Source organism: Miscanthus floridulus, chromosome 15, assembly GCF_019320115.1.
Source record: "Miscanthus floridulus cultivar M001 chromosome 15, ASM1932011v1, whole genome shotgun sequence".
Classification (NCBI taxonomy): domain Eukaryota; kingdom Viridiplantae; phylum Streptophyta; class Magnoliopsida; order Poales; family Poaceae; genus Miscanthus; species Miscanthus floridulus.
In genome coordinates this window covers 29,343,589-29,414,722 of record NC_089594.1, presented here as the reverse complement: position 1 = coordinate 29,414,722, position 71,134 = coordinate 29,343,589, and the positions used below count along the sequence as shown (strand labels likewise).

Below are 71,134 nucleotides of genomic sequence, written 5' to 3'. Positions count from 1 at the left end.
GTGGTTGGACCCTTATGCGTCATGCCTCCTGGTCTGCTTCAGCTTCGATTTGCCAGCGATTAAACCGGTCAATATTGCGTGCTTCGCGTGTAGTCTTTTCTTGTTCTGTTTCACCAACTGCCGACGGCTCATCATTGCTGACAACATGGATCAAATCCCCTCGTCTTGGCGGGAAAGATGGAAATTGGGGGAAACCCGAGGCGTGGTCTGGTAGATCCAGATCGTATTTGACGCCTTCCTCTTCGTGACGCTGAAGCTCGGTGTGGACAGATGCATTGGATGCGATGCCGGATGAGGAGCTGGAGTCGCCCTCTCAGACCGTGTGGACGGATCCTTCTTGATAATCTTCAATCCGGACCATGTTGATGATGTTACATGGTTTCGGCTGGGATCGGTGTATAGGACATAGATCCGAGCGGCGTCGTAGATTGTACGCATAGCTGGAGGCAGCGTTTTGCAGGCCGTAGGGCTGGACCTGGTGGTTCTCCGTTGGGACTTCGTACTCAGAGAGTCGGAGACTCGTCGTGAAGGCTGGCTGGCGACAAGTGAAGTGCCCCTCAGGAGTAGATACGACCACGAGATCTGTTCCAAGTCACGCAGGACGACTGGTTTGAGCTGGTCGGGTAGATCCGTTGTGGGGAGCTGTTGCTTGCTCATTAGGTTGGCTTTGAATCGTACTTACCAGAGCTAGGGTTTCAGCGAGTTTGATGCCGACCCGATCGACGGAGTCGAGCAGGTCGGTGTTGTCGATCTGCCTTCCTCTGTAGTGGGGAAGCGGATGATGGGTTGTCGGCATGGCTGTAGGCATGGTCGGAGCCAGATGTACCATGGTCGGAGCCAGATCCATCGTGGTCAGAGCCGCATTCTTCGTGGTCGGAGACGTGTTCACCGTGGTCGGAGACGTGTTCACCGTGGTCGGGGCTGTGTTCACCGTGGTCGGAGCCGTGTTCACCGTGGTTGGAGCCGTAGCCGATGCAGGTGAAGTAGTCGTCGGCGCAGGTTGAATCCACACCTCCTCCGTGGTCATGGCGATGGAGTCGTCGGAGCCGGTGGTCCAGGTGATCTGGCCAACGGTGAACGTGAGGTCGTTGGGCGTAGCCATGGAGCTGGAGATGATGACCATCTTGTTTGCTTAGAGAGCAGTACGCACACCCCCTACCTGGCGCGCCATTGTCGATGAAATATGGTCGGCAGTCTACCTAGGGGTATGCCCAAGGTAGTAGATTATCGGTAGACAGATGCGCAAGCCCCAAACAAGACAGTGACGCAAGACAGACACAAGGTTTTATCCAGGTTCGGCCGCCGAGAAGGCGTAATACCTACGTCCTGCGTCTGATTTTGTATTGCTATATGTCAATGAGAGATGTTTTTTAGAGGGGTCCCCTACCCACCTTATATAGTCCAGGGAGCAGGGTTACAGATCTGGATACTAATCCTAGTCAGTTACAATTGCCATATGTGGCCGGATAAGGATTCCTATTCTAACCGACCAGGATCCTGCTTGGTCACCAAATCCGTCTTGATTCCTTGTGCGGGACTCTGATCAGGTTAACTGGGCCGCACGTCGCCTTTCGGGTGGACCAAACTCATCGATCCGGGCCAGCCCAAGCTTAGCCGTAAGGGTATAGGGGTTAATACCCCCACACTTTGGATTGATTTTTTTTCTACATAATGTTAGGATGCCAAGGCGTGGTAAAGCTGGTATTCCAAGGTAATCCCAATGTTTATTCATTATCTGTGCAACAAATAGAAAACCCTAGGTTTAGGTTTGGTTCTTCGTTAATATGACTAAATTCTTTCAATTGTAGCTATGGTCGCCAGAGGGCAAATCCCTACGACCTAAAGCCTCTCCCTGAAGGTGTTCCTCGACCAATGTGCTTTTGTGGTGATCCTTGCAAGGTAGACATCTCTGAAGATGAGGAAACATATAGACAGAGGTACTGGATGTGTCCCAATTATGCATGGGAACCTACAAAGCAACAGTGCCGTGCATCATTTGTGAGGAATTTTTATTGTGTTAATTAATTTTCTTGTGATATTAAGTATTGCTTATTTATTTGTTTTGTAACAATTTGTTTTTCTTACAGACCGTTCCACCACTGTGTGACTTTGAGCAGTGGATTGACACTGAGATCAAGGAGTCAGACAAGCACCGTCTAGAAGGCCTGAAGGAGTGGGATGCGGAGGTTAAGGAGAGGTTTGAGCAGAGATGCAGACTGGAGGCTATAGAAAAGGAGCATAAGGAAGAGGAGGAAAGGAGGCATGTTGCTGCGTACAGGGTGGAGAGGGAGAAGAAGCTTGAGCGTATGCGCCGAGCGAAGGCAGCGATGGAGGAGAATCCCAATGCTGAGAGGAAGGGAAAGTGGCCTCGTTGCACTCAGTAGGTATTTGGTTCATTCACGAGCGATGTCGTGTAGCCCTAGACTTTTTTTACTATGTTGTAATGCACTCTGCTTTTATTTCAGATGAACTTATTCCCTGGACTTTTTTTATTATGTTGTAATGCACTATGATTTTATTTCAGATAGTCTTATGCCCTATACTTCATTAACTATCCTAAGACTATAGTGGTACTGTTTGTATCACTGAAAAGACTACTTGTGTTGTTGTAGTCACTGAAAGGGCTACAGGTACTGTTGCAGTCACTGAAAGGGCTACAAGTCTATTTGAAAACTCACTGAAAAGCCTAGATTCGTTTACTGTTGTATCCGTATACGTAATGAATTAATATCAGAGTGATGTACTGCATTTAGATGAAGTGACAAAACACAGGTGTAGCCTTTTCAGATGAAATGACCAGTCATGGTTGTAGGCTTTTCAGATGAAGCATCTAGCCTTTGCAGATTCAATAAATGAGTACGCACACATGTTTTTTGTCAAGTAGCATTCATGGTGAACCTGCCTTCATCTCTATATATAGTGCTCCATGTCTTGCTCCACATCCACACAACTTGTTTTCTGGTTTAGTTTTAGCAAATGTCGAGCGGAGGTTCCTCGAGTGGAAAGGGTTTTAGCAGAGGGAGAGGAAAGGGGGTGAGGAAGGGACCTCCAATTGTGTGGGAGGGTTCTCTGGGTCCTGATTCTTTTGAAGAACCAATAGAGGAATTTCCTTTGGAGAGGAAGAGTGACTTCACCCGTGAGAGACCTCTTAGATCATACGAGAAGCGCATTGAAGATTGGCCAAAATACCGCCACGGTTTGGATTGCGTTGTGCAGATGTACAACGACTGTGACGGTGGAGGCCGTCGTTTCTTCAGATGCCCGCGAGGATTTGTATTGCCTTTGAACTCTCTCCTTTTTTAGATTTGCATTTGGTTTCTACTAGTACTTATTGGTAGATGGGTTTTCAGGATTCAAGCTGTCCAGATAACTGTGGCTTCACTAGATGGGTCGACCCTCCTCCTATCTATCCCCATCAACAGTACATCGCATATCTACAGGGATGCATCTTTGACCTAGAGTATGGCCCTAGAAGTGGTAACAGGGACAAGTCGGATGACGACAACAGCAATGATGCAGAGGAGGCACTATGCAATAATCCGTACTGCGAGTGCCCGTACCATAAGAAGGACGGACCTCCTTCTCCACCGCCACCGCCACCACCACCGCCTCCGTCAACTGGAGGATACTATGGGGAAGGCGCAACTCAGTTCAATATGTGGGAGCATTATTAGGACCAACATTTGTTAGTCAATCCGAATGTGGAATGCTTGTATGAGTTGTTCTTTTCAATCTCGTAAGGCATGCTAGGTTTAGTTTGCAACATGCCCTTGTTAGTTTTTATGTGAGTGTGTACCCTTTGCAATGTCTGTATCACTTGTTTCTTTCAATCCCCTAAGGCATGCTAGGTTTAGTTTGTGACATGCCATTTGTTACTTTTGATGTGAGTGTAATCGTTGTGCCTCCGCTATTTCATAAATTGCAGTTTACCTACCTCTAAGTTTCATGTACTATGGTTGATTCCCAAACTAAAAAAAAGATTTGAGTCTCTCTAAAAATAGGGGATTGAAATCGAACCAACAATCGGTTTTTCCTGCAGGAACAAACATACAAACATAAATATAACTTGTCTACTCTTATTAGTATAACTCGTGTTAGTCGAAGAGGAATCGTTGAGAAAGATTTTTCATTTGAATCATGCAAATAGGATCGCAACATATACCAAATGGTTTGGGTTTTGTTGGGCTGAGGCTCAGCGTTGAGTCGGCCCACGCCGACCCTAGGGTTTGGCTCGACCGTGTGTGAGGTGTGCTGAGGCTCGGCGTTGAGTCGTCCCACGCCGACCCTAGGGTTTGGCTCGGCCGTTTGTGAGTTGGGCTGAGGCTCGGCGTCGAGTCGGCCCATGCCAACCCTAGGGTTTGGCAACGGCCGTGGCTCGGTTTGGGCCGAACCTCGGCGCTTAGTCGTAACACGTCGAGGTTCATGGCTCGGCGTCAATTTACCCCACGCCGAGCTTGGGCACCTCGGCGCTTCGATGCAAGGGTTTCCAGTATGTACCAGGGGTCGACGTGAAACGACTAAACGCCGAGTTTGGGCACCTCGGCGCTTCGGTGAATTGTTTTCCAGTATGTACCAGGGGTCGGCGTCAAATGACTAAACGCTGAGCCCCTGGGTTCACCAAAATATACCTCTTCTTTGATTTGCTTCACTATTTCCCACTACTCTAATCAGCCGACGATGACCTTATGCCAACAACGGACCTGAGCTCGCTAGCTCCCCGACTCTCCTAAGCCGCTTCGTCCCCTTTGCGTGCTTGCCATGTCACCGTGGATCCAACAGAGGTTGATCGTAACATGGAGGATGGGGATGATGACACCCCTTCTTCCTTGTGAGTTGCGACGGAGGCCCTTAATAGCTAGAAACATGAAACATGGCGACGTTCCACACATTCACATAACACATGACCACACCGACAGACACATTCATTCAACATCCGTACATACATAAGGTCCAACACATTAAGCATCCAACATAGTCCAACACATTCAACATCCAACATAGTCCATACATATGCTTCATCAATCAACAAACATAGTCCAAACATAGTACAAGGTCCAATGCATACATAGTCCATGCACAAAATAAAGCATATGAAGTCTTTGGATCTTTTATCGCTCCTTGTACCTTAACGTGGACGGTGAGCGTAACGCTTTCCCCTCCCAAATGGATAGGTACCTGGAGTGTACCTGTCCACTGGTCTGAGCGTCCTATGTGGACGTCCAGAACTGAAGGGGCCTTGAGTTTCTTGGGGTGCATCTCCAAGCTAGGACATGTCAATCTAATTATACTCATGATCATAGTACTCTCCCTGTCCTTCATCAACTTCATCATCATAATGACCATGTCCTTGACCACCCTCTGCAGTAGTTGCTGCACCAATGGCACAAGCTGGTCCTCTGCATCTATCCCAATACAAATAAGCATTGTGCCTTCAAATTTCCCTGTAAGAAAGGTCCCATCAATTGAGACGACGGGCCTGCAATGCTTGAATGCTTCGATGCTCTGCCCGAACGCCCAAAACGCCCTTCCAAATACCTGGCTACCATTCCTTGTTTCACCCTCCTTAGGTAAATACTCGAAGTGCATCCCAGGATTTACGGCCCTCATTGCGTTCAACATTACAGGGAGGCGCTCATAAGCTTCTTCCCAATTTCCAAATATTATTTCCAGTGCACGCTGCTTTGCCCTCCATGCTTTCCCATACTTGACATAGTAATTGTACCGTTGGAAGATGATCTCAACCAACGCAGACACCGTAATGGTAGGCATATGCTTCACCACGGGGCATAATTGCCTTGCAATGAACCTAGAATTGAGCTGCAGATGGTTCTCTTCTGCCTCAGCAGTGGCACAAACATGTGGTTGCTTCACTGAGGTAATCTTCCATTTGCCTGCCTTCGTCTTCCTAGCACATACTCTCCAACCACACTGTTGTTCTTCACAAGCAACAGTGCACCTCTTCTCCTTGAATGAATTGATGACCCTAAAAGGTCGGTTGTGTACAATGGAGTACTCTTGCAACCATGATTTCAACTCATCCATGGTAGCAAACAATATGCCCTTCCGTATGATGAGGCAACCGCTAATATCAGGCACAGTTGTATCACTTGGCCCACCATCAGCTACTGCCCTATGACCATGGCTAAGGTCCTTGAAATCACCAACTAGTGGATCTCTCCAAGGCAAGACCCTAGACAATATCTCTATTTCCCTTAAATTCAGACGACCAACAGGGCGATTGTCATCAGAGTCTTCGGCTATCTCCTCTACGAAGGACTCATCATCTCCAGCTATCTCCATGTCAAAACAGTTCGTAGCCCTAGCATCACCAAAGTCTTCTTCACTACTAAGATCATCTTCGTCGCTAAGCTCATCCTCAATAGAAAAGTCTCCGCTAGCGTCGTCCAAACCTTCTTCTGCATCAACAATTACATAATCATCATCCTCTTCATCACTATCATGATTGCCCTCACCATCGGCAACCGGATTCTCTTCCTCATCTCCACCGTAGCCTAGTTGTGTGACAAGTATTTCTTCTTCAGGCAAAGGACCATAACCTATGTGAGCGGGGGAAGATGGCCATGCTTCGAAGTTATCATTTCCTAAGCCGGACTCCTTACTTACTACTAAATCCAAAGATCGCACTTCTGAGGCCAATACAACTGCCTTGTAATCATTCCATTCAGACTCGTTTGTAATTTTGAGCAACCGCTTGATCCGAGGACCCTTCGACGACCCAACATCTATGACACCTTCAAACTGAACATGCACGCCTCCTTCATTCCAGCCTAACTTAACCTTCACTCGCTCCACTAACTGGGTCAAAGATGGTGTTTCAGAAAAAATCAACAACTCCTCACACATGTCCAGAAATTCCAAACTATCATCTCTTGTCCTAACAATACGGCCTCCATGATGCAACCTCACTAATTTATCCATCTACAACCATCACACAACAAGTAGTGTAACATATGAATATATTTCAATCTAATAAGTAGAAACTAAAATATATCATTTCATCGTTTTTCAACCCCAACAACATAATCATTTCTAGTCATAACAAATTGAAATGTAATGACCAACAAATAAATAAAATACATAGTAACCCTAATGACCAACAAATAACTAACCCTAATGACACCTACAATAAACAAATAACCCTAATGACCAAAATAACTAGAAACCAAACTAACCTAACATGTTCATCACATAAAACAGTTAAACAACAATACACTCAATCATCCTTAGCCATACATTTTGCAAATGCAAACACAAATATACCAAATCACCAAACAACCATGATTCCACATGATTAGGGATAATGTAAGCACATCTACGCGGATAGAATGGAGGAGGGGAGGGACCATTACCTCGAGGAAGCTTCGGGAGCCGAGATCGTGGCACCGGGGGTCGATTTTGGGGGTTAGGGTTTGCTGGCGGCGCGGGGGAGAAGAGAAAGAGAGGGAGGCCGGCGGTTTCAGAATGAAGGGAGGAAGAAGAAGGGGCCTCGGCGCGGCCTAAAGGGTCCATACCTCGGCGTTGAGTCGGGTCACGCCGAGGTCTGGAGTCTCGGTGTTAAGTGACCCAACGCCGAGCTGCTAGGCCACCGTGCTTTGTTGGGCCGCCTGGGCCGCGCTCCGGATGGGGCCAGAGCTCGGCGCTCAGTCCGACCGCGCCGAGGTTGGGTGCTTGGCATCGGCTGACACGACGCCGACGTCTCGGACCCACGCGCCAACGTGTCGACGACGACCCCGGTCTTCCGTGACGTGGCAGTACCTCGACGTCGAGTGACACGACGCCGAGCCTCATATCTCGGCGTCATGTGCTAAGACGCCTAAAAATAGTCTATTTTCAGAAAATGTTTTGGCGTTGATATTTTTCTAAAAATTATTTTCAAAAGAGACCAAAATACGAAAATTTCACGGCTGTAACTCCCACCAAACCAGCGGCCAATTTCGTGCATGTGTGGGGCACTCGCCAATCGCCAGCGGCCGTACGTCGGATGCGGGAGTGGCAATTTAGTGCATGTGTGGGGCCCCGTCCAAGAAGCACACGGGTGGACGGCAGCGTGCACCAGCGGAGCTGGGGTGGGTGGCCCGATCTGGTTCCTGCCACCTTTGCCATATCCCCATCCGTGCATGCAGGGGCGGATCCAGGGCCCGGGCTGCCCGGGCTGTAGCCCGGGGCGAGTCCATGTAGCCCTTGTAACATATGTGGTGTTTAGCCTAAAAAAACTATGATCTTAATTAGACAAAAGGAGGCCTAAGAAGTAAGATCAGACTGTTTTGACCGTGAATCAGCAGCTCAGCTCGGGGCACAGCCCCGTTCTAGATCCGCCCGTGCGTGCATGCTATTGCTTGCTGTGTCAGTCAGCAAAGCGACAGGGAGGAGAGGATGGGACAAAATCACAAAATTCTTCACGGCCAAGCGACGACACGACAAGGGGAGCAAGACTGCAGGAGGGGCACGAGGACATCCACTCGCAGTATCGGACGATCACGAGCCACTGGCCACTGCCAGTCTGCCACCTTTGAACCCCGAGCATTGGCCGGGCCGAGCCTTCCTCGGCTGTCGACGCCAGGTCCTAAAGTCCCTAGCGGGATTTAAAAAAAAAAAAAACTCTCTTCATCTTTGCTCAAAAGCTCGATTTTTCAGGAGAAAAAAACATATTTTTTTTTATCTATTCAACTTCAGTCATAAGAGAAGTAGGTTGGACTACATCGATAATTTGATAGTCGACTATATTTAATAAAAAAGTATGGATACCTTTTTTTCTCTCGAAACAAAATCCAAATACTTTTTTCGGAAAACAAAAGAAGACCATAATATAAGATTCAAGTAATTCCAGGCTAGGTGCCATAATATAAACTACTATAAATCTTATATTAAATATTTCAACCAATATCAGTTTCAAATCTTGTATAGGCAGCTAGTGCTCCTAAAAATGGACAACATTTCTACGGCCTCTAGAAACACCAACCGCCTCTAGAAATTTTAGAGATGAACCGTCTCTTGGACCACTTTTAGGGTCATTCTTTTATCTAACAACCACGACTAGGAAAAATAAGACAGCTCTGAAATTGTTCCTGTTGTAGTGATAGAAAATGTCTAATCATTTTCGGATGATACAACAGGTCTCCTATTCCCTTCACAGTATCGTTTGGTCATACATTGCATCGTGACTTTCTTCATTGTCACTCTGTAATTGTCATTCTATAGTCCAGTGGTCTTCTCTTCTCTTCGGCGAATGATCCCGTGACATTGCTCACCCAAATTTATAACTTGTGCAAGTCACGTATGATCAAGTGGGCCTATCCTCACTTCACCATATATCAGTCGGTGTTCACTGTGAACTTGGTTTGGTGCTTGTTGTGGTTTCATTTTTTTTCTCAGGTCATGTTTGTTCTTTTTGCATCTTGTTTCTTAGCATCCATGTGATTTATATAAATCTGCTAACATATCTCAGCACACATGTAAGCTATATTGATTGAGTAACCAAAACGACAATAGAATAGGGCACTAGTGCACTGTGCCCCCATATGCTCCTTGCAACTAGTTTGCATTGGCAAGTTACGACGCAATGGGAAAATATGATTCTATTAATAATTTCTTATATACGCCCTCTATCGTGAAATATAAGTTACGATCTAGAGTTTAAAATTTGTACAAAAATACAAGTTATTCTGAGCCCTTAATCTCCTCTCTCTCTCTCTCTCTCTCTCTCTCTCTCTCTCTCTCTCTCTCTCTCTCTCTCTCGTCTTTATGGCAAGAAATAGTGAGATTCCTTTAAACCTGGCGCCATCCAAAACACTAACAAAACTAACACCTGATCGAACTAGTCCCCCTGTCCAAGTTAGTGAGGTGTGAGATGGTTTTTTTGCCAGGTTCCTTATTTTCTCTGAAAATCGCTTGAATACCTTGTATTTTAGGGCGAATAGAGTATATTGATAACATATATGCAATCATATGGCAGTTAGGAGGGAAACTAAAAACTGAGTAGGAATTAGGAGTATTATAGTAACCTGTTTCCGATGCATATAGGTTTCATAAAACTTTATCCATCCGCTGGAGCGTTCGTTGTACAGGCTACAGAGAGGCAAACAAGTATAGCCGCCAGCGAGGCAAAAATAGCACACGGTATTTAATTAATTATTAATATAAGGAGCCATCTCAAAACATATATATTATTTTCCCTCAGATCTCGCCGCCACGCATACATTATCCCAGACTTTTCAGTGGCTAGCTCTCGATCTTTTCAGTAAGCTAGCAGTACTACTAGTATATGTAAACAGGACACGGCGTCGATCAGCATGCATCATGCATCATGCATGGTCCATGGTCTATGGTCTCATCATTTTCATGGCTTCATGGGGATGGATCGGAGTACTAATCAGTACGCGTATCTCGGAGGGTCGTCGGTATCCCGGTGATGGCCGGCCGGCCGATTAGCTTAGTAGCTGTAGTTCTTGACGAACATGCCCTCCTTGGCCTCGGCGGCCTCGCCGTCGGAGGTGTACTTGCCGAGCTGGGCCAGGGAGTTGGCCTTGGCGCGGAGCAGCAGGGCGTCCTGCGCGGCCTTGACCTTCTCGGGCTGCCCGCCCCAGGTCTTGAGGCAGGTGTTCTGCAGCGCGCGCGCGTAGGAGAAGGACACGTGCCACGGGTTGGCGCCCTGGTTCATGGCGTTGAGGTTCTGCGTCGCCTCCACCTCCGACTGCCCGCCGGAGAGGAACATGATCCCAGGCACGGCGGGCGGGATCCGGCGGTGGAGGAGCTTCAGCGTGTACTCGGCCACCTGCGCCGGCGTCGCCCGGTCCTTGGCCTCTGCCCCCGGCGTCACCATGGATGGCTTCAGCAGGATGCCCTCGAACATCACGTTGTTCTCCGCCATCGCGTAGAAGGTCTCCGCCCACACCTTCTGCGCCACCTCGAACGTCCGCTCGATGCCGTGCTCGCCGTCGAGAAGGATCTCCGGCTCCACGATCGGCACCAGCCCGTTGTCCTGCGCGCATGAAGGTCATGCCATGCATGCAGCCGATAATGGCAGCAAATAAAGAACCAACCAACCAACCTGTGAGATGGCGGCGTAGCGGGCGAGGCCCCAGGCGGCCTCCTTGACGGCGAGCTCGGAGGGGCCGTTGGGGATGCTGACGACGGTGCGCCACTTGGCGAACCGGGCGCCCTGCTGGTAGTAGGCGGCCTCGCGGGAGGCGAGGCCGTCGAGGCCCTGGCACCAGGACTCGTTGTTGGAGCCGGCGAGCGGGACGAGGCCCTTGTCCACCTTGATCCCGGGGACGATGCCCTGCTCCACCAGGATGTCGACGATCTTGCGGCCGTCGACGGCGGATTGGTACAGCGTCTCCTCGAAGAGGATGGCGCCGGAGATGTACTGGCCCAGGCCCGGCGCCGTCACCAGCAGCGTGCGGTACGCCTGCCGGTTCGCCTCCGTGTTCTCCAGCCCGATGGACGCCAGCCGCTTCCCGCACGTCGCGTTCGACTCGTCCATCGCCAGGATGCCACGCCCAGGCGACGCGATCGTTTTCTGAGGATATATCCATGCACAGTCGTACAGAGGCTATGTACTCAGCATGCACTTCAGCAGCAGCAGGAGGAGAAAGAAGAGATTAACGATGGAGACGTATACGTACCGCGGTCTTGACGAGCTCATCGGCGTAGGCGGAGGCGCGGACGACCACGGAGACGGTGGCCGGCCTGGGCGCGGCGGCGGACTGCCTGGTGGCGCCCCATTCGGACTTCTTGGGAAGGAAGGAGGACTTGAGCAGGCTAGCAGCGACCATCTCTTGTTGCTGTCTCTCTTAACTTGTGAAGAGGACTACTGGTATGGCGGTATCCTAGCTGCCTAGGATCGGAACTCAGCTACTAGCTCACTCAGGCTGCCACTGCCACTGACCTCAGACAAGGTTCAGATTCACACTTCACAGCCGTCTTCTTCTGCTTCCTTAGTGATGAGAGCTGCAATCATCTCCCATATTTAAACAAGAAGAAGCCAGCAGCACACCGGGCTAACCAGGGTGCACAAGAGCACAAGGGGATATGAGTTGTGAGGCCGAGGTTGCGCTCTGGATTTCGGTGGCTGACGCGTCATGGTTGGCTGCCTCTCACTGCCTTGGCTCCAATCCAATCCTGTAGCCATCACCAATCACCAGCTTTTTCTTTGTCCTGATTCCTGATGCTCTGGGGCTGCTGCTGGCACACCATCTTTTCTTTTCTGTATGTAATTTCCATCCCATTATCCATTTTCATCTGTGCCTTGTATGGTTAAAACGAAAAGGTTAAATAAAGCTGCAACGACGGACCCTGCTGCATGCAGCTCAGCCATGGGAGTTGCTCACCTAAAAAAAGGATCGCCGGGACGGACAGAGACCTGCAGCAAGTTCTGTGGACGCACCTCGCCAGCCACCGTCGCCCGTAGGTTTGCCGCCTGCGGTGATCTCCCCCATCCGTGGATCGCTTCGCACGCACGCTTGGCAATGGCCGCCGCCGTAGTTTTCGTCGAATAATGCGGGTCTCTTGGGGGCTTGTGGCGACGGCAACGCCTGCTGCTGCGAGTTGTTTGTTGCCATGCCCAGTGCTTCATGTGACTCACTCACTCACTCAGGGACGGACGGCCTCTCTCTCACACCAGGCTGCGGCTTCTTGTGGTGCTCAACTGAAGAACAAGAATGGACATTCAGGACAGTCCAATTGCGGTCCTGCCTGCAGATCATCGGTCACGACAAATGATTCAGTGATCTTCACATACGGGAAGAGGCCGAAGCCGAACTGTTCCTATCTTTCATTGATTGCATTACACTCAAGAGATCACTGGATGGCAACACATACAACTTGCTCCTGGCAACAAGACAAGAGTAAATATCTCTGCAGGAACACCTGGAGCACAACACTGGTTTAACCATGTCTGAACAAATGCTCTGCACATGGTAGATTCTGAATCCGCTATCCCGTTCCTTCACCACATGAAAGTAATGCGAAACATACACAGCAAAACATAATTTACGAGTTCAGACATAATTTGTCACAGTATCATCCACAGCATATATATATGAAACGCCTTTCCTCATCAGTGAGGAGTTCAGAAAGATGGAAAAGCAAGTATCACGTGAACAACAGCAGGAAAGGATGGAGGCAAATGATGTAACCATTCCTAATAATACTGTGATGCCGAAAAAACAATGAGTTTTGACAAATCATCAATAATAAATAGGTTCATGAGAACAAGTTTACAAATCCGTTGATACTTCAAATGGGGACCTAGGTACCTACCTTATGGGACAACAGCACATTTTACACTGAGAACAAAGATCAGTAATGGTACACAAACCTGAAATTATCAACAACAATCATGACAAGACAACAGGACTCAGGAGTAGCATAACATGCCATCTTCAGCACCTAAAATTTGTCACTGGTACCACAAAATGCTCTTTCCACTAACTACTAGTACCACTGAGAAAATTTTAACCGCTTTTTCTGTGGCACTGGTACTAGATCAAAGTCTAATCAATCCGCGAAAGCTGTTGAGGCACGGTAGACTTCAGATGGGAGCATCTGCAAAGTAGAATCCTCTGATAAAAACTAGGTCTCAGTGGGCTTCAAGAGTTCACCAAGATTCACATGCAAGCTGTTCCTCATGGTTCGCCTTCCTGCTCCACCAGCATTGCCCTTTCTCATCATCGCAGCAAACTCACTATAATCAATTTGCCCATCCTGCAAAATGATGTATAATTTGGCAGCACCCAATTAAATGAAGATGAGGTAACAGACAAGTACGGAGATGGAGACGAAAAAACAAGGATGAAGAAGACTAACATTGTTCTGGTCCACATCTTTGATCATATCCTCAAGATGAACATCAGAAAGACCGAACTGTTCGCATGCTTGTGAGAGCTCATCAATTGTTATGAAGCCACTCCCATCCTTATCAAAGAATGCAAATGCCGACACCAAGCTTTCCTCCCTCTCCAGTTTATTCATGTGCAAGGTAGCCGCTAAGAACTCTCCATAATCAATGGTTCCACTGTTGTCAATATCAGCCTGATACAGAGGACAAGCCCAGATTACAATCTCCATGGCTCCAGTAGAACTATTTTATTTGGAAAATATACAATAGTAGCACTTACTGCATCCATCAAAGCCTGGATTTCAGGTTCCATCAGATCCGAGCCCACCCTTTTCAGACCATCCTTCAGTTCATCATAAGTTATCGTCCCACTGTTGTCAGTATCGATCATTTTGAACAACTCCTTTAAACCCCCAATCTCCTCCTCAGATAGACTTTCAGCAATCACCTGCACGAACCAAAGAAATGCCTCTGAAAAAATCAATTTCCATGGTCATTGCATGTTGCACATGCCATCGTCTCTTTATCATTTATCAAGCATTTTTGCAACCTCATGACATGCTCTTTATGTGATAAACTAGTTCACCTCGAGTTCAAGCAAACAACATTTTGCACAACCCATAGTGTAAACCTGAGCATTACTTGTTCCAGTACTGTGTCAGCCAACTAGTAAAAGCAAAAACTCTCTTCTCTTCAAAGAAAAAAGAAAGGACAACACGTTCTTCTGAACCTCTATTTTGAAAGCATTCTTCTGAACCTCTGTTTTGAAAGTTACAGTTGCTGCCATTCGTGGCATCCTGCTGCTAGTGTTAGGGTGTGTTTAGTTCGCGAAATGAAAATTTTTGGGTGTCACATCGATATGTCGGAAGGATGTCGGGAGGGGTTTTTGGATACTAATAAAAAACAAATTACAGAACCCATCAGGAAACTGCGAGACGAATCTAATGATACTAATTAATCGGTCATTAGCACATGTGGGTTACTGTAGCACTTAAGGCTTTTCATGGACTACTTAGGCTTAAAAGATTCGTCTCGCGATTTTGCCGAGAACTGTGCAATTAGTTTTTTTTTCGTCTACATTTAGTACTCCATGCATGTGCCGCAAGATTCGATGTGACACTTTGGGTGAAAATTTTTGGGAACTAAACAGGGCCCTTCAATCATGGGTTCAATAGCTTTTGCTGATCAGTAGACCTGTGGCCGTAGTGCAGCTGATGGGATTGGAGACAGCAGGGTATGGGAGCACTGTTCTTTTGGAAAGAAAAAGGTTTCTTGAATTATGAAAAAGAGGTGTAGGTGACATGCAGGCCAGCTTTTTGTTTATAGTAGGACATAAAAAACAACAATAGGAGGTTAAATAGACTGGCTTACAAAGTTCTGATTTTTAAGCAGATGTGTATAAATTGGCCTTTCTGAATAATAAAGGGGAGTAATATGAACATAGATTTAAAGGTAAGTTCACAAAAAATCTAGTTGACATGGAAAATAAGGGGAAATAGAAAAAAAAAAGATACATACAAAGTTAACACAAAACTAGTAATAGGTTGTACGGGAATGTCATAATAGAAATGAAGCATGAACCGAACATCGCCACTAAACAAAGTTCTGAATTTCGTTTGCAACATAATTATATATCAACAGTGGGATAAAAAGATCTTACCCTCAATGCCATCTTCTTGAGCTTGTTCATTGCAGAAAAGTTTTTCAGCCTTGACAAAACAGCAGAATCAATAGGCTTATCAGGTGCAACAGCATCATCAACAATCCATGGATGACCTGCAATAGTCAATGTCATAAAAATGACACAGGAGCACAGGCATGCATATGAAATCTAAGACAGAGAGGGAGAGAAGCCATTCAGGCAGAAAACTTACATAGAACCTCATGAGCAGTCAATCTCTTCGTAGGATCCCGGGTAAGCATCTTACAGACTAGATCTTTAGCACTATCAGAGATACTTGGCCATGGTTCAGATTCCAAATCAAGTTTGCCTCGCAAAATCTGCCTGAAGATCCCTGCTTCACTCTCTGATGGGAGGGGGGAAATAAGAAAAAAAAATGCACATGTAAACATGCCAATATCGGTAAACAGAAATGGATCTCAACCTAGCAATTCAATGGTTGGAATAACAAACAGTTTACCTGCCCAGAATGGGGGTACACCACATAGCAAAATGTACAAAATTACTCCAGCACTCCATACATCAGCTTCTGGGCCATAACATTTTTGAAGCACCTCAGGGGCAACATAATAGGGGCTCCCAACAACATCAGCAAATTTATCACCTGGAGAATGGAAAGGTATAGCTTTCAGTGTGTGTTCTATTAATAACTTAAGCAAGCAGAAGAGAACACTAAATCAACTGAGGGGCTTCATTAATCACTATGCACTATGTTACTAACAGCTGACGTTTAACACAAATTGTATTAGATGTGTACAAGAAAAGGCTGTTCTTGCCACCAACCTTGAAAGCCTTATTACTATTAACAAGGATTGAGTATTAGATGTTATTATAGTTTTGATGTCTGTGATAGATTTTTTTTATGCTAGAAAAATGAGATGTTATACAAATCACACTAATAACTAATAGGATTGCTGATGTACCAAAAAGGCAAAAACAACTAATAAGAGCACTAGTCCCTACCAAACGCAATGCTAGCCGTTTACCCACATATCACTAGAGCATGAGGGACCAACTAGCAACATTATACAGCACAAAATTTCAAACCAAACAGCATAAACATTGCATAGATACGCACCAGGCTTGTAGAACACGGAGAGCCCAAAATCAGTGGCCTTGAGCGGAGCATCCTCGGCGGTGCTCGCGAAGAGGAAATTCTCGGGCTTGAGGTCCCGGTGCATGACGCCGAGCGAGTGGCACCCCTGCACCACCCCGACAATCGTCCTGATGAGCTGCGCGGCGGCACGCTCTGTGTAGTGGCCCTTGGCGACGATGCGGTCGAAGAGCTCGCCGCCGGCGCAGAGCTCCATGACGAGGTGAACGAAGAGCGCGTCCTCGTACGCGCCGCGGATGCGGACGACGTTGGGGTGCTCGGAGAGGTGGTGCATGATCTGGATCTCGCGCCACACGTCCTCGTAGTCCTCGCGACACAGCAGCTTGCGCTTGGGGATGGACTTGCACGCGTACTCGGCGCCGTCCGCCTTGCCCACGCACTGGTACGTGGTGCCGAACTGCCCCTGCCCCAGCTTCTTCCCGATGCGGTAGTGGTCGCGCACGTTGTCCGTCTTGTGCGGCAGCACCGAAGCCGGCCGCCCACCCGACCCCGCCGTCACCGGCGGCGGCAGTCGCACGTGCGCATTGGCGCCGCCCGCCTTCCCCCTGCCCGGGCCTTGCGGGTCCGGCTGCATTGCCTTCGGCGGCGGCGGTCCCTCCCCAGATCAAGAACCGTAACCGAAAGGACGCCCTGCCTTTCCTCGGCAAAACGTGGCGAGGCTCGACGACCGGTCAGAAATGGAAACCTTTTCCAACTCCGGGGGGCGATTCCTAGTTACTTTCCGGAGGAATTTACGCCGATTGAAACCGAACAACTGAAAAGATTGGATCTCGGCGCGGGGAACCCTCGCCTATGGGGAATCTGGGGGAATGGCTGACGAATTGGGCGAAACAAAGGAGCTTTAGCGGAGGTTTATGTGCCTACGCACGCCGAGGAACGGAACGGAGAAGAGAAGACAACGGCAAGGCGAAGACGCTAAGCAACGGGATTGCTCTGTTTCCCTGTACCCTTTTGGATTGATTGATCGATTCTTGCGGGGATTTAAAGAGAGGTCACATGCGAAGGTTGGATTTTTCCTCCATGTGAGGGTGGAAATCTAATCGGCCAGGTTTGGTGATTGCTCGGGGCTTGGATTGGGTATGCAAATGGGAACGGATCGCTAGGGCATGTGGGGGAGCACGTCGGTGGTTATCGTCTTCGCCTCCTTGGCGAGAGGCGGAGGGGGGGGGGGGGGGGAAGACAGGACACAGGAGGAAGACAACGTGGTCGGAAACTTCCCTTTCCATTTGTTTTATTATTTTTTATTATTATTTAATTTATTTTCCTCCCTTTATTATCCAAGTAGTATCTCTTGCCACTCACTTACTGGATCTGTTAAATAAATATATATACCCCTCCTATATACAACTTTTAACTGCATATCCTTTATGATGAAATGGCTTTGTAGTTTTTTATTATCGTTTCAATCTAAACGTCTTTATAAAGACTAACTTTGAAACTCATGGTCTATTTACCTCACTATTTAATTAGGATATTAGTGTTCTTACCCCTGCTTTAAGGCTAACTGTGATTTTTCTCTTGTTTTTGTGATTTTACCTTGAATTTTTAATTTGTAGCCACCATTTTCCCTAGTTTCACACTCAGTTAGCTAAAAGCAAATAAATGACTAAAAATTAAAAGACTATATTAACCCCTGATTTTATTCTAACTCTCCCGGCTTTCGTCAATGCTTAATTACACATGTGTAAATTGTTAAAGTTTGCTTAGATTTGGAATATTTGTAAATCGATTACATGTTGAGTCAACTCTTGTCCAACGTCAATCCCTAGGTTGAAGGAGCTCTTTTGTAAAAATAAAATAAAAAATGTTTCAAAAATATTGTCCAGATTTTGATATTAAAATAGAGGTTAAAATCATAGAGAACTCAAAACACATGGGGGCAAATTCACATGGAAAAGGTAACTTTTTAAGCCAGAATGACAATAAACAGATCAAGGGTAAGCTCTCATATGACAGGAGCAAAATCACAACTAGACTTTAAAGCAAGAGTAAGAACGTACACAAGAGCCACATTTTAATCTGATTGCAATGCCTTGACAAGCTAAGGCCCTGTTTGGTTCTCTAGTCCATGAACTAAAAGTTTTAGTCCACTTTAGTTCATGAACTAAAAGAGGATTAAAGTGGTGTTTGGTTTCTTAAACTAAAATGGACTAAAGTAAAGAGAGAGGACAATAAATGAGAGGTATGGGTGTCCCCAACAACTTTTAGTCCATTTTAGTCCAGTTTTGTGGACTAAAAGACTAAAGGATTTTAGTCCACTTTTAGTCCAAGTGTTTGACTGTTTAGTCCAACTAAAGTGTAGATTTTAGTCCAAAATACTTTAGTCCATGGGAACCAAACACCCTCTAATATTAGCAAGTCATGGGAAAAGTTCAAATCTATGTATTCTCAAATAATTTGTTTATAAAGCTAAGGTGATAAATTGGCACCCTAATCTAGTTCTAGCGTGAACTGGTACGAACAGTTAATAAATGATGGTAGGCATGATCAACTAGCTTATCCAATCCGAGGTTGATGACTATTGCTAGGAGCCATCGTTGCAAGCAACTATCCAGATTGGATAATTTTCTATGTTAAATTAAATTGAGAACACAATGTTAAAATCATGCCAATTCCGTAATTCGGGGCCCATGATTTTGTCTCCTGATTGATGATGGTAATGTAGTGCTATAATATGTGCATTTTGTCTAATAGATACCATTCTTCATTTACAAGTCATTCAAATGCAATATTCCGACGATCAATTATTGGTTTTTCCGCGTCCAAACTAGCGCAATACTATGGACGTTTCTTTTAATTAGACTAACCCCTTCAATTACATGTTATTCACTGACTGAGCTCTAGGTTCACCTGCCGCATGAATTTGCGACATTATTATCCTACTCTAGTAAAGCTATTTCTCTTGCCCTCGAAAATGAATTGAAAGCTGTTGAAGCCATTTATCTTCTTTTTGCACTAGTCCACTACAATGCAAAAGCTAGAGCTACTAGAAGCCTTACGAAATGAAACTTTTCGATGAACAACTATTGATTTTTAGATACGTAAGAGCATCTTCCAGAGTTCACCTATCCAATTTTTTAGGTCAAATTAAGGTTCATCAACAAAATTCACCCTCCAACTGTCCCATATCCAACCTCCTACATTAGTGCTATCCTAAATTATACTCTCTCTCAAATTTGAGAGGACATGTTGTCTTTGGTATATGTTATTTGAGATAAGGGAATTGTTGTGAGGAGAAATAGCTAGGGAAAGAATTTTAAGTTAGTATGCAATGTATATAGGAGAATTAAGTTTAGGATGATTCTTGGAGATGCTCTATGGAGACCATATATGTATTTTCTTTCTTTTTTTGGGGTGGGGGGCGGGGAGGGGTGGTGAAGAGAAGTTGTTGCGTAATAAATAGCAATAATCTTGTTGGCCAGCTAAGTAAATAAAGTTTTTCAACAATGTCTTTCAATTCTTATTTTTATTATTGCTACTTTTGAAAATGGAAGCTACTTGTGTGAGTCATGTTAAAAAGAAAACCTATCTATCAGTAAGTCCTGAGTTACATCAAAATCTTATTTCGATCAGTAGCATACTGTATATAGTGGCACATTGCATCATCACAATTTTCTTATGACTTACATAAAACGATTTGATGTCCCCATTTACACGTTTGATGAGTTCGTTTATGGAATTTTTCTTTTTTCTTTTTATTTTTACAACACAGGGTGAGCCTACGAGCTTTCTTGACATATATGCTAAAAAATAATAAAAATGTTTTGCAAAGATGCATGAGGAGGAAGATGTGTCAATATGTGCAATAGAATGAACAATAAGACGGTAAGGGACCATGACGTCTAAGACGGGGTGAATTAGGCAATTTAAAAGTCTAACTCTAAACTATGACCTCTTCTTCTAACCTTAGCAAAACATATGCAAAAAATAAACTATCTAAATGTGCAACTACGGTTTTGCTAGTGTGTTGCTATCTCTACCGTAAAAAGGAGTTATGCAAACAATGTGAATGCGGAAGCTAAAAAGTAAGGTAGAGATATGCAAACTCTCGTCGACGACTCCAGTATTTTTAGCGAGGTATCAAGTGCGCAAGCTTCCCCCTAGTCCTCGTTGGAGCCCCTCGCAAGGGCCAAGCTCCCAGTCGGGTAACTCCGTGGATAGCCCCGGGCCTACCGGCAAGCCTCTCCCGTACCGCTCTCCGCCGCCTAAACTATCAAGCTTTCGGCCGAAACGCCGCGGGCCTTGTTCCCTTCCGTACACGGTGGCAGCCACGGTTGGTGTGATCTCGCAAGACTACAAGCCCCTCCAACGTACAACAATGGTGCGCGCAAGTACCAAGTGATAAGAGGTGTGCAAACCTCACTAAACACTAGGCCTAAACCTATAGCAAGCGCATAAGCAGTGGTCTAATCAACTTAAGCACTTCGCAAAAGCACCTATGCTAATCACCTAATGAATCACTAAGCACTATGCAAGTAGAGATCACTAAAATGGTCTATTAACACCCTTGGTATCCACTTTACTCGAATGGCCGGTTGGAGGGTCTATTTATAAGTCCCACTGAGAAAGTAGTTGTTGGGGACGAAACCCACCTTTCTACTACTGACCGGACGTTGTTGTCGTCCTGACCGGATGTGGCCGGTTGTCCCGACGGTTAAAGCTAGCGCGTTGATCGGACTCGACGCTGAGTTCGGTCACTGTCGATCGGACGTGTCCAGTCGCGCTGGCGCCACTCTAGAACCTCTCTGGACTCGATCAGACGTTGTAGTTCCTGCGTCCGGTCGATCACCCTCCAGCGTCCGTTCAGTGCTGAGCTATTGTCGCGACGGTGAACAGTGTCATCGTTGCGTCCAGTCACTTGAATCCTCAACGTCCGATCGCTGCTGCTGACGCCTACCGTTGCCGAGCACCTTGATCGGACGCATCCGGTCGCTATAAGGACCTCGTCCGATCACCTCTGTGAAGCTCGTTTCTTCGCGATCTTACGTCCCGCTTGGTTCCTATCTACGTGCTTGGACTTTGCTTGATATCTTGGGTCTTCTCTTGTGCTTTTAGGGTCTTGCTTATGGTTTTGATCGTGGGATCATCATGTCGTCTTCGTACAAGTTACGTCTTGCACCCTATTGAACTACAAAACAATTACTTATAAATTTATTAGTTCAATTTTGTTGTGTTGGTCATCAAACACTAAAATCTAAAATAAATGGATCCAGGTCTATTTTCCTTACCAAAACTAAACAAGGACACAGTCAATAAAATATGAAAAGACAGTGAAAGCCGTTAATTTTTCAATGAGAACGTGCGTCCCCACTAATGACGTCTCCTTGGCATCTTTGACTTCTTTGCACCAAACTCATGGGCAAGTCTTCCGACGAACCCAAAATCATTAGATTCTCCAATCCTCAACATCAGCAAAAACGTTAGAAAACAGGGGGAAAAAAGTGTTTCATGGCTCTCTGAAACTGCCGTTGTTGCCTTCTTGCTCTTAACACTAAACTTAAGGGTCGGAACTGTGTTTCTGAACTTCTTATTGTTTTTTTTTTCAGAATCTGGAATTCCTGTCGTTGCCTTCTTATTCATTTGTAATATGCCTGTTTCTGTTTTAATCCTGGAAATTAAACTCTAATCCCAAATGGCGAGAATAAGCATATATATAAAGAAAAGGGTAGAGCTGAGCACATCATTTCTGTTTTATTCATATCCACCGTGTTTTGGTTTTCCATGTTCCATTAGTCATGATTTCATTTATTTCCATCATTATTACATAGTCACCTCCTCTTGACACCCGAGCAGGCCTGTTAGGGTTCCCCGCCCTGGTGCCCTCCGAGGCGCCGGCGCCGGCGGCCCCCTCCACCTCCTGTCCCCCACCATGTTCCGCCCCCGAGCCTCACCTTCTGTGCGCCGCGGCTGGCCATGGTGAACCCGCCGCGCGGCTGCCGGCCATGGGGGCCTCCCTGACGCCGCCGGTGTCGGGCTCCTCGTTTCCTTCTCGCCTCCCCCGTGCTCCTCCCTTCCTTAGTTGGAGGGCTCGCCGCCGCGTCCTCAGATGCTGGGGCCGGACGCCGCGGCCGCTGCGGTGACCCCGGCGCCGCCCCAACCCCTCACGCCACCGGGGGGCAGCACCTCCGCCGCCTCGGGTTCCCTGCCTCCTCGCGTGGGGGCCAGATCCGGCGGGCCAATGCCCTCTCTAACGCTAGGGCTGGGCGCGGGCGACGACGCGGTGCTCTCCGCGGGATCCGACACTGTGTGACCCTCCATGCCGCCACCGCCACCTCCGGCGAAGACAGGGCCCACCTTCGTGGCTGCCATGGTCACCGCCATAGCCGGCGTTGAAGCTTCTCTGTCACCACCAACGACGACACCGGGCCCCCACACCGCGGCCAACTATAGCAGCAGCAGTGTTGAGTCCGCCCCTGCAGGATACGGCGCTGGAGTGCCTCCGTGGATTCCCTCCCCGTCCCAGCCTCTGCCGACGTCGGGATCCACACTCTCTCCGGTCGTGGCTCCGCTCTACCCTACTTCAGGAGGGCGCACGAAGCTTTGTCGGTGGGCGGACGATGACGGCGAGGAGTCCGACGATGACCACCCCACATCCTACCTGGATGCTGTCCGTCGGCTGGCGAAGCCGGTAACAGCGTCCCCGTCGCACGCCTAGCTTCATTCAATCATGGTTTTGGACCATGGTGAAGCAGATGCTAGTCGACAGGGACAAGGAAGAAGACGGAGGAATCACAAACGACCGTGCCCCTAGCTGGTGTGCGGCATGCCTGCTCGGCCAGCGGACGGCCGCGTCCCTGCCCGCCAACGCATCGGCCAGCGCAGACGGGTCTCTGCTCCTAATGCTGATGGGTGGCGGGGGATCCTCCCCCGACCAAAGACACGACCTGTGGCCCCCTCGGTTGAGCCTCGCCAAAAGCAGCTCCCGTCGGCCCAGAGGATCCCCGTAGAGCTTCGCGACAGATGTTTCAACTACCTCTCCTACTCGCATAGAGTAGCGACCTGCCGGTTGCCACGGTGTTGTCTACACTGCCACACCTTCGCCCACATCGCCAAGGACTGCAGGCGGATCAGGTCTGCTGCGACGATGAAGGCGAAGGGTGGCGTTGCTCGTGGAGATGAGCCACCGTCCCCCAGCACACGCCCACGGCGGCCAGTCGAGGTCGGTCGAGGCTGCGGGGGGGGGGGGGGGGGGCGGTAGAAGCCGGTGGCGGCGCCGGAGCAAGCCGGTGAGCGACACCAGCATGGACGCACCCGCCGCCTCCGCCGACAACGCTACTAGCTCTACCGCTGCACACTACCTCCATGTGCCAGATCTGCTAGTGCTAGAGCTATGCGTGAGCACGGGACCTCGCGAGTGGGTCGACCCGATGCTGGAGGAGTTCATCGCCTCGCACGTCGTGAGCCGGCCACCAAAAGCACAAGTGCCTCAGTGTCCGCCCGCCACGACTGCTCCTCATGATGAGGAAGCGTCGCTGGTGGACATCAGTTCTCCGGCAAAGGCTTGGACGACGGGCTCGCCTACGCTGTCGCCGGAACAGGGGTAGCCGCCAGTCACGCCACAGCGGGCGGGACACGCCGTGGTGGCCGAGCCGTGTTCCAACAACATACCCCTAGGCGAGGACGCGATCACCCCCACCCTACCACCGTGAGGGGGACACCCGCCGTCATGGATGACGAAGTGTGCCCACAAAGCCCCACTATCCCCCCAGCCGTGGACACGACCACACCTTTCGAGGAACACGGGAGCTCCGCCACCAAGAGGTTAAAGCGGTTCACCGTAAAGATCCAACGTAAGGTGTCATCGCCGTTGCTGCCTCAACCAGAGGTGGAGGCACAACCAAGGTTGCCGACTCGTAGCAGGAGGATTGCCACTCAGGCGCTGTCACGCGTCCCGGCTTCGAAGCGGGGAGAGGTGATGGTGATGAAGCGGATGGGCTTCCTCGACGGGCAAACGAGGCCTTTCACGGCGTCCACGGACACCTACGACAGCATCTTTGTCGACCAGCTCAATCCCTCGCATGCTGAGGCAATGCATCAGCTCTTCCCAGACCCGCAAGGAGAGCGACCGAGGCGCCGCGCACGCCAGCGCGTCCGATGATGGCTACGTAGTATGATTAGCGAGTAATAGCCCATGATCTTTTATGCTAGGACGGGCAGAGGCGATTGTATAACACTAACACCCCCACCCTAGTGTGTCATGTTCGTGGTGCATCATTATAACTTTCACTATTTCTCGATCTTAATACAAAGATGCGCAAATCTTTTACGTATTCGAGAAAAAAAATAGTCAAGCGGCATGGGCAAATAATGGATCTTGATGCCGGACATTTGGATATCATCTTGATCGCTATCTCTTCAAAAGTAAATTGTACTACCCTCTCTGTGTCTCACACACACACAAACAAAAGAATAATTGTACTGAACTGTTGATCTCTCGCTCTATTCATCAGTACGGTTGATATTCAACATGTTCGCTTGGTCGTAAACGATCGTGGATTATAAGCCAGAACAGTATTTTTCTCTCATACCAAACTAGCCAGCAGTAATAATCCATGATCGTTTCAGCCGAAACGAACAGGCTGATTGTTGCTGCGAACAAGCAAACAAGGAGTATGATTGTTATTGACATTGTTTCATTTTTTTCAGAACATAAGAAAGTAATCACTGTTACAGACATGACTGAACAATTAGTAGGAACAAGCTAGCTGATTTTTACCTAAGAGTAGAATTTAAGTAATACCAGCTGTTCTCTTTGATCTTGGGAAGCATCACCCGCAACTGGGAGGCAGAGACTAGTTAAATCACAGTCACAGCACATGATTCACAGACCATATGAGAAATATACCCTTGATCCCTCCCCGGTCAGTGTGAGTAACTTTATTAATCTCCACTTGAACAAGGATGGGAGACATCAACCTCGGCAAAGTAACATAGACAAAGGGAAGCCAAGTCAGCACCCACTCACTCCTATGCAACCTCTTCTGAGCAAAGTCAATAATAGAGCCAAATGCTTGGCTATAAGTTAAATTATAAGAGTTAAGTCATACAATAGTTGTCTCTTATTTGGCTATAAATTTTTTTATTATTATTATGTAGTACCATGTCTTACTTTCTCTTTTCTACTCATCCTCACATACACTATTGTTTGGGCCCACAGATGTCTATGCTTCCGTGCCTAGCTTGGTACTAGAATAAGAGTCAAGCTCCCTTCTCTCTCCTTTCTTTTCTACCTCATATCAGCAAAAATACTGACTAGCTTACTATAAGCCCATTACTGTCCCTGCTCTTACTGAGCTCGCAGCAGGCCATATGAATGGTCTCATGGATTTACGAGGCACTGCAATGAAAGATTGCCATGCATCTCTTTGTCCTTAGGAATCATATGCCAAACCATATCAATGACAAATTCCTTTGGGCACATGGCTCAACAGTACAACAAAGAGAAACATCTTTCATCACAAATTTGACCAGGCAGTTTGCAACCTTATGCATGTTCGTTCATATATCTTTCACATATTTTGACCGGGCAGTTTGCCATCAGATAAGCATTGAGCATAATAATGGCCAAGTGGAGGATGCTCTTGTCTTTCTGGAGCAATCCAAGTGGAGGATTTTAATACAAATTTGACTTGTTATATGCTTGACGACTCATTCACATGATAGCTTCCTTTGACCATATCATACTAAGTTGCTAGCCACTAACCAAGATTCAGAAAAAACGAGACCGGATCTGGACATGCTACAGTGCTGACCATTCAAACTCAAAGCTAAACGTTCCAGGTCATCATTGTTGAACTCCAAGAAGAAGAAGAAAAGCTGGTAAATTGTGTTGCCCATGATCCTACAACACTGGTTTATTGTTAATCAGACCTTTAAAGTAAGCATTCCAGAACAGTATGATTCAGCTCCCAGAATATATAGCAGCAAGTGATTATCATGATTCCACAGCTGTGCAACAGATTTATGTTGCTCTGAGTCTTCAAATTTTCCTGTGTCATGTGTGGATGGATGAGATCTGCCTTTCTGCTCTGCTCTCATGGTTCCATGAATCTCACCAACCAACACACCTCTGTGGGGCAGTGGCAAGCTTTGGTCATCATTAATCCTTAGCACTAGCACAACCGCACAAGCGCATGGCTGCAAATGGTACATGTTCTTGGCTGATGCCGTTGCACCGTAGCCCTGTTCACTTGGGCTTGTTTGGCTGATAAGCCATGACTGAAAGTATTGTTGGCTGATTTGGTGTGAGAGAAAAATATTGTTTGTTGGCGCCCTGTTCACTTGGGCTTGTTTGGCTGATAAGCCATGACTAAAAGTACTGTTGGCTGATTTGATGTGGGAAAAAAATATTGTTTGTTGACGGAAAAAATACGGCTTATAAACCAGAAAAGCCCAAGCGAACGGGGCTTTGTTTGCAGGCACATCATTGTACCAGGTCACATGCAAAATTATTTCTCAATTTTCAGTACTGAAAAGGGACCCATATATGTTGGTGCTGGACCCCTGAACTGAAATGGGGCTCATTCAAACAAAAAAAAATAGAGGTAAATAGGCTCATCATGAGCTCTAAGAAATATCAGAATAGAGCTAAAGAAGGCTCTTCTTGGGCTCTAAATAATATCAAATATTGGTGGATGCAACGATCCCAGACTAAGCTTGCCGTTTTAGAACGAACTTTTTTTTAACGTAAAGTACTAAATTTGCAAGTCAATTTTCCTCAAGCCAGCATTCAAGTGGCGTATGTCAACAGAAACATATAGCTTGTTTCAGAAACATGGTTATGGAAAACAGTGGTTTTAGCCTACCTTCCAAATGATAATTGGAGGGGTTTTTTGACAGGGCACATAGAGTAATTTCATGAGACACTGCACATATTATAAACATAATGCGAGTTATTTCTCCACTTACCTTGCAGAGAAGCATAATGCTAATGCAGTTTCTGGACTGCTTGGCGTGATACTATATGACAGCATACCTTCTCAAGTTATTTATTACTAAACTTTCTACAGTGTTTCCTGACTAACTTCATGCAACCTCATTTTTTGGGAAAACAAGGCAAAACCCTAATATGGTAGGTAAATATGTGGAAACTGGGCTAAAGCAATGACCGCAAATGACAAGCTATCGAGCTCAAACTAGGCCTCATGGTTGCCACCAATTGATTTATGCCGGAGTGGCCAACACAAGATAGGAACTCCAAAGCGCTACCTCCAAGGAAGTGCATGAGGCTGAAGGCCCTGCCTCGCCGTCCGTAGACCAGAGTTTTTTTTTTAATGCCGTCTGTACACCAGAGTTGGGCATTCAGTCATTCACCCATATAATTCAGACAGGTTGTCTGTAGACCAGACCTGGGTCCTCCAATAATTAAGATAGCAAGATTGTTCCAAGGGTTACAAAGCCAACATTCCAGAATCATCAGTGACCCCCAGTTCCCCAAAACGATCAAAAGTACTCAAAAGGTATACGGTCAGGGTTTCAACGCTGCGCATATTTGAGTAGTAGATATGACAGAGGAGGTTAAGCACACGACAGTAAGAGTAGATCATGCATTGGTTATGTCAGTGGTTTCGTTCTCTGAAACAGAAGGACTGATAGATTGCCATATGAGACCTAGTGTGCTACCCATCATGTTCATGATGACAGCTGAGAGTGCAGGAGGCAGGGCGACCAAGGATGAGGAGAAATGTGCAGTTGCTAAAACTACCCCTAAGGATGAGTTTTGCATTCCTACCTGCAATCCAGAAGAAGAAAACCTATTAAACATTGAGCATTTTTCATAACACCATGCACAAATTAATTCTCTTCATTGCAGTTCTGAAAGACAATCAAGTAGAAAGCATTGTACAAAAAACATGATCAAAGCGACAGAATTATTGTTGCAAGATTTCTTATCCATGCTTGGAATTTATGAGCTTCACTCACTACATACAATATAATAGTCTACAGGTACTAATCTCTATGGTCACAAATAAGTGATGTTTTCAGACAACATATGATCTGCAAAAATACAGCCTTGTCCGCTGTTTGTACACCTCTTAATTTAAATGTAAGTGTGCTGGAAGACTTGCTTGATTTGTCTAATTTAGTATTCTATACATGGTTTCAAAACTGGATATATAAATCCTCCATTTTACTGGCCATATTGATTGGGAAATGTGGTTAGATCTGGTCAGGATCCATACCTCAATAGATATTGCTCTCCTTTGTTTTTCTTTGAAACCACCTATAGCTGCTGCTGTATACCTGTTTGTCATAGAGCCATGTAAACATTTAGAAATCTGGATGACAAGTGGCCACAACTTCTGATACAAAATTTGTGAAGTGCACTACACATAAAGGGTATAGTAAGCATTCTAGTGCTCACCCGACAACGAAACCAGCGAAATGCAGCAAGAACACAGAGAGCATGACAATCCCGATATCTCCAGAGAAGAAGTTTCGATTCACAGAGGATGCATCGGCAATTGTCGATCTTAGGCGCACAAAGTTCTCAGAGAAGACACTGTAACATTAAAGAAAGGGTAAAAGGATGCAGAGTTTCTGCTATTCCAAGCCAATATGGCATGATAAATTTGAAGGATATGAACCTGCTTGCCAGAAGCGATGAAGCCAAGACTGCCATCAGAGGTGCAAAAGGAGTCACAAATTGAACTACTGATGGGAATGCAGTTTGTATCGATGAACCTAAAAGAATTGGGGCAACAACCACCTGAAGGGGAAAAAGGTTAGAGAAAATAGTAGTAATTTTTGTTATGCAATGACAGCATCAGAAATTTCACCTGCAAAGTACTGAGAGAGAGCTTCACAGCATCCACAGGAATATAAGCACCAGCAAGAATTTTCGTTAACAGAGGAGTAAGGAACGCTGCAGCAAGAGTGCTGCAGACAGTCATCACGATCGATAATGGAACATCACCTTGAGCAACTAAAGTCACCTGAACCGCTATATGAAACAATTAGGTAAGAGAGAATCCAGGAAACAAATCCAAAAGAAAATGTTGCCTGACCATGTGTGTCCAATAGACTACCAATACATCTGGGGATTAAAAAAAGACTCATGAAGCAGGAAAACAGAACTGCTTATAGCTGTTAACAAATTGCAACAGTCTTTTTTTCAATTTTTCAGAAGTTGTGTAGTATTGTCATGTAAATAGGTCAAATGTGTACATTTCTGCTTTTAGTGCGTGTAGGAACTTCAAAAGCAGCTAGCTTATACTGAAGTTAAAACAACCAAGTAGTCTGCTACTATTGGCATCTTAATTCCAATGTTCAATGAACACAAGAGCCTGAACTCTGAATTGCATAGCTATTCTTAGTTTGGCCCTTCAAGCTTTCAGTTCACTTCAGTAAATAAACCGGCGAAGTGAATTTGGCCATAGGAATAAAATAGAAGGAAAAAAACAGAAATTGGGAGTGTGACAAACTGGGTTCAGCTGATAGTCTTACCACGTTGGATGCAGTTCCTCCAGGACAGCAAGCCAGCAGGATGAGTCCAGCTGAGAGGGACGGGGGAAGCCCCAGCGCGTGGCTAACGATCGCGCCAAACGCTGGCATTATGGTGTACTGCGCGGCACACCCGAACAAAATCTGCAGCAGCCAGCAGGAAAACACCTTGTTGAATCAATCAACCAACAAAAATCTGCAGATCGAGCGATAAGGGATCCGAATCCGGGTCCGGTCACGTACGGCGAGGGGCCTATCGCGGAGGAGGGCGGCGAAGTCCCTGAGCTGGAGCGTGAGGCCCATGGCGAGCATGATGAAGCCGAGCGTGGCGGTGTAGGATCCCGGCGCCAGCGCCACGAACCACCGGAACGCCTCGGGGCGCGCGACGGCCACGGAGGCGCCGGCCGCGACGTAGGCCGGGTACAGCCCCGCCGCGGTGGACAGCGCCGCGTGCCACCGCGGCGCGGGCGCGGGGGCGGCGGGCCCGGGGGGCGCGAGGCATTGGACTTGGAGGAGGGCGGGAAGGCGCAGGCGCCGCCTGGGGAAGGGACGAGGGGATCGTGATCTCGGTGCGATCCGGGAGGTGGAGCTCTCGGCGGGGATGGGGCGGAGGCGGAGGGGGAGAGAGAGGAGGAGTGGAGCCATGGCAGGCGATGGCGTGGCCGGCTCTCCTGGTGCGCGGTGGTTGGTTTTTGTCCCGTGCGCGCACGAGTACTGTATGTAGACTGTAGAGATTTTTTTTTAGTTTTAACATTTTTTATAAACTAATTTTAAATCTAACTCCGGTTGCTTTTTATTTCCAAATCTAACACTTTTGGCCGCGCCTATTGCCATGGCGCGGTGAAATGCCTGTACCGCGTCATGCACGGTGGCGCGGCGAAAGGGCTGACGTGGCGACGACCGAGATGTTGACCGATGACGTGGCAGGATCTATCGCGCCACCGATCTTGGCGCGGCGCCGCCGCGCCATCCATCACGGCGCGGCAGCCCCCGGCTTGTCATTTCAGAGATAGCTTGCACAGCTATATATTGGATGGGCTTCACAACGTAGTTGAGACCAGTCTGTTACGTCACCATCAGTAGTCATCTTGATCACTAGGGCTTTCTATAGGCTACGTACATTTATTAATATGTGCACTGAACCTATCTCCACTTCATGCATGCATACCATGTATTTTACTGGTCCATTGAGCAACTTTTGTGTATATGGGGCCGAACTAGCTGTATGTATCTTGTCCACAAGTTGGAAGGGATGGCGTGTATTATTATATCGTAGTTCTTTTTTTAATACAAAAGGAAAAAAGAAGAACTACGGTACTCATTGTGTCTATGCTCATTGTAAAACGAGACGGATCTAAATAAACTAATTAAAGCGTTGTGCACACATGCAGCTGCATGCGCCGGGCCTATTTGGATTTTTTTTACAACTTTTAATATATAACATTAAAGCACAGTACATAAGTGTGGGAAAAAATTCTCACATTACATAGCTCAAACGAGTTTTACTGCCATCCTATCCGGCGCGGAGGGCCCTCTGTTGGGGGAAAGCGCGGGTGTTGCAGCCTTCTGCGGCGGCCCCATGACCATTTTCTCCGGCTGTGCAATGGCAACGCGCCTTCTCCGAGCTCGTCGCAAATCAAGTGGAAGAAGGAACAACGAAGCCATGGCGGCTTTCCAGACGGCGGCGGACGGTTCTCCTAGCAACATCCGTTGTGTGTCCTGTGATCCCCTTCGGTGTTCCTATGTGAAAACATCTAGGCCCCTAGTTGGGTTTCGGTGATTAATGACGATACATGATTACTATGACAAACATGTGTTTTGCAGAGGCAATTAAGTTAGGTCATGATAATGGAGATCGATTGGGCTATCATGGTGGTCATGCCCCTACGATGAAAATTGTTTCGGTTTTCAAAGGATGGACGACAAGGTTAAGGATGGACTAGTTCTAAGTATCGATTGGAGTTAAAGAGACACTTAGAGTAGTTTAGGACTTTATTTTTCCTTTGGCCGTACTATTAAGGGGTATAGATGGGTAGCTTGACTAAAGTGAGTCTAGTGAGTTAGGTGTGGTGCACACTTGATGAACCTAGCACTAGGTAGCTCCTAAAAAGCCATTAGATCCATTGAAGCAAACTTCATTCACGTATGATCAAAAGTTAGAAGTGAATAGAGGGTCAAATGCTGACTGGACGTTGGTTTCGGTGTGACCGGACGCTGGCGCAGAGTCCGGTCAGTACATTTGATCAAGGTGACGTCATCTGGAATGACCGGACGCTGAGAGGTGAAGTGACCGGACACTGAGGGCCAACGTCCGGTCGACTCCAGTAAAGTTCTAGAGAGGGAAAATCATGACCGGACACGTCCGGTCAGTGCTGACCAGACGCTGGCCAGCGTCCGATCATACTGTAAACACTGGAGTTCGAGATGAACTGGCCGGCGCGTCTGGTCATCCCGCAGAGGCACATAACGGTTCATTTTTCAGCCCATGTTATAAATACTTCCTTCATTCATGTGTAGGGGTACTTTTGCTCATTTCAACAGCTGAGAAACACCTTTGAGAGTACCAAGAAGAGCAAGATCCTAGTGAGGTGATTGAGATTTGAGAATCCCAAAGAGAACCCTCATTAGTGAGATCAAGAGTAGCAAAGTGTGCATCCACCTTTCTCATTAGGCTTGGCGTGGTCAAGTGAGAGTTCATGCTTGTTACTCTTGGTGATCGCCATCACCTAGATGGCTTAGTGGTGATTCAGAGATTGGTGATCATCCGGCGGTGCTTGTGGATGACCCAACTCAAGTTATGAGCGGTTGTGGGTGATTCACCGCGATTGAGTGTCGAAGAATCAACCCGTAGAGAGCACTTGATCCTTGCGCGGATCAAGGGCGAGCTACACCCTTGCACGGGTGCTCCAATGAGGACTAGTGGGGAGTAGAGACTCTCCGATACCTCAGCAAAATATCGCCGTGTTCCTCCTTCTCTCTTTACTTTGAGCATTTACTTTGAGCAATTCAATTCTTGTCATTTACATTCTTAGAATTGCTATACTAAAGTAGGATTGGAACTTAGGGTACTAAACTTTTGTGCGTTAGATCAATAGAAATACTTTTTAGGCATAAGGGGTTAATTGGGCTAACCGTAGAGTTTAATTATTACAAAGAAATTTAGAATTAACCCAATTCACCCCCTCTTTTGGGCATCTTGATCCTTTCAATTGGTATTAGAGCCTCATGCTTACGTATTTAAGCTTAACCGCCTAGAGAAAGATGTCTCACGGGGATGGACCTTCTCCTATCTTTGAGGGGAATGATTTTCCATATTGTAAAATTCGCATGGAGGCGTACTTAGAAGCTCTAGATATTGGAATACTTAGAGCCGCCTCACAAGGCTTCCCAAAACCTCGAGATGCTACTAACCTACAAGGTGATGAGGTGAATTATGAGAAATGTAATGCAAAAGCTCAAAACATCATCTTTAGAGGTCTTTGCAAAGATGTGTTCAACCGGGTGAGGAACCACAAAGACGTCCATACACTATGGTCAGACATTTGTGCACTCTATGAGGGAACAAAGAGTGAGCGTGAGGAATGCTATCATCTTATCATGAAAAAGCTTAACTCTTTTGAGATGCTTCCTAAAGAATGTGTTAATGAAATGTATTCACATTTGAATGTTCTTGTAGAGGAAGTCAATGGGCTTGAACTCACTCAAATGCAACCATCCGATGTTGTAAGAAAGATCTTGAGTGTCCTCTCTATTGACAAATATAGGCACATTGTGACCGTGCTTCATCAAGGTGATCTTTCCACCGCTACACCGACATAAATCTTAGGAAAGATTAATGCTCATGAGATATACATACACATCACACCTCAAGATGGCTCATCCTCTAACAAAAAGGAAGAAAATGACTTAGCATTCAAAGCTAATCAAGAGAAGGGCAAAGCGAGGCTTGAGTATGAGAGCTCAAGTGATGATGAAGTTGATGATGCAAGCCTTGCTCTTATGGTGAGAAAAAACTGCCAAGATGCTAAAGAAACTCAATAAGAGTGGCATCAAGTTTGATAGCAAGAAGAAGGTCTTCACTAGCTCTAGAAGGAAGCCAATCTCTGAGATGGATTGCTATAATTATGAAGAACTTGATCATCTAGCTCACCAATGCACAAAGTCCAAAAAAGACAAGTTCAAGAACAAGAACAAGGGCAAGAAAGATGACTCAAGTGATGAAGATGAGAAGAAGAAAGACAAGCCATACAAGAAGAGAGATGGCAAGAAGGACTTCCACAAGAAGAAGAAGAGTGGAAAGGCATACATCGTCGGTGATTGGCTCACGGACATTGATTCATCTAGTGGCTCATCCGATGATGATAGTGATAATGAGAAGGTGGCCACCATTGTTATTAACTCTTCATCATCTTCACCGCCACCATCGCTATCATCCTCTACACACCTATGCCTTATGGCCAAGGGTGAACGCAAGGTATCAAATGATGATGAGAGTAGTGGTGATGAACATGCTAGTAATGATGATAGCGATAGTGATGATGATGAATATGAATCACCTTCTTATGATGATCTTGTTAAATTGCTAAATAAATACTCCAAGATCATTATAAAGACTAGAGCTAAGAATGACAAGCTAGAAGCTAAGAATGACAAGCTAGAAGCTAAAAATGATTCTCTTTTAGCTAAATGTGATATAGCCGAAAAGGCTAGTGTTGAGCTTAGAGAAGCAAATAAAGCTATGTCATCTAAACTCAAAGAGCTCAAATCTTCTAAGAAAGAGTTTAAAGATAAACTTGAGAGGATGCATAAAGAGCTCATCACTAGCCATAATATGCTAAAAGATGAATATACTACTCTTAAGATTAATCATGATAATCTTGTTATTGCTCAAGAATATTTATCCAATGAGCCACATGATGCTACTAACAATGTTGTTAAGATTGATATAGCTACATCATGTGATGACTTGATCATTGAGAGCATTGAGCAAAGTTCTAGTAGCAAGGGCAAGCAAGTGGTTGAGACCGATGATTATGATGAGTTTGTCAAGCTCAAGAATAACAATGAAAAGCTCAAGAAAGATTTTGAAGAGATCAAAAGTCACAACAATATTGTGCTAGAAACTCTTGATTATGATGGTGAGTTGATGCTTGAGAATGAGAAGCTCAAAGAAGAAAATAAGAAGCTCAAGGAAGAGAAAAACAAGGATGCTCTTAAGGAAGAGAACAAGAAGCTCAAGTTGGAGAAAGAGCATCTCAAGATTGGATTGAGCAAGTTTACTAGAGGCAAGTATCTTCAAAGCGAGCTACTAATGAACACCGTCATGAAGATGGATAGAAGTGGCATTGGATACATGGCAAACAAAGAGAAGAAGGCTCAAGCTCAACAACAACAAAAGCCAAAGAAGTGTTTTGAGTGTGGACAAGAAGGCCACTTTGCTCATGAGTGCCAAACTCCACCACCACAACCCTTGCCCAAGCATGCTCGACCTTTTGCCTTCAATACTCACTACATGCTTAGAAAGGATTCTAGTGGAAAGATAAAAGTCATGTTCTTAGGACCTCCCAACAAGAATAGGACTAAGAAAATTTGGGTTGCTAAGTCACTTGTTGAGAAGGTGAAGGGCCTTCAACAAGTTTGGGTTCCTAAAGCTTGATCTCTTGTGTGTAGGTGAACTACAAGACCGGTGGAAGTTATTGGGTTATTGATTGTGGTTGCACACAACATATGACCGATGATCCTCGTATGTTCACCTCACAAGATAAAGAAGTAGATGGATAAGAAAGAATCATATTTGGAGATAATTTAAAGGGCAAGGTTAAAGAATTGGGCAAAGTGGCAATATCAAATGATCATTCTATTTCAAATGTGCTATATGTTACTTCATTGAGCTTCAACTTGCTATCCGTTGGACAATTGTGTGATCTAGGCTTCCAATACTTGTTCACCGAGAAGGAATTTGTTGTATCTAAGAAGGATGATGATCAAGTGATATTCAAAGGATTTAGATACAACAACCTATATCTAGTGGACTTCACCTCCAAAGATACAAATTTGAAGACTTGCCTATTCATCAAAACAACACTTGGGTGGCTATGACATAGAAGACTTGCTTATGTTGGGATAAGCTCACTCAAGAAGCTAATGAAGAATGACTTGGTGAGAGGGTTGAAGGATGTGAAGTTTGAGAAGAACAAGCTTTGTAGTGCATGTCAAGCCGGCAAGCAAGTTGCAAATACTCATCCAACCAAAGCTTTAATGTCAACCATAAGAGTGCTAGAACTCCTTCACATGAACCTATTGGGGCTAACAACATACAAGAGTTTGGGAGAAAATCTTTATTATCTTATAATTGTTGATGACTATTCAAGATATATATGGGTATTCTTTCTTCATGACAAATCCGAAGTTGCATCTTGCTTCAAGAAGTTTGCCAAGAGAGCACAAAATGAGTTTGAAGTAAAGCTCAAGAAGATAAGAAGTGACAATAGGAAGGAATTTGACAACACAAACATAGAAGCATATTGTGATGAAGTTGAGATCAAGCATGAGGTCTCCGCAACATATACTCTTCAATAAAATGGTGTAGTTGAAAGAAAGAACCGGACATTGATCACTCTTGCAAAAACAATGCTAGATGAGTACAACACCCCTGAAGCTCTATGGGAGGAAGCTATCAATACCGCATGCTATGTATCCAACCGCCTATTCCTTCATAAGTTCTTTGGCAAGACACCTTATGAGTTGCTCAATGGGAAGAAGCCAGATGTCTCTTTCTTTGGGGTGTTTAGTTGCAAATGCTACATCTACAAAAAGCGGCAACACCTAGGGAAGTTTCAAAGATGTTGTGATATTGGTTTTCTTGTTGGTTACTCATCAAAGTCCAAAGCATATAGAGTATTTAATCATGCTACCGATTTGATTGAAGAAACATATGATGTGGAATTTGATGAATCTAACGGTTCCCAAGGAGCATATGAGAATCTTGATGATGTAGGTGATGAACCATTGAGGGAGGCTATGAAGAACATTCCGGTTGGAGACATTAAGCCTAAAGATGATGAAGATGATATACAAGTGATTGATCCACCTTCTTCATCAAGTGTGCTACAAGATGATGATAAAGATGGAAGAGTAGAAAATGAAGACACCCATGTCTCCCATGATCAAATGGTGGTACAAGCATAAGATGTTGATGCTCCACAACCTCCTCCTCAAGTGGTCACTAGAAAAAATACACCTCTACTATAAGATCATCCATAAGATCTCATCATATGGAGTCCATCAAAGGGTGTAATGACTCGCTCACAAAAACTGGCTTCATTTATTGCTCATCACTCTTTTATCTCTTGCTATGAGCCTACCAAGGTAGAAGAAGCTCTTCAAGATCTGGATTGGATAAATGTCATGCATGAAGAGTTGAACAACTTCACCCGCAATAAAGTTTGGACTCTTGAAGAGCGGCCAAAAGGAGCAAGAGTCATTGGAACAAAGTGGGTGTTCCACAACAAACAAGATGATCAAGGCATAGTTGTGAGGAACAAGGTAAGACTAGTTGCAAAGGGGTTCTCTCAAGTTGAAGGATTGGATTTTGGAGAGACCTTTGCACTGGTTGCAAGACTAGAAGCCATTCGTATCCTCCTTGCATATGCATCACATCATGAAATGAAACTATATCAAATGGATGTGAAAAGTACATTTTTAAATGGCTTTATTAATGAAGTAGTCTATGTTGATCAACCTCCCGGGTTTGAAGACTCTAGATATCCTAATCATGTTTATAGGTTGTCCAAGGCATTATATGGGCTTAAGCAAGCCCCAAGAGCTTGATATGAGCGCCTTCGAGACTTTCTCATTGAGAAGGGCTTCACCATCGGGAAGGTCGACACCACACTATTCACCAAGAAGCTTGATGGGCACATCTTCATTTGTCAAGTGTATGTTGATGATATTATCTTTGGATCCTCAAATGAAGATTCTTGCAAAGAGTTTGGTGAATTGATGTCAAAGGAGTTTGAGATGTCAATGATTGGAGAGCTTACATTCTTTCTTGGTTTTCAAGTCAAACAATTGAGAGAAGGGATTTTTATCTCTCAAGAGAAATATACCAATGATCTTCTCAAAAGATTCAAGATGGATAAATGTAAGCCAATCAAGACACCAATGCCAACTAATAGACATCTCGATCTAGGTGAGGGAGGTAACACGGTTGATCAAACTCTCTACCGCTCTATGATTGGTAGCTTGCTATATTTAACCGTATCTAGGCCCGACGTCATCTTTAGTGTGTGTATGTGTGCTAGATTTTAAGCTAATCCTAAGGAAACTCATTTAATTGCCATAAAAAGAATCCTTAGGTATATTAAGCACACACCAAGCATTGGCCTTTGGTATCCCAAAGGAGCTATATTTAAGTTAGTTGGCTATTCCAATTCGGATTATGTCGGTTGTAAAGTTGATAGAAAAAGCACATCCGGAGGGTGCAATTTGCTTGGTAGATCACTTGTGTCTTGGTCCTCCAAGAAGTAAAATAGTGTGGTTTTGTCCATCATCGAAGCGGAATATATTGCCGCGGGTGCTTGTTGTGCACAAATACTTTACATGAAATAAACTTTGCTAGACTATGGTGTAGTTCTAGAAAAAATACCTCTTTTATGCGACAATGAAAGTGCGATAAAACTTGCAAATAATCCGGTTCAACACTCTCGCACCAAGCACATAGATATCCGTCACCACTTTCTTAGAGATCATGTTGCTAAAAATGACATTTTATTAGAAGGTGTAAGGACCGAGGATCAATTGACGGATATCTTCACTAAACCGCTAGATGAGGTGACTTTTTGTCGATTACGGAATGAGCTCAATGTTCTTAATTTTAGCAACTTTACTAAAAGATGAGCTTGTGTTGTCCCTTGCATTGCATTGTAAATATATAACATGTTTAATCTTTGGTAATCCATATAGGGCTTGTCTAACATGGTTAAGATAACCGTCATAAAGCATGTGAAGAAGCTTAACCTTGGATCAAACTTGACAAGCAACTAGATTTGCTTTCAAGTATTGCATTGCATATGCATGAATGTTGTTTTATCGTTTATCTTCAATTGCCCTCTTATTGCCTATTTTCATAAAAAGAATAATAGTCTAAGGCAAAATATTTTTGAAAAACATGAGGGTTTGAGAGAGGTCACTCACATCAGTCCCAATTAGTGTTTATTTGGGTCTTATTGGAGTTGGGACTTAATTGAGAACAGGCAGCACGAAGGACTTTGAAGATTCGCTAGAAAAGGAGTGATCGGACGCTACACCGGACTCTGATGTCTAGCGTCCGGTCAGTTCACAGGAGGTGAACCTACTGCGAAGGAGTGACCGGACGCTGAAACAGTGTTCTCCCAGCGTCCGGTCAGATGGTGGCTCTATGTCTGGTCGATCGAAGACGAAGGAGACAGCTTGCACCGGACTCTGGCTACGTCCGGTTGGTGTCCACTGGACGTGTCCGATCATGATTCTAGGGGATTTGGACCTCTCTAGAATCGACCAGACGTTGGGTGGCAGTATCCGATCGCTACCACCGGAGCGTCCGGTCAGTTGAAAAGGTGCGGGATTCAATCTCTTTCCTGTTTTCTTCTCTGTCACGTCGGGGGACCCCTTTATAACTGCAAGCCGCCCGTGCACTTTGACCTATCCCACTGACATCGCCGCCTCACTCTTGCGCCGCTGGTCACCGCACCCCGCACCGCCGCTCCCTACGCCGCCCGTCGCACCTCCGTGCCGCGTGCCGCTACCACCGTTCTGCACCTCCGCACGCCATCGCCCGCGTTGCATCGCGCCCGAGCCACCGCCACCGCCGCGCGCCGACGCCATCATGCTGCCTAGCTCCACGCCGCTACAAGCCCGTGCTATTCCGCAAGCTCACCGCGCTCTGCCCTAGCTGTGCAGCAAGCTCTGCCACGCTATCCTCTGCCGAGCTGCCCTGCTTCCACGCTAGCACTGCCACCGAGCTCCCACTACAGCCGTGCCGCCTCGCCCGAGCCACCACCGTTCCCTAGCACCAGCACCTTCCACGCCACACCATGCTGCACCGCCCGTGCCTCTGCCCTAGCCACCAAGCTTGTGCCCTAAGTTGGTTCCTCCACATCATCTCGGTCACCGATTTTCGTTGAGCCGGAACACTAACCCTAGCCGATTCGGTGGTTCCCCGTGTATTGCTTCTCATCTCTTCGGATCATCGGTTCATCAGGTAGCAAGCCCTCGATTCAATTTCATACCTAATTGCTTGCTTTCTTAGGGTTTCGCATCTCTAGATGGATAATTAAGATTATCTATATATCCTCTATTCTATCGTGTAGTGAGTCGGTGCTGTTGAGGTCCTATTTGCAGTTGTCAGTCAACTCGGGGCCAAGCTCACGAGTACGGATCGAGGCCAAGCCTCGGAAGTGACAGTTGACAGTTGTTTCTTGTCAGCGGCAGTTGTTCTTTTTAGATCCAACTGATGGTTCACGTCAAGAATGTTGGAGGTGGTTCCGATGATGAGGATCCGAGACACCCGCCTCGCTTACCTACAGATCCAAAAGGCAAGGCGACGAAGAAACTTGCAACAAAGAAGCAAAAGTATCTAGATGTAGACACAGCTAGAGCAGCCATAGTTGCAGAGGTCGTAGAGCATGCCGAGAGAGGAGGTGCTCATAGTGGTGTTGTTATTGCAGATTAGCTCTCTCAATCTACGAGGGCCACACTAGAGCAGGTTGAGCGCCATCATGGTGGTCCAGCTAGGACTATCATGGTTGTGGGATGGCGAGTTGTCTTGGATGAGAGTCAGCCTTAGGGGGAGTCACAGCAGGAGTCACAGGCAGCAGCGCATACTCAGGAGGGACAGCAGGCCGTGGAGACAGAGCAGGCACCTCAGCCACAGCTTCACTGCTCTGGTCATACCCGTGCTCCAGTCACACCGAGGGTAGATACACAGCAGAGGGGTTCTTGTCCACCGCCCAGACCACAAGGTCCGCCTTTAGTGACTCATCTAGATCTAAGGGCCACCACGGGCAAGCAGGTGTAGCAGCTCAGATTTGTGGATTTTGAGCAGTGGTTTCCACCAAGGTGAGATGAGCGTGCATCAGAGGGCTTCTACACACCACTGCAGGAGGACTTCTACAATGCATATCTTAACAGTGAAGCTATTTTTAGATCTCAGAGGGTGTGCAACATAGAGTCTATTATTGTAGTAGCTAGAGAGCACATTCGCCCCTACCTATCTTACCTACCAGGGCTGATAGATTTTCTTGGATGGATAGGCTTATATATTCTATCTTGGGTCTATTAGTTCTATGCTTCTCTCTAGATTGACCCACATCATAGATTCATATACTTTGCATTCAGTGGCAGAGATTACAGGCTAACGAGCATTAGGGTTAGAGAGATACTCAGGCTTCAGGAGCAGCCCGTCTGGCTACATGAGGTTTGCTATGGAAAGACAACGTCCTCATAGTGGGATGGTGCCCCCTACTGATCTAGTCCGCCACTACTTCACAGAGCCATTCGGCGAGGAGTCTAGTAGGACACCTAGTGATCTCACTCCTACTGCTAGAGTGCTTGATGCCATTATGAGGAGGACACTGCTTTTGAGGATGGGGTATCGCGAGGGCTTGACTTGCATACAGTTGTGGCTACTGAACTGTCTGATGCAGCAGACAGTGTTTGATATTTAGGATCTTCTTCTATCAGAGATGGATGATACTATTGCTAAGGGGTTCAAAGGTCACCGATAGTTGCCCTATGCCCACTAGATCACATTTCTTATTCACAAGGCAGTTATAGTGAGGCTGCCTGAGATGCTAGACGAGTACAGTGGTGCTACAATAGAGTTCCATGCATATAACCTAACTCAGATGATCCACCATAGTACACCGAGTGTGCCTAGCCAGCCGTGTCGTCGTCCAGAGGTGCCAGAGACTACAGCCCAGCAGGATGATACTATCAGGAGCATAGCAGCTATAGAGGACGAGCAGCTTGACGCTCAGTAGTAGGGGATGGTCGAGAGCGACCCTAGCGATAGCTCAGATGAGGACTACCACGATATCCCTCAGATGCCTCCTCAACGACATGATCATGAGGCCGATAGCTCTAGTTCAGCTCTATCTGCACCGCAGACTGATTCTGCTCTACTTGCCATACTTGAACGGATGAGGCAGGATCAGGCTCACTAGGCTCAGAAGACCGCCGCTACTTTTGCACAGTTCTAGGCTCGACAAGATGAGTTTTAGCGGTAGCAGCAGGCCATATAGCAGCAGCAGCAGACTATGCATTATGACTCTTCGATACCTCGGCAAAACATTATCGCGTTCCTCCTTCTCTCTTTACTTTGAGCATTTACTTTGAGCAATTCAATTCTTGTCATTTACATTCCTAGAATTGATATGCTAGAGTAGGATTAGAACTTAGGGTGCTAAACTTTTGTGCGTTAGATCAATAGAAACACTTTATAGGCACAAGGGGTTAATTGGGCTAACCGTAGAGTTTAATTATTACAAAGAAATTTAGAATTAGCCCAATTCACCCCTCCCCCCTCTTAGGCATCTTGATCCTTTCACTGTGCTCCATGGTGGGGCCCGCGTCCTACGCTGTGGGACCTCAATCCTACGCTGAAGGCTCTACAGCCGCTCCATGGCTAGCATCGTGTCCTGCATGCACGGGCCTCTGGTGCCCTCCTCTCCATCACGGTGACACGCGCCATCCAGGACATCCTCGTGTCCTCTCTCAGGACCTTTCATTTTGGATGGCATGGTGTGCATGCACGACAAGTCCATGATTTCCAAGCTGTAGCCACAGAGACCCAGTCTCTGTGCCTAATTTTTATGGTTGTTGTGTCATGTATACAGAGCTTTGTTTGGTTCAATTTCGATTTGTTTTTCAGTGTTTCTGTAGACATATAAGTGGTAAAGCACCTATTAGTGTTCATGTTGACCGTCAACGTCGGTTGATGCAGGTCCTCAGATTTGACATTGGTGGTCGTGGATCCATTTTCTTGAGTTCGGTGAAGCCTTTATCCTATCTACGGCTCAAGAATACTTATCCTCGAAGACACAGGCCGATCAGACAGTCGATAGGAGCGCCGACTGTGCTATCGGAGTGCGAGAACGAGGACCCTTGATGTGTCTATCGTGGTCACTTCTCATGGGCCTTTTGGCCCTGACGGGCCAGAAGCAAATCAGCAGTAGTTTTTACTTGTTTGAGCTCTGTAATATGAGAATTCTTTTCCCACACTTATGTACTGTGCTTTAATGTTATATATTAAAAGTTGTTGTGGTAAAAAAAATCCAAACAGGCCCGACGCATGCAGCTGCATACGTGCACAACGCTTTAATTAGTTTATTTAGATCCGTCTCGTTTTACAATGAGTATGGACACAATGAGTACTGCAGTTCTTCTTTTTTTCTTTTTTATTAAAAAAAGAACCGCGATACAATAATACATGTCATCCCTTCCAACTTGTGGATAAGATACAAACTGCTCGTTCAGGCCCCACATGCACAAAAGTTGCTCAATGAACCAGTAAAATACACGAATAAGAAGTACAACGTAATGAATTTTATATATTTACTATATACATGCATGAAGTGGAGATAGGTTCAGTGCACATATTAATAAGTGTACGTAGCCTATGGAAAGCCCTAGCGATCGAGATGGCTACTGATGGTGACGTAACAGACTGGTCTCAACTACGCTGTGAAGCCCACCCAACGTATAGCTGAGCATATCTCTGAAATGACAAGCCGGGGGCTGCCGCGCCGTGATGGATGGCGCGGCGGTGTCGCGTCAAGATCGGTGGCGCGACAGATCCTGCCATGTCATCGGTCCGCGCCTAGGTCATCGCCACGTCAGCCATTTCGCCGCGCCACCATGCATGGCGCGGCACAGGTATTTTGTCATGCCATGGCAATAGGCGCAGCCAAAAGTGTTAGATTTGGAAATAAAAAATAACCAGTGTTAGATTTAAAATTAGTTTATAAAAAGTGTTAAAATTTAAAAAAAAAATCAGTGTAGAGTGAAGTGTAGTGCAGATCATTTTGGCGGGTACCGTTGTAAGGCGGAGTTTCTGAAAAATACGCCTTCACCTATCGAAGGCAGGTTTGTATTGTTCAAAAGATGAAGAAGGAAGTTGGTGGCTTTTTTATTTTTTATAACCTGTGTATTAGTGGCTTTTTTGAGTCGTATATCTATATCCTAGGATGGTCTATCATTCGGCTATAATTTTGTAGACCTCCTAGAGCACTCATTAGAAACGTGTCGTTTATATGATTAAACTCTTCTACCTTAATAACAATAATAAGCGCAAATCTTTTGTGTATTGGAAAAACAAAATCATCAAATATTAAAAATCAGTGAGAGCTATATTATTTACCAGCGAAGCAGTGATGGGAACATTACCCTTCTTTCTGTAAAAGGAGACGAGATACTTAGACTACCCACAGGATTAGTGGGTCACGACACTGAAAAGAAAACGTCCCTGTGGTAGCTCATATGGATGCCAAATCAGTCAACAGTATTTTCAGCCATAACTTATAAGTCAAACCAGCCCAACGGACAGGGTTTGAGCTGGTTTGGCTTATAAGTTATGGCTGAAAGTATTGTTGGCTAGTTTGGTGTGAGAGAAAAATATTGTTCGTTGGCTGATAAGTCATGGCTTATAAGCCAAATACGACCAAGCGAATAGGCTGAAAGTTACAGTGTTCATATCAACGCTTCGAGATAGGTGGAACCCAAATCTGTTAGACTATCTCCAACGGCGTAGGCAAACGGTGACCCATACCCAAAAAACCTCATGTACAGTGTTTTGCATCCCGAAATTACGCTCCAACGGAGGACACAAAGAAGGCAGGCATTTTGCGTAGCAACGGAGTCGGAAGGCAAAAAAGCGTCGTCGAGAACGACGACGCAAAACACTGCAGAGAGAGAGGGAGGAGCGACCGATGGAGGTCGGTGGAGGCGCGGCTGTCGTCGTGGAGTCCGGATTCGCCCGGCCGCCATCGGAGGGAGCAGGGGTAGGCGGCATCGGGCGGGGGAGGGGCTGCGACGACCATCGGAGGGAGCAGGGGAGGGGTTGCGGTCGCCGTCGGAGGGTAAAGGAGCAGCGCCGCCGGCAAGGGCCGCTCGCCGCCCGCGGAGAAGAGAGCCGCGCGGACACGGTGAGGCTGGGGCCGGAGCTCGCCCGCACGGTGGCGGCGGGTCCAGATCTCGCCGGGCACATCGACGCCAGGGCCGGAGCTCGGCCGCACGGTGGCGCCGGATCCAGAGCTCGCGCCTCCCCCTCGAAGCGTCCGCCGCCCCAGTCGGACCCGCCCACCGCGGCCGCGCTAGCCGCTGCAGACGCCGCCCGCGCGGCGCAAGCGGACGGAGAAGTTGGAGGAAGATGATGCGGAGACGGAGGCGGGTGCCTTCGGGCCGGGGCTCGGGAAGAGTGAGGGCGGTGTGGAGGGGGACAGGAGCCGCATCGCCATGGATGCGGGCCGCGCTCGGCTTTTGGACTTTTGCGTCCGTAGTTGGAAACATGAAGTTTTGCGTCCCGAAGCTTTTCCCTGTGCATGACCTATAATAAGGAATGCGTCCCGTATTTGCGTTTGGCCCGTTGGAGACCGTCTTAGAACCACCTCTTCCTTCTCGGACCTTGCAACCAACGAGTGGTTGAAAATAAAATACTTTTTATTGCTTAACATCGCCGATAAAAGAAGATGATTTTTTGTGCAGCATCGGTCTGTACAATGGCTCATCTCGATGCTCCAATGCTCTTTCTGCTCTTTCAACATCACTAAAAAGCAATGTTATGGGTAGTCTTACTGAGATTCGCATTCACAATGCAGGTGATAACAACATCTTCTTATGAACTAAGTTAAATGTCCATGTGTTTGGTAATGATAGTAAGCAGAAGCAAGGAGAGTATTGGAGATGGCGCGAGTGGGCGATGACGACAAAAAGACTAGTCGCAGATTCGTAGTCATCGTGCCATGAGGACTAGAGTTAAGGTGTATGAGTTGGAGGCAGGAGGACGCCGCACAGTGGAGTGGCTTGGCAGGGGCCTGCTGAGTGGGGAGGAAATGGATTAGGCAACGAAAGTAGAAGATCCCGTCCTATACTTGCATCTGTTGCAATATAAGATCTGTCATTTGAGTGAGGCACTACCACCACCACTACAATCTTTGTAAAGTACTCCATTAGTTTGAAATTATAGGTTATTTTGGTCTTGTTCTAATTTAGACTTTATAGTTTTGATCAAGTTTTTAGAAGAAAATATATATATATATATATTAACATATACAAGTTCAATAAATGCACTGCCAGCACGTATCGTGTGGACAATTCAGTGAAACTAATTTGATATTCATGTGTTCTTTATAGACTTGATTAAATTTAGAGAAGTTTAGCTTAAATAAAATTGAAATAATCTATGATTTAAATGGGGGAGAGAGTAGTAGATATGGCTAATTTAAACAAGACTCGTTCCCTATGTGCAAACAGTGACCAGTGTACATCGAAGCGCCACAAAGGGTCCATGGGCCAATATGTGCAGATCAACTACATTGGGCCAGCCAGTGTATGCGGGATGAAGCAGTGCTGCGAGGGGCCTATGGGCCAATGTGTTGCTTCGCGGGCTGGTTGCGCACGTGATTAACCAAGGCACAATCAGGGACGGATCTAGGAGTGATGTTTAGCCGGGCTCAATTTCAACGTTTAGCGAATGCACGAAACTGTGCTTGTTACAATTCTGAAACAAGCATCCATGTGCTTAAAGCATCCTATGTTTATACCGTAGCAACAACCAATATCCATTTGTATATATGCATAAATAAAATAAAATAGCCATATTTAACATGTCTCGGAGAATTTAAAAGGCCCTAGGTGGTAGATTAAGCACAAATTAAACTCAAGGTTTTTTTTACTGCTACTAGGAGCCAGATTTGAAAGGTACTACAACAAATGAAGGTCAAAATGGTGTGCTTAGATACAAACAAAGACAGCTTTAGCAAAATAAAACAAGGTCATACTTTTTAGAGAAATAGTCAAATGAAGAACACGCTCATATATCTTCATATGTGATAACTGAATATAATAAATTCAGAATATGTGATTACTACTGCTCAGAGTTTTGTTCTTAACTTCAAGTAAATTGGATACTTGGGAATTGGTTTCTTGCATAGACATCGGATGGATGAGTTGCCACCGCAGCCACCTCGTGAGCCTTCCTCCGATAGACACTTAGACAGCTGCCATGAGTTTGTGACCTGTTGGACCTTGGAAAAAAGGCTGGATCTTATTGGGCTGGAATAGGTCGATTGAGGGAGTAGAGAAAGGGTTGGCCCATGGCCCAAGTCGCGGCTGCTGGCTGAAGCGCCGCCGTCTTCAACCTCCCGACGGGATTCAGAGCCCCAGCTTGACTGCTTCTCATCGTTCTCAACACAGCCATGACAGAAAAAAAAATTAGGAGGGGCTTAGGGCGGGCTCCATGGACTTGGCGGCCGTAGCCCCCCCGCCCCCCGCTAGATCTGTCCCCGCTTACATGGCACACATGTCTGAGCCATTTTAGAGTGGTTCCTCCGATGCTGCTTGGTGCTCCATTTCTGAGCCACGATGGCGATCTTCTTCGAGATCCCATGAATAATGACCAACTCAAGAAAGTGTCCGAGGGCCTTGGCTAGCAGTTTTTGGCAGGCCATGTCCTTACGGCCAGTAGCTAACTCATGTAGGAGCCGCACAGCCACAAGCGCCGTACTCGCCGCTGCGTAACTCGCCAGAAGCTCCATGGACTTGGAGGCTGTAGGGGGGCTTGAGCCCCACCGCTAGATCCGTCCCTGGGCACAATGGTGGTGGTTCGGTTTAAAGAACAATCAGCGACACGTAGGAAAGAGGGAACAGATAAACAGACAATTTCTGTTCCTTTGATCTGGTGTGGTGAAATTTGCGCTTTTTTATTTTACTTAAAGAATAAAAAATGCCCATCTTCTTGTGGGGTGTCGTAGGAAACAACTAACAAGGAACAAATTACAAATAAACACACAATTTCGGCTCCTTTGATCTGGTGTGGTGAAATTTGAGCTTCTTCTTTTCTTTTATCTCAAGAATATAAAAAATGCCCATCTTGCCGTGGAGTGTCACCTCATCTTAGAAGACATAGCAATTAGAAGTTCATATTTTATACTACAGCTAATAAAAAATTCCATATATTTGTGCATGTTCTCTCTCATTTTCTAATACAATAGCATATAAATGTATAAATTTACCAATTACTCTATTATTTTGTATCCATATTCGTATTTTTCTCATCTCTATATGTCACCTTTGTGTGACCTCAACGTTTTTACCTGAGCTTAAATCATGGTGGCTCTTTTGGTAGTCCATATTTCGTAACATCCTGAATCCAGGTCCTGTTTGGCAACAAAAACGTTTTTGATTATGCAGGAATGTGTAGAATCATTACCAAACGGTTCAGACGAGAACGAAGCGTTTCACTCATGAACCCTAGGATCGTTTTTCATTTTTATGCCTAGTAGCAAGAAGAAACGTTAGTTAGCTGGTTTCGTATGATTTTGATTCTTGCCCTCTTTCTTTATTAGCAACCATAATTTTTAGTTAATTATTTGTAAGAGAAACAGGTTAAAATAGGTTGTATTTAAGTTATTCATCAACCACAAAAAGTTCTGATATTTTTAAGAATACTTTCATTATATGATTTTTTATGAGAAAATATTTTTAAATTAGAATCTAGCCTATCAGCCAAACGATTTCATATCTGAAACGTTTGATCCGAATGTTTCTACGTGAATCTGGATCCATAAAACGCACCCTAGATTCTAGCTTTCAAATCAAAATAATTTATAAATTCTTCCTCAAATTAAGTTGGACCTCTATGCTCATTGCACTTTATTCAAAACTATCCTTTTGTATGTACTGAAAATATGGATTTTAGGTCGCACAATGCATTTTTAATTACTACGATGACATGAACTGTTGTTAACGTACACGATTCTCAAGTTCGGAGATAGAGCTTGAAGTGAGGTTTAGGAGGTCAATAGTACTCTTACCTTAAAAGAGTATTAATATTTGACATTAATAATCACTGTTTAGTCCAAAAGTAATCTCAAATGCTAGAGTGGTCATCAGCCTGTTCGGGAGGCCGTAAACGATCGTGGAATATTTACTGCTGGCTGATTTGGTGTGAGAGAAAAACACTATTCCCGGCTGAAAATTTACGATCGTTTACGAGCAAGCGAACAGGCTGCATAACCACCTTTAGTCTATACTAGTTACCTTCTCCATTGTTTGAGATGTCAAATTTTCTTATCGAAAGAGTTGTGTGTAGCAACACCTTTTTTACTATAAAACGCAGAGTGGCCTTTTTTTTTATCGGCAGCAGAGTGGGCTTGATAAACCGTATCACTAATACTGTCCTGCTGGATTAGCACGAGTATAACCGATCATGTATGATAAAAAAGTATAATCGATCATGTGATGTGATGCCTATTACTATTATGCTGCCAATGCCAACATCATGGTCATGGGCATTGTCTAGTCTCTCTGCGCGCGCACCCATGACGCAATGACCCATGCCCATGTCCATGTGACGACTGACGGCCATGTCCATGAGTCCATGACACGCGGGCGACGACCGACGAGCATCAGCGTTCAGCGGGGCAGGGCAGGCAGCAGGCAGCCTCCGAGGATGGATCGGGGCTCGAGGCGGGCGGGGGCTTAGGAATCAATAGTTTACGCCATTATTCACAGGCCACCGAGTAAACTAGTATACTCGCGACTGATTGGTTCTTGGATTGGGGAGCTCCGTCTCATCGCTCCCATAAGTTTGACCAACCCCCACCCACCCACCCCCTCCTTCCATGATCTAGTATGGTTCTTGGTTCCTGCCTGCTTCCCCGCTCCTTCCTCCGCCGTCCTCCTCCTGCCCGTCCCGCGCCCGCCGCCGCCGCCTGTTCCTCCTCCTCCTCTCTGGTATGTGCCTCTTGCTAGATTTTCTTGAATAGAAGTCGTTAAGAGTTCAATTTCTGTCTGGATATTGCATCATCGTACCGTTGACGGAGAGGAGAGGGCGTTCTTCTTTGAGATCTCTCGAGAACGGAAAGGGGACCGGCGTTCTTGGGTGAAACAAACGTGAGAGACATCCAAACGAGAGCGATAATGGCCTTTTTCTCCCCCTATTTTATCATCCATGATTATTTGTATTTGCGTCAAATCCTGTCAAATTTGTGGCTGCTCTGTTCTCTCAACACCAAACACAATCCCTTTACCTAAAGGTTACACCACTTTTTTTTATCATAATATAAGATCATGCTTGTTTTACACTGTAGTGCAAAAGGTTGATCTGCTTCGTGACAGCAGTGCCCAAATCCTAGTGTCATGCTTGAAAAAACCTCCTGGAAGGCTGGAATATGTTGAAATTTTCTCTGCGGTGCTATTTTACATCCATTATTAATCAACTAATGACTCGTGCTTTTATATGCACCCAAATATCTGCAAACGATGAATATTCAGTTCTGCAGGTTCTGATGAACCGTTGGGTTTCAAATCTTCTTTTGCAGACTAGGGTCATCCTCTGAACTCAAACACGGGATTTTCGGAAGTTCATCGACAATGGATCTCAGTCAGAACCACATCCACAATCAATCTGCTGCCAACCTCTACTACCAGTTCGGTTCAGACAATCCGTTCCCTGGCATGGGGACTCAGCAGCAGTTTCCGCCATTCACCTCGCCGTTCGGCGCTTCAACATCCACCAATATCCCACACATGGACTGGAACCCTGCTACGATGCTAGACAACCTCACCTTCATCGAGGAGAAGATACGGCAAGTGAAGGATGTCATCCATACAATGGTGGACAGTGGTGGCCAGCTTTCGTGCCACCAAGGTGACATCGCTCAGAAGCAACAGGTGGTTAATGCAGACCTGACATGCCTTATAGTTCAGCTCATCTCTACCGCCGGGAGCCTTCTCCCGTCACTGAAGAATTCGTCCTTTCTGAGCCATCCTGCTGCTGGGCACATGGACATGGCTAACCATGTTGGCCCAAGCTCAGGCTTAGTTCCCAATGCGATGACCGTTTCTGAAGAGAACAAGGAGGACATGTGTAGCCCTGAAGACTATGAGGAGCTTTTCAAGGGATGGACTGATGGTGCTATCGAAGAAGACATTGAAATCGACAATGTTCTTGTCGAGGAGCAGGATATGAAGGATGGCGATGAAGGCAAAGATGGAGAGAACCTACCGCCAGGTTCGTACGAGTTACTGCAGCTGGAGAAGGATGAGATATTGGCTCCGCACACACACTTCTGCTCCATCTGTGGAAAGGGTTTCAAGAGGGATGCGAATCTGCGGATGCACATGAGAGGGCATGGCGATAAGTACAAGAGCCCAGCTGCACTAGCCAAGCCACCAAGAGACGCAAGCGCGGAGCATGAACTGGTGAAGAGGTACTCGTGCCCGTTTGTCGGCTGCAAGCGGAACAAGCTGCACAAGAACTTCCAGCCCCTCAAGACCATCCTGTGCGTGAAGAACCACTACAAGCGGAGCCACTGCGAGAAGAGCTACACCTGCAGCCGGTGCCACACCAAGAAGTTCTCCGTCATGGCTGACCTCAAGACGCATGAGAAGCACTGTGGCCGGGACAAGTGGCTGTGCTCGTGTGGAACAAGTTTTTCAAGGAAGGACAAGCTTTTTGCACATGTAGCTCTGTTCCAAGGCCATACGCCGGCATTGCCACCAGAGGAGCCAAAGACTTGCTCAGACCAGATCAGTCATGCAGGGAGCCATCAGGAATCAACAAAAGTCCCAAACTCCATGGGAAGCAGCTTCATGTGGGGTGCCTCCTCAGGGGATAACAATGCACTGGATATCAAAGGGTTTGATGGCTGTAATGATGACTTCCTGTCGACAGCGAACTTTGGTTCCTTCAATCTCAGTTTTGGGCCAGCTGATGGATTTACAGGAGAGCCTTCAGGTGGTTCGTTCTCGATGTTACCTTCTGAGCACTTTCAGAGTGCTCAAAACAAGGGGCAGAACTGAATATAGATAATCTCAGTCAGCTTTAGATGTATCGCTGGGTCGATCTTGGGCAGCTTCAGATGCACCATCATCTCTGTTCTTTGTTCAATTCCTCTCTCTGTAGTATAGCACCCATCGCCTTTGTTTCCATTGCATTGTACTTTGCTGGGAAGTTCTGCTTGAGTTGTCCCAGCTTGAGATTGTTGTATCCTATGTACCACCTTTATTGTTGGAAGCCTACTATTGAGCTTCTCCTGTGTTGCCTCAATTTCATTGTGAGTGAGTGATCAATGGATTGCTACCTGTATTCTGGTGCTAGATACAACAGTGTGGTTATATTGTGTTTAAGGTAGCAGCTACAGTGATGGTGATTGGTGATGGCATCCCCATGTCATCAGTTTGCACAAACTAAAATGGTATCAGTCGATGAAATAACTGCTGATATCTTCAAAGGTATGTGTGCAGAAAGGCGATAAGTAATTTTCTTTATTTCAACAGGTATAAGCACTTGCACTACGTTGTACTTTCACGGCTGGAAGGACAGAACCTTCATGCGAACCAGTACGGGGGGACATTGTCCTGTTCGGCTGGCTAGAAAAACGGTTTATGCTGATGTTGATGCTGATTTGTTATGATAGAAAAACACTATTATTTTACTGGTATGGTACGGCTGATAAGTTCTAGCGAACAAGGCCCAATGGTCACATGAAGCATCTCTTTGCTGAGAAACTGGCTGGGAAGCACATGCTGATGCTGGAGTTGGAAAGCATGATAGGCACTATGCAGCTAGTCTGCAGTTTCCTTTGGTATGATCTGATCTCGGTTGGACTAAAAAAAACACTGTTTATGCTGAAAACACTGTTTATATTGGTTTGTTATGAGAGAAAAACACTGTCCCGACTGGAAAAACAAGCCGGCTTGCTCAGCCGAACAAGCTGTGGGATTCTACTACTCGCAGACTGACAGACAAGATCAAGGACTCAGGGATCACCATGCTAGTGAGGGAAGGCAGGGGCGGATCTCGGGGGGGGGGGGGGGGGGGGGGGGTGCTCCAGCTTCCATCAATGGAAATATGGGGAGGGTGAGGGAGAAGAAGAGGTGGAGGAAAGAAGAAAAATGAAGAGAAAGGAAGAAGAAGATATCACATCCCTTTAATCCTGTTCTGCATCCGCTACTAAGGGAAGGGACCACACAAGTAAGTACTATCATGTTAAGTAACCACGGAATCACATGCTATCTGTCGATCTGCGTGCAAATTATCGGGGTTTATGGGTCGATCAATGACACATGATCTTGTGTCAGTCAGGCTGTGATTCACACTCTGGTTCTGGCCCTTTGCGGAGCCCACGGGCAACAAGCAGGGGTTATCTTATCTATATCACTACTAGTATTTGCTAAGAGACCAGAGTGAATGTACTCCTACCTGCAGGAGCATGATCGTCTACTCCACGCGTAGCTCTGGCCTCTAAGCTGGAGGAATTTTGCATACCTATGACCTGCAGGATCATTGTATAATTAGATCCAAGTTATAATAGAGCATGGTTTTGTTCTAGGTATCAGTTTTCATTGCACCAAAAAAGTTTTACTACAAAACTTTCTCGGATTTTGAAGGTACAGCTAGAAGTAAAAACCAATATGCAGTTATGCTCCATTTTCAACCTAGCTGCTTGCTTCTTACAATGGTAAACTTCAAGTTGATTAGCTGAACTAACAACTAGCTAGTACTAATGAACAGATGGTACTAACTGTACCCAGATAAGAGGCTTAAAAAAAAACTAGCTAGTACTAGAGACTTCAAAAGTTGTCTTCATGTAGCTCCCATTCAGGAGCCATCTGGACCTATACACGCATGTTTAACACTAATATGCATATATGACAAGATTAATCCTAACATTGGGTTTTTGAGTCGTGTGAAAGTCGCAAACGCTTGTCTAGTGTGGCCCGAATTTTTTACTTTTTAGCCATTTTTTCAAAAGTTTATCACAAATAGACTCTTGGAGGAAAGATTTCAGAATCTGGACCCTTAGCTCGGCGCCATCGATGCTGGCGCCGAGCTAACACGTCTCGGCACCAATGTCCCTGGCGCCGAGGTCTTGGGCTCGACGCAGCCGTGACACTGACGTGGCAGGCAGCTCGGCGCTGGTCACTCTGGCGTCGAGCATGCAGTTCCAGGCTTTGAGCGCCGTGCAGACCTCAGGCTACAGCAGAAAAAAGAATGAATCTGAGTATGTGCACACCACCTCCGCTCACCGGCTGGGTAGCCAAAGAGGACGAGAAGGCAGAAACAAATCCTAACTGCCAGTAGCCAACCCTCGAGCTAGAATCGAGAGCGGAGTGACCGGCCTCAACCTCATCGGCCGCCCGCCACCGGCTAGCACCACTACTAGTGGAGGGGAAGCAGAGGCAGCGTTTGGGACATGGCTTGTGAGAAGAGCGAGCACACACATACGGAGTAGGCACAGCGAGAGATGAGGTTTTTAATGACGTCAAGACTACTGCATACTGACCGGTCGGCCTACGTGCCTATTTGTTCCGTCCGACAAGTGCGCAGAGCTTTGGGTTCCCTCGACGCCAACGCCACCATGGCACCATCCAAGATTCCAATTCAAAGGGAAAGGGCAATGGATTGCATTGAATTGTGAAACCTCTCTGCATCGTCTGCTTGCCTGCTTTAGGACACCAACGATGATGATGTGAAGCTGCTGCATCGGATGAGGAGGGACACGCATGCTTGGAGTTTTTATTTTCTAAAAAGAAATGCTAGGCAGAGATCGAAAGCAGCCAGGTCGTCAAATCCCATCATGGAAGTAGCCGAGGGACATGCAGTCTTGGAGCTTTTTCTTTTCCTGAGGCCTTGTTTGGTTAAAGTTTTAGGTGTTACATGTTGTATGTGATGTTCAGACATTGATAAAAAAAACAAATTACAGAATCCATTAATAAACCACGAGACGAATTTATTAAGCCTAATTAATCCATCATTGACACAAGTGTTACTGTAGCACTTTATTGTCGAATCATAGACTAATTAGGCTTCAAAGATTCGTCTCGCAAAGTAGTCGCAATCTGTACAATTAATTATTTTTTTAGTCTACATTTAATACTTCATTAATGTGTCCAACGTTCGATACGATAGAATATAAATAGTTAGGAGATAGAACTAAACAAGGCCTAGAAAGAAAAGCTTGGAGCCAATTCCTGGGGCAGAGATGGAAAGCGCCAAGTCGTCAAATCCCATCAACCGCAGATTAAAGAGAGATGTGTGAGTTTTCTAATCCATGGCGTATGATGCGGCCGTCCCATACATGCAATGCACCGGCGGCCTCGTCACCACACATGCACTGCGTTTTCCACCGTTGCAGTATGCATTGGATACCTAGGGCGTAGTATTGTTGGTTTAGCAAAGACTGGCACTCGTACATGATAGGGTGAAGACAGTGGTCAGCTCAGGGGTCATTTCAATTTTAAAGACAGTGGTCAATGTTCATTTCAAGGCTGGATCTGCACTCCACGTTGCACGGCGCTCAAGGCCTGGAACTGCATGCTCGGCGCCAGAGTAACCGGCGCCGAGCTGCCTGCCACATCAGCGTCACGTCTGCATCGAGCTCAAGACCTCGGCGTCAGGGACACTGGCGCCGAGACGTGTTAGCTCGGCGCCAGCATCGATGGCGCCGAGCTAAGGATCCAGATTCTGAAATCTTTCCTGCAGGGGACTATTTGTGAAAAACTTTCGAAAAAAAAGGCTAAAAAGTAAAAAATTCGGCTCTGCCATCTGAAAAAACGGAACGAGAAATGGTATGAACAGTCTTTTTTTTCGTCAACAGAAATGAACATGGCGTCTGCATGTTCTTCTGAGAAATAGACAAATAGAACATGTGGCATCTGCCTGCTGTCATGCATGATGATAAGCAGTAAGCACTACAGAAGCACAAGCACTATCATGATATTGGTTTTGGTCTGCTCCTCTAGCTTGTGATCTGTCGATGCGTGCACATTTTTCAGTGTGCCAGAAGAAACAGGGTTACGGGTCGGTGTTATTAAGCATCTGTAGCAAAATGTTATCTTAAGATCTCTTGAAATGTGGCATCATGTATGAATAATAACTAGAAGAATTCCCCGCACGTTGCCACAGAATTTAGAGAGAAAATTGCAACGTGAAGGGTAATACTAATCAGCCTGTTCGCTGGTTGGTTTCTGGACTGATAAGCCTGGCTGGTGCTGATTTATTGTGAGAGGAAAACACTATATCATGGCTGATAAGCTCTGGCTGAAACCAACAAACGAACATGCTGAATGAGAGATTATTATGTCAGACTGAAGCAAAAAGTCTACATATAAACACATGCATTGAACAAAAAATTATCATAGCCTTTGACAGATAGGTTCCTCCTTAGTAGTAGGGCACATGCCAATTTGACACTTAGATATAACTTTAACAAATCTGACAATATTCTTCAAAGCATGGACTAAAAATGATTTAGTATATTTATTGAAGAAATTTTGCAATGAACAGTAGGACTTTGTCTCTTAAATATTATTTTGGATAACATAGTCCTTGAATACTCAAACTGTGCAATCGAATCATTGCTTGTTTTTTTATTATATGATTCACCCTATTGGTATTGGGCATTATAGCTCATGCATCTTCTGTAAACATAAATAAAAGGTAGAAAGTTACAGAAGAAAATTATATTTAATGCAGAAAATATATAGTCACTTCATAATTCCGTTGCTATTGTAATTAGTTAGGCTCCTGCTAATAGAGACAGCTTAAACTTTAAACCATTGGATTATAAATAAAAAATCAAGAAACCACGCTCTGAATGAACTCTGGTTTCTCCTCACCGGATCTGCAGCACGAGCCATGTCTTCTCGGCTTCTTCATCGCTGCTTGCTCAACACAGGTGCCGTTGCAGTGGACTTGACGCACGGTTGGCCGAGGGGGCGGATGCCATTGTAGCCTCGACGAGCGGTGGGAAAGGGAGTGGGCAACCATGGCCTCGACGCGCGGGGGGCCAAGGGGTCCGCGAGCACCGCGGCCTCGACGCACTGGTGGCCAAGGGTGGCGCCATCGCTGGAGACATGAGGCAGTGCACTGAATGTCTTCTGGGGCCTGGGCACTGAATGTCTTCTTGCAACTCTGAACAACCTGGTTCTTGCAACTCTGTTTCAGGTGCATCTTCAGAGGATGACATGCAATCCCCAGACTCAGACAACTGGTTTTGTTGGGGCATAAAGAAGAGATGTATCTTTTCCATTTGGGTTGATCCCAAACAGATTTCCAACAGTGGCTGAAGGCAGAATGATGTTTCATCTCCTCATTGTACATCGCCCATGTTTTGTCCATCAGTTGCACTTTCTCAGACTGAACACTGGAATGTTTTGCCTGGACTCGGCACTAACAATCATAGAAGTGGGCAATCTTCTTACTAATCTTCTGCCAGTGGTACTTCAATTGCACACGTGCCCATTTCTGATCTTTTGAGGTGTCTCTGTTGTACACACACGTAACATTCGCCCAGTATACCACATTCTTCTTAGAACTACTCAACCTGGAACTGTTCAACCAAGCGCTAATCTGAATATTCCGGAAAAAATATATTAAGGGCGAAAAATATAAGGTCTGAGCAACATTAGATGAAATTATGCAAAAAACTTTCATACAAATCTTAAGTCCCCCACTTTCGTCCAATTCAATCGCCAGCAGCCCTATCTGGTTCAGCATTCCCATCATTGTCTACACTAATAATGTCTTGTTCATCCAGACCAGTTACTGAATGGGGCTGACCGACTCTGACACTGGCATAAATGGTACCACTCTAGCAGGTGGAGGTGGGATTTGCGGTCCTGGTAACGGCATAGCTCCAGCTGGTGGAGGTGGTGGTGGTGTTGACACAACCTCAGAAGCTGGAGTTGATGAATGTGGTAGAGATAAAGGAGCATATTGTGGTTGAACAACAACATATTGGACATGGTGTGGGTATAGGTGTTGCTGCAGAATTTGTTGTTGGGGGAAAGTCATGGTATACGATGGTTGTGAAAACGACAGATGGTGTGGAAACTGTGGGTGGTGGAAGTTCATAGGAGCAGGAGTTCCCTATGGCTCACTTGGATAACCCTTACGATTTGAGACTGCTAGGAGGGCAAGGATACATTCCAAATTAAAGAAAAATGCTGGGAGCTGTGTGAATTTGATGTGATCAAAAGATCGAGGAATCCAAGATCAATAACAAAGGGATCAACTGTTGCAACTTATATTCTGCAGATATCGAGACATTTTTGTATCCAATGGCTAAAATTTGCAAATGTTGTCTTACACCTCTGTAGTTTCTTTCACTGTCGTTGGACCCTATCTTGGACTGTAAAAGATTTCACACTATGCTCGAATGTAAAAGATTTCACACTTGATGTTCTCCTAAACCACAATAGCCCAGAGCTAGCAGTAATATTGCTAGTAATTCTGTATATGCAGATTTCACACCCCTGGGGAAGAAGTGAATTGTCAAACAAAGATGCAGTTGCTGTAACAAAAAAAAAGGATTAGTAACAAGAGATAGTAAATAAGTTGTAAGAAACTAACGTGACAAGTTCCACTATTGTAATGATAAAACTAAAGCAAGAGGTCATCTTTGGATTAAGGTTTCAGAAACCGTTTGGCATAAACCAACACAGTAGGAAAGGAACACCACAAACCTTAAATCTCCCAACAAATAGTGCAACAAACACTAATCAAAATACAGGGGGAAAAAATCCTTAGATCCAGCTATCCAAAGAGCAGAAAATTAACACACACACTGGATCAATGAGCGTCACTAACACATTTCTATGATTGAAAAATATTTTCCTGGTCCTTTAATTCAAAAAACACACTGTTGTATACTGACATAGTTCTTGCCATAATCAGGTTCTTGCAGAAGTTTTCAAATCAATCTTACTCTTAGTATAGCTATGATCGTACCAAAGTAAATCTTGGTTTATGGGGGAACAACAAATAGGAAAGCAGTACGAGGTCTATGTCAACTACTTTGAAGACCATAATTAGTAAACTGGAGCTAAATTATTTATCATATCATAGCATTTAACATGTAGGAGTAACATACAACTAGAAACACAAAACTCAACTCCTAAGCTAGATTCATCAAGTTCAGTTATGGAAATATTAGGTAAGAACAAGGATGAAGTCATAAAACAATGATGAGAAAGCATCAGTTGTTAATGTTATAAGTAGGCGTTCCTCCAAGATCAAAGGCACGAACAGCTCATATTCTCATAATCTGATATCAAAATGTTCATTGTGGAAATCGTCAATGCGTATAATCTGAACGCACAGAAATCGGAAGGAGTACAGGGGAAAAAAACCACCACCCTAATCCAGTGGCTAGCATTTTCAGGTTCTTGCCTCTGACAGTCTATTGTTCCACCTCCACCCCTCCTGACTCCTAAGGCGCATTCACCCCAGTTCATGCAGTGTGGGGAACTGGGGTTATCCATGGCGACCAAATTCCACAACAGAGGAAGAAAGAATAATCCATTACAAGGAAACGCAGTAATAGCTGTACCACGGTTAGGCGCGGGAGGGGAATGGTTTCAGCCTCCAGCAGCCGGGGGTTCGCGCAGGCCGCGACGGAAGAACAAGGCACCAGACCGCCGCCTGATGGGTTGCGACTTGCGCGACACCGGGTTGAGGAACACCGGCCTGGAACCGCCGGAGCCGGTGAGCCGCCGCGATGACAGGTCCCGGAGGAGAGCGAACGTGGGTTGCGTCAAGCCGGCCGGGCGGGGTGGGCCGTCGGGGTTGTTGATGTTTCCTATTGGGCTAGGATCTGCTGTGCGCCTGTGCCCATGATGAGATTTCTTGATCTGAAGCATGGGCCAAGCAGGCCGAAAAAAACCTATCTTGTTTTCAGCCCAAAAATAGTGATCAGGCCTGACCCTAGATTAACTTTGGGCGCAAAGGTAATAAAAAAACTTTACTGGCATAAGACCATCTCTCAAAATTCTCGTGGTATTATTTTCTTCTTGTTGCAACGCAGTGCAAGATCATAGATTCATAGTAGGAGTAATAAGATGCACAAAGCGCATGGCAAATGCAGGTAGCTGTTAGGATAGCTGATCGTGCATGATCGAAAAGCTCTCTGCTTGCTCGACTGTACTAATTTAACCAAAGTTAATAAATGTTTGGTTGGCAAATAAATTTAAGCAAGTTTTTTTAAAACTCCACGTGTCATAGAGTAAGAAAATATGATAATATGTGCTCAGACATGGTAAAGTGTGGATCTAGATTTTCTAGCCACATATTTTATGGTTTGCCACACTTATGTAAGGTTAATTATGACTTATTATTACTAGGAAATAAAGTAGTTTGTCTTGTTTGAATGCATATAGCTAATTGTTAGACAATTTGCCAGTGTTTCGAGTAAACACCAACGAGTAAATTTGTGTTATTGTGCATCTGACCTGGATGGTGTGCTAAATGAACACAAAGTTTATACTGGTTCAGGCAGAATGTCCCTACGTCCACTTCGTGGCTGATGCTCATGTTATTAGCACCAAAAAGTTTGTAGTAGGGGTTACAAACGGGTGAGAGAGAAAAGGTCTCAAGTCTCTGATGGAAAGGTCCAATAGATGCTGAGAGCTTGGTCGCTGCTCAGCTATGTGTGATGTGATGCGTGGTGTGTTGAATCGATCGGTCCCCTTAGTGGGGTGCCCTACCTTTCCTTTTATAGACCAAGGGGAAGCAAGAATTATAGATGGAAGAGAGAAGAAAAGCCAGAGACCAAGGAGGTCCTTCAAAGATGCCGGGTCTTCCTTTTCCTCTGAGCGAGTCCCGCTGACACGGCAGACGGTGCCAGGGATAGCTCCATGCTGGGTGCATGTCCGTTGATCCTGATAGGGCAGCGCTGGGCGTCTGTCCGCTGATGATGCCATGTTCTTGCTTTTGTCAGCAAGTGGTCATGTCCAATCTTGTCCTGGCGGGCGACGCGATGGACCAGGGTGCTGATCCACGACCCTACGGGGAGCAGACGGCGTAGTGACCGTTCATCCGTTACTGTAGATGATGTGAGTTTCCTCTTAGACCGTAGTGGTTGTCGTATGCTTCCGTCAAGATCCGTGCTCGAGGGTAAATGGCGGCGCCCACAACACTGTAAGACAAATGTCGGCGTCTAAAACATTGTTTGGGCTCTGACATGCCTGGAAGGGCTTAAAGCGCCCGTCTTGTCATATCCTAACGGTATTTTCCTGCAGGCGTGCAAGATATGGTTCTCGGTATTACGGTTGACTTGAGTGCCATGCCTTATCTACGCGCGTAGTTATGAAGGAGCAGCACGTAGACGTCGGGCGAGGCAGAGCCAGCCCTCACACGTCGGGCGAGGCGGAGCCAACCCCCGGACGTCGAGCGAGGCGAAGCCAGCCCTCGGACGTCGGACGAGGCGAAAACAGTCCTCAGACATCGGGCGAGGCGGAGCCTGCCCTCGAGGGTCGAACGAGGCGGAGCCAGCTCCCGGATGTCGGGTGAGGCGGAGCCAGTCCTCGAGGGTCGAGCAAGGCGGAGGCTGCCCTTAGACGTCGGGCGAGGCGGAGCCAATCCTTGGGGGTCAGCTTGAGGTAGGGCCCATGGTCTCGGTGGACGGATGAGGAGTGACCCAGCAAGCGGTGTAGTCGCGCTCTTGATCGCGCGATTGAATCAACACTGATTGCCATTAGCTCCTCCTCTTCGGGTACCCTAATATTGGTCCCCGACAGTAGCCCCCGAGCTCCTAGGCGATTCGAGTAGAATGGCCTAGGAGATTTTTTGACTTGCCAGCGGGTGCGCGCGAGCGCACTCGGTGGGTGTAGCCCCCGAGCCTATGAAGGAGTAGGATACTCCTTCGGAGGGTTTTTCAAAAGAGAGGATTCTGAGAGCCCTGGCCCTCTATTGTTGGCCATGGTGTGCCCTGAATATGGCGATTTCTTCTTCACCGAGGTCGAACCCTTCGCAGGTATAGTCATGAGATTTGGTGGTTGTTTAGCCAGATAGCTCAATTGGAATCCTAGTATCCCATTCACGGGGATCCGGCCAGGGTGAAAGGGTTGAGATGGCGACTAGAGGGGGGGGTGAATAGTCTTTTCTAAAACTTAATCGCGTCGGCTAACCGATACAAATGCGGAATTAAAACTATCGGTTTAGCCAAGACTATACCCCACTATATATGTTCACTAGCACCTTTCAAAGATAACAATTATGCAACAAAGGTGTCAGGCTAGCTAGAGCTCTCTTAATCAATTCAAGGAGCAAGGTCACACAAACCTATGCCACTAGTACTTTAAGCAATGAGGGAGCTCCTACACATGCTAGTAAGCAAAAGCACAAAGCTAACTAAGCTCACTAGCAATGCTCAATAACAAGGCAACCAATGCCTAATTAGAGAGCACAATTACTTAGCTACACAAACTAAGCAATGTGACTAACAATGTTACGCAAACCAAATTAGCCACGCAAGGGAGCTACTTCTATGCTACACAAGCAAGAAGGTAACTAGTAAGCTACACAAGCTAACTAATTACAAGAGCAACTACATAAGCTTAATATGTATAAAAGTAATTGCAAGCTTGTGTAATGGAGATGCAAACCAATGGGAAGAACAAGGTTGACACGATGATTTTTCTCCTGAGGTTCACGTGTTTGCCAACACGCTAGTCCTCGTTGTGTTGACTGCTCACTTGGTGGTTTGGCGGCTAATTAGCATCACCCGCTAAGCCCGCACGTCGGGCGCCACAAGAACCTACCCCAAAGGTGAGGGTAGCTCAATGACATGCTTTACTAAAGTTGCTCTTCGCGACTCCCGCGGGGCGAGCACAATGCCCCTCATAAGCTCTTCTCCGGAGCGCCGCACAAGCTTCTTGCGGGCTTCGACAGAGACCACCACCAAGCCGTCTAGGAGGTGGCAACCTCCAAGAGTAACAAGCACCACCGGCTTGCAACTCGATCACCTAGTGCCACTCAATGCAACCTCATGATGTAATCGCACTAGAATCGCTCACTCACACAATCGGATGATCACTATCAAGTATGTGTGAGATGGAGGGCTCCTAAGCACTCTCAAGCATGGACACAAAGTCCCCCATGGTGCTCAGCACCAGCCATGGCCGAAGGCCACTTCTATTTATAGCCCCAAGGGCTAAACTAGTCGTTACCCCTTCACTGGGCAAAAGTCGGGCCGACCGGACGCTCCGGTCGTGTTGACCGGACGCTGGACCTCAGCGTTCGGTCGCCCGCAGACGGCCACGTGTCCTGATTCCAACGGTCACTTAGTTGACCAGATGCTCCGGCTAAAACTGACCGGACGTAGAATCCTCAGCGTCCGGTCATTTCTAGTAAGCTCCCCGAGGCGTATTTCTTCGACCGGACGCGTCCGGTCCACCTTGACCAGACATAGACCAGCGTCCGGTGCAATACCCTCGGTACTGTGCAGACCCGTCAGTTTGACCGGGCGCATGCTGCCAGGGTTCGGTGCTTTCAGACCCAGCGTCCGGTCAGTTGACCGACGCCAGCGTCTTCACGATCAACTTGATTTCACTTCTAACTTCTTCACCCTTGCTCCAATGTGCCAACCATAAGAATTTGTATCCGGCGCAATAGAAAATAGGCATTCCATTTTCCCGAAAGCGCCGAATCCGACCCAAACCCATCTCAACCCTGCAAACACCACCTCCTTTGTAGATGTGCCAACACCACCAAGTGTACGCCACCATATGTATGTGTGTTAGCTTTTCACAATCATTTCCCAAAGGATGTTAGCCACTCAACTTGCCACGCCACTCGATCCTAGCGATGATGCAAAGTTAGATCACTCGAGTGGCACTAGATGACCGATATGCAAACAAGTTTGCTCCTCTTGATAGTACGGCCATCTATCCTAAACCTGGTCATAAACTTCTCTACACACCTATGACCGGTGAAATGAAATGCCCTAGGTTATACCTTTGCCTTGCGCATTCCATTCCATATCCTCCAATATCGATGCAACACATGCATAAACATGATCAACAATGATATGATCCACTCCATATCATCATGTGATCATATTGGTTCATTGATCTTGACTTTACTTGCTCTTCACCGTTGCCATCGTCCATCGACGCCAAGTCTTGCTCAAGCTTCACCGCCACGTGGTCCATCACTCCAAAGCCTTTGACTTGCCCTTCACGCTTGCAACCGGTCCATCAAGCCAAGTCTTGTCTTGATCTTCTCCACCTTGATCACATGACTCAATGTCATGTCTCATGTGCATTTAAGCTCCTTCATCATCACATGTGTGAGCTTTGCAACATTTCCAAGCCATTTTCACCTTCATGGCATATGTTGCTCATACACATGTACCTATGGACTAATCACCTGTGTATCTCACATAAACACAATTAGTCCACCTAGGTTGTCACTCAATTACCAAAAACCAAACAAGGACCTTTCATAGGGTCAGCCTGGCTGAGACTCGATCGCGGGCCAAGACTCCTGTGAAGCTCGTGCGCTTGAGTTTTGGCCGCTCACGGGCCCATCCTTTATCATAAGGGTGCCTTGGGATGACTGTCGAAATCATTGATGGGCCAGCCCTCAAATTCCTAGGCCCAGGTGGGCTGAAGGAATGCTTTTTGACCCATATCCCTTTTGCTGGTAAAGAGTCCTAGTCTACCCAGGGAGGCGAAATGTTCGGTGCGCCTTCGTAGGGAAAGGATAGAGATTGCGGGCGCATATCCTGCGATGTGATGTGGTGGCGGATCGTGGCAGGCGTGGAGATCTAGGCGGACAGTTGCCTTCCTCACATCTATCGCCCCTATAAAACCAAAGGGTTCGCCCTCAGGGTTTCATACTTTACCTCCTTGCCTTTGCATCTACAACATTCATCGCCAATCGCCTAAGCCTCCCGCATCCGTGTCTCAGCCATTGTCGAATTCACATCCACCCACTCCAATCCTCCAATGGAACCGTGGTGCCACTTTGATATCACCCTCTAGTGCCTAGAGGGCCTCGTTCATCGCGGTCTTCTTTGCACATGGACCACCACCGAGGAGTGGCGGCTACCCAATGATAAGGACGTGCCGTCGCCGCCCGATGGCTATGTCATGTCCTTTGCTCACTTCCACGAGTGGGGATTCACCACCCCTGCCCACAAGTTTCTTCGGGGATTGCTGCACTACTATAAGGTAGAGCTGCAGCATCCTAATCCCAACGGAATCCAGCACATTGCGGTGTTCGTCGCCCTATGTGAGGGATTCCTAGGGATTAGTCCCCACTTCGACCTATGACGGTACTTCTTCACCGTCACCCTCCTGAAGAAGTGGGAGAAGAAGCAGGACCTCAATGTGCAGATGGGATGCACCGGCATTCAGCTCTGCAACAACTAGGTCAGCGAGTACCCGTCGATGCGTCTATCGACCTCCAATAAGGGGTGGCATTCGCATTAGTTCTACACCAAGAATGACACAGCTGCCCCCTTGTCAGAGTTCACTGGGCACCTCATCGAAGAGGTCCCAGACTCATGGAGGAAGTGGGAAGTCTCGGAGAAAGACAAGAAGACAATCTAGGACCATCTCACCGCCATCTGAATCCTAAAGGAGAGGGGCGTGAAGGGGTCGAGGAACATCGGCGCCCACCACACGTGGAGGGTGGTGCCGCTGATGAGGCGTGTGCTTCCCTTGCACATGATGGCGCCCGGGGTGTCACTCAATGGGACGACACTCGCCGAGGGAGCGCTCTCCCCCTCCAAAGTGGCGTAGCGCATCAAGGAAGCGATGGAGCCTCCGTGGGATGACGCCGACACCATCCTCGATTTTGTGTAACCGGTGCTGGGGCATGCCCAATGTGTCTAGAACCAGGGTACATCGTCTTCATAAGTTTTCTTTCCTTGTGCCTTCTTTTTAATTGAACTCCCGACCTCTTGATGTTGATATTGAGATAGGGGGACCAGCCAAAGAAACTCGTTCTTACAGATCACCCGATTCCGCTGCCAAAGGACCCGTCCGTGATGGTAGCCAACCGTGCCACGGCCGAGCGATAGCGAAAGGTGAAGGAGGATGAGAGGAGGAAGAAGAAGCAGAAGCTATGGGCATGGGAGCGAGGGGAGGACATGAACAGTGAAGATGACGATGAGGTAGTTGCCGACATCGACTGGGATGACCTAGACAACGAGGATATGCTGATAGGTATCCACTCATCCTTGTAGGGACCCTTCCTGTTCCATGCAGGGGAGGCGAGTCCATGAGGCCGGAGGAGGTGGGTCAGGTTATCGGCCCATCCTCAGAACTAGTAGGGGCGGGCGAATCTACCACCATGCCCAAGGTTCTAGCGGAGGGGGTGGCCCCGCTGCCGCACCTGAAGAGCCAGCAGGGGCGAGCAGATCTTCCACCATGCTTGAGGTGCTGGTGGAGGGGGGTGGCTTCGCTGTCGTGCCCCAAGAGCCAACCGAGGTGAGCGGATCTATCGCCACGCCTGAGGTGCCAATGGAGGGGGGTGGCTCTGTTGTCGTGCCTCAAGATGCAAGGGAGGTGAGCCCCTCTGCCTAGGAGCAGGGGGCAGGTTCAAAACATCCCCACCCTGATGAGGTGGAGCATGGACCTAGGGGTTCATCCCCTAAATGCATCCTCTGCCCAACAGCGCCCATGTAAGTCATTGACTCCTTTGTTTTCTCTATTTTCTCTGTTTTGAGCGTGACTTATGCCTTTTGTTTCTTACAGCTTCTTGAGACGGGGCAACTCTTTGGCGCTGGTGCCCAAGAAGAGCGTTGCCATTCAGGTGAGGCAGTGTCGTCAGTTGATGTCGCACCCGCTTTGGGTGGGAGTGGTGCCAACGTCACTGCCTCGTTGGCCAGTCAGGCGCCACCGGTGGGACAAGTGGGCATGGGGGCTTGAAGGACGCCCTCAGAGGTCACTAAAGAACCAGCGACGGAGGTGGTGCTGCTGTCGATGATGGGTCGGTCAAAGCTTCCGACCATGCTCGTGGTGCCGACCTCGGCGGGCACGACGTAGACGGATGAGGCCCCACCGAGGTAGGCGGAAGTGGTGGTGGCCGTGATAGGCGGGCCATGGCCAGAAACCACTGTGGTGGTGCCTGAGGCAGTGACGTGACCTACACCTCTAGTGGCCCAAATGACGGCTCTCGATATGGGCCGAACAAAGAGGGGCACAGCCGAGGGGTCCTCGGGTGTCGTGGTGGTGGTGGATAGGACCAGCGGGGGGTCGCCCTTGGCCCTGGTGTTGGGAGGCAGCCACTCACCCACGTGGGGCGAGCCTCTGCTCTAGTGGATAGATCCGCAAGACCCAACATCGACACTCTTCTCGCTCGATGATGCTACCGAGAGCATAGAGCGAGAGAGTCTCAACGAGAGGATCTCGGTCATGCTAGAAGCTCTAAACTAGGCCAGGGGCGCCTTGCATGATGTCGCCATTCCCACTGGCTGGGTAACCATTTAATCTTGTCTTTCTCTCTCTTCTTTCTTCATGTATTTTTGTGTTCTAACCATTATCTTTTTTCAGTCCCTTATCGCTCGTAGCCGAGAGAAATCCCGATTCCTTCATGAGCAGAAGGAGAGCTGGGACCACCTCGTCGAAGAGGCCCGACTGTGTGGGGATGTGTCCACCCAGCTTGTTGCTGTGCAATAGAGGGTGGCCTAGCTGACTCCCCTGGCCGAGGCGGTGGCCAGTCTCTGACTGCGGGTGGCCAAGGCCTGTTGGGACATGGAGGAGGCCGAGAAGGTGTTTGAGGAACTATCAGCGAGGGTGTAGTAGGATGAGGAGAAGGCCGCCAGAGTCCAAAAGGAGTGGGATGAGCTGCTCTAGAGGGACGTCGAGACCCGCCAGCGGATCCTCGACCTCCTAGCTGATGCAAAGAAGGAGTAGGAGCTCAAGCTAGGAGCTGAGGAGAGGTTCGCAACCCTATAGTATAGGGTGAACCTAGATGCTAAGGTGGTTGCCCAGCTGCGCAAGGACCGAGATGAGCTATGCTAGTCCACGGAGAGGCTCCACTCTGAGCATGGCATGGCACAATAGAGGATCGGCTCCCTCCAGACCAAGCTCGGAACCACAGCAACCCAAAGGTTGGAGGCTGAGAGCATCTCCACCGAGCTGGCCACGGAGCTCATCAAGGCACAGAGGCGCCTTTAGGCAGAGAGCGACGAGCATGATGTCCTATGCACTGCCCTCAGAGTGGTCTACGATGACCTAGAGGTGGCACGGCCAGAGCGGACCAGCTCACTTGCGGCCTGTGCCGTAGATATCATGGCGCGGGTGTGCCAGCTCAAGAGGGAAGCTCTTTGCTTTGGGATCACCCAAGCCTTCGCCATCACCCGCTCTCACTATGCATATAGTATTGACTTGGTGACAATAAGCCTTGACTTCACGCCTGGCTATGAAGCCTATGAGCTAGATGAGATAGAGACGGCAGTGGCTCCTCTCGCGCGGAACCTGACGGATAAAGTTGAAGACATAGTTCTCCCCCAGAGGGGATAGTTAGTCAAATAGTTTGGATGAGCTTTATTGTAACCTGTGAACAAGTGCCGATCCTTATATATCATGAAAACAATTTTGTCATTTTGTTTTGTTTGATTGAATTTGTTTCCTTCCCTTTTTGTATGCGAAAAGAGAAGGCTCACGTATTCAGACCCTTCCGTTCATTAAGACCATAGGGCTCGAGGTGTAAGGGGGGAACTTCGATCATGCCGGTGAGCAAAGACACCATAGCCACCGAGGTGTAGGTGTTTTTGCAGTCCAACTAGACATGATCAATTATTCGTTTCCGCAAACTTTGCCGCTAGGCTTAGCGTGAGAAAGAGGTCTGACGCGGCGACTATTTCAAAAAAGGTGTACCTATACCTTTATCAGCCCCTGAGTGAGATCTGACCCCTTGCTGTTGCTAGGGTCGGATGTCACTGAAAATCGAGGGGAGGATAGCAAAACTTAGGAGAATGCATCTCTTGTATTCACACGTACCCTTCCCCAAGGATCTTAGCTATCATTCTACGAACGTGCATTAGGTCTCCTTGCAAGTCCCTCCTTCCTCGATCCCCCTCACATGGTGGGGATTTGGTCAAGGATTGGCTCATTTTTGTGACTGTCGCCCCGTCCACGATTTCCGCAACTAGAGGGGTTGAGTTTACATTACTTGCCTCGGTGGCTCGAGTGACGTGCTCGGTGAGCTCGCTAACGGGCATGTTCGAATGGAATCTGGTTCGGTCACTTCTGATAGGGTTGGCAAAGCCCTCGTGTGGCATTCTGTTGCTCCTTAACCTGCCTTCCAACAGATTCCCCCTCAATGGGGATTCTACGGGCTCGGCTAGAGGCTAGGATCGGGCGGCTCGAACCCTCGAGCCCTATGGGGTTCGATAGGGGTCAGCCATGATTCATGCATCACCCCATCCTCGATTTCCGCAACCAGAGGGGCTGAGCTAACGACACTTGCCTTGATGGCTCGAGTGTTGTGCTCAGCAAGCTCGCTAACGGGCATGTTCGAGTGGAATTCAGGTCCATCATCCGCTGATGGGGTCGGTAGAGCCCTCATATGGCATTCCACTGGCATTCCACTACTTCTTAACCCGCCTCCTGGTAGATGCCCGAGCCATTCGATGGGCTTGGGTGGCCCGTTGGCCTCTCCTTGATGGAGATTCTGTGGGCTTGGCTCAAGGTTAGAATCAAACGAGAAAGGTCGAGATATCCCTGTCCACTTATGTGCGGGGTCAGGAAAGGCCACTGGGTCTCATCTTGGTTTTTCTCCCCTAGCTCTGTTTGACATGAGGTAGCCTCGAGCCCTTTGTGGGCCAGCCTTTGAACCACGGTCGGTTGCTGCTCATATTGAATGAGACGAATACCGCTTCATGAGGCGATACGAAGCGTTGTGATGCAGCAATCGCATATGCGATGCTTGGATGTTTGAGACAAGTGTATGAATGATTATATAAAGAAATAGTGGGGGTCGGTAATGTCACCTCGATGGCACTAGTGATGGGTTCTGGGAATTCTTACCGGATATATCTATGCGGGGGTCTAGGTCCGACATTCATGACGGAATCGGTGTAACCTGCATGAGCCTCCCATTCTTCTATATCTATCATTCGGTAGTGGTCCTAGCCATTCGATTGATTTGGGTGACCTGATAGCCTCTCCATGATGGAAATTCTATAGGTAGGCCCCTCCAAATCCTTCTGGAGAAGGTGGAGGTTAAGGTTTGGAGTGCAGAGACAAGGACTCTGATCGCACTGGTGGATAAAAAATGCCATAGTGAAAGGTCCTTGTGTGGTTTTGGTAATTGAGTGACAACCTAGGTGGACTAATTGTGTTTATGTGAGATACACAGGTGATTAGTCCATAGGTATATATGTGTGAGCAACATATGCCATGAAGGTGAAAATGGCTTGGAGATGTTGCAAAGCTCACACATGTGATGATGAAGGAGCTTATTGCACATGAGATATGACATTGAGTCATGTGATCAAGGTGAAGAAGATCAAGACAAGACTTGGCTTGATGGACCCGTTGCAAGGGTGAAGGACAAGTCAGAGGCTTTGGAGCGATGGACCGCGTGGCGGTGAAGCTTGAGCAAGACTTGGCGCCGATGGACGAAGGCAACGGGGAAAAGCAAGTGAAGTCAAGATCGATGAACCAATATGATCATGTGATGGTATGAAGTGGATCATATCATTGTTGATCGTGTTGGTGCATGTGTTGCATCGACATTGGAGGAGATGGAATGGAATGCGCAAGGCAAAGGTATAACCTAGGGCATTTCATTTCACCGGTCATAGGTGTGTAGAGAAGTTTATGACCGGGTTTAGGATAGATGGCCATACTATCAAGAGGGGCAAACTTGTTTGCATATCGGTCATCTAGTGCCACTCGAGTGATCTAACTTTGCATCATCACTAGGATTGAGTGGCGTGGCAAGTTGAGTGGCTAATCCTTTGAAAAATGATTGTGAAAATGCTAACACACATACACATAGTGTACACTTGGTGGTGTTGGCACATTTATAAAG

General features: G+C 46.8%; 4 protein-coding genes across 4 annotated transcripts; 1 reads left to right on the top strand and 3 right to left on the bottom strand.

Annotated features, from left to right (window-relative positions):
• Positions 1-10,107: 10,107 nt before the first annotated feature.
• Positions 10,108-11,968, bottom strand: LOC136507970 (fructose-bisphosphate aldolase, chloroplastic-like). Its single transcript, XM_066502557.1, has 3 exons — positions 11,646-11,968; positions 11,069-11,539; positions 10,108-10,999 (listed from the first exon to the last, which is right to left on the bottom strand). Exons 1-3 carry the CDS (start codon positions 11,793-11,795, stop codon positions 10,451-10,453), a joined length of 1,170 nt encoding a protein of 389 aa, XP_066358654.1. The 5' UTR covers positions 11,796-11,968; the 3' UTR covers positions 10,108-10,450.
• Positions 11,969-13,195: 1,227 nt separating this feature from the next.
• Positions 13,196-17,683, bottom strand: LOC136508490 (calcium-dependent protein kinase 28-like). Its single transcript, XM_066503171.1, has 7 exons — positions 16,618-17,683; positions 16,000-16,143; positions 15,733-15,885; positions 15,519-15,634; positions 14,139-14,306; positions 13,828-14,052; positions 13,196-13,725 (listed from the first exon to the last, which is right to left on the bottom strand). Exons 1-7 carry the CDS (start codon positions 17,225-17,227, stop codon positions 13,594-13,596), a joined length of 1,548 nt encoding a protein of 515 aa, XP_066359268.1. The 5' UTR covers positions 17,228-17,683; the 3' UTR covers positions 13,196-13,593.
• Positions 17,684-27,991: 10,308 nt separating this feature from the next.
• Positions 27,992-30,774, bottom strand: LOC136509017 (probable sodium/metabolite cotransporter BASS1, chloroplastic). The gene is made up of 7 exons (XM_066503811.1): positions 30,340-30,774; positions 30,100-30,240; positions 29,433-29,588; positions 29,241-29,362; positions 29,018-29,155; positions 28,836-28,896; positions 27,992-28,384 (listed from the first exon to the last, which is right to left on the bottom strand). The coding sequence occupies exons 1-7, from the start codon at positions 30,739-30,741 to the stop codon at positions 28,196-28,198; spliced, it is 1,209 nt and encodes a 402-aa protein (XP_066359908.1). The 5' UTR covers positions 30,742-30,774; the 3' UTR covers positions 27,992-28,195.
• An 18,963-nt stretch (positions 30,775-49,737) lies between these two features.
• On the top strand, positions 49,738-52,591 carry LOC136508338 (zinc finger protein STAR3-like). Its single transcript, XM_066502994.1, has 2 exons — positions 49,738-50,088; positions 50,676-52,591. The coding sequence occupies exon 2, from the start codon at positions 50,728-50,730 to the stop codon at positions 52,156-52,158; it is 1,431 nt and encodes a 476-aa protein (XP_066359091.1). The 5' UTR covers positions 49,738-50,088; positions 50,676-50,727; the 3' UTR covers positions 52,159-52,591.
• Positions 52,592-71,134: the final 18,543 nt, after the last annotated feature.

What these genes read in the sequence shown, in the direction of transcription:
- LOC136507970 (XM_066502557.1), bottom strand. Translation starts at nt 11,795, where the DNA reads ATGGTCGCTGCTAGCCTGCTCAAGTCCTCCTTCCTTCCCAAGAAGTCC. An exon ending in ATGAGCTCGTCAAGACCGCG is followed by an intron (nt 11,540 to 11,645) that starts GTACGTATACGT and finishes ATATATCCTCAG; the next exon opens with AAAACGATCGCGTCGCCTGG. An exon ending in GCTACGCCGCCATCTCACAG is followed by an intron (nt 11,000 to 11,068) that starts GTTGGTTGGTTG and finishes TCATGCGCGCAG; the next exon opens with GACAACGGGCTGGTGCCGAT.
- LOC136508490 (XM_066503171.1), bottom strand. Translation starts at nt 17,227, where the DNA reads ATGCAGCCGGACCCGCAAGGCCCGGGCAGGGGGAAGGCGGGCGGCGCC. An exon ending in GACTGCTCATGAGGTTCTAT is followed by an intron (nt 15,635 to 15,732) that starts GTAAGTTTTCTG and finishes TGACTATTGCAG; the next exon opens with GTCATCCATGGATTGTTGAT. An exon ending in TCAAGAAGATGGCATTGAGG is followed by an intron (nt 14,307 to 15,518) that starts GTAAGATCTTTT and finishes TGGTTCGTGCAG; the next exon opens with GTGATTGCTGAAAGTCTATC.
- LOC136509017 (XM_066503811.1), bottom strand. Translation starts at nt 30,741, where the DNA reads ATGGCTCCACTCCTCCTCTCTCTCCCCCTCCGCCTCCGCCCCATCCCC. An exon ending in GAGGAACTGCATCCAACGTG is followed by an intron (nt 29,589 to 30,099) that starts GTAAGACTATCA and finishes ATAGCGGTTCAG; the next exon opens with GTGACTTTAGTTGCTCAAGG. An exon ending in TCTCTCTCAGTACTTTGCAG is followed by an intron (nt 29,363 to 29,432) that starts GTGAAATTTCTG and finishes TTTCCCCTTCAG; the next exon opens with GTGGTTGTTGCCCCAATTCT.
- LOC136508338 (XM_066502994.1), top strand. Translation starts at nt 50,728, where the DNA reads ATGGATCTCAGTCAGAACCACATCCACAATCAATCTGCTGCCAACCTC.